Source organism: Eutrigla gurnardus (assembly GCF_963514095.1).
Source record: "Eutrigla gurnardus genome assembly, chromosome: 22".
In the NCBI taxonomy this organism is placed as follows: Eukaryota; Metazoa; Chordata; class Actinopteri; order Perciformes; family Triglidae; genus Eutrigla; species Eutrigla gurnardus.
In genome coordinates this window covers 11,886,186-11,947,133 of record NC_139933.1, presented here as the reverse complement: position 1 = coordinate 11,947,133, position 60,948 = coordinate 11,886,186, and the positions used below count along the sequence as shown (strand labels likewise).

General features: G+C 43.5%; 5 protein-coding genes across 5 annotated transcripts; 2 read left to right on the top strand and 3 right to left on the bottom strand.

The window, feature by feature from the left end:
- The first annotated feature begins 541 nt into the window (after window positions 1–541).
- Window positions 542–24,892, top strand: LOC311032566 (myoferlin-like). The gene is made up of 53 exons (XM_084039448.1): window positions 542–722; window positions 1,520–1,575; window positions 1,929–2,020; window positions 7,052–7,160; window positions 7,260–7,353; window positions 7,440–7,594; window positions 7,775–7,903; window positions 8,053–8,115; window positions 8,196–8,246; window positions 8,342–8,372; window positions 8,706–8,821; window positions 8,955–9,081; window positions 9,332–9,435; window positions 9,506–9,574; window positions 9,664–9,707; window positions 10,872–10,954; window positions 11,144–11,182; window positions 11,507–11,631; window positions 11,715–11,828; window positions 11,983–12,160; window positions 12,252–12,376; window positions 12,516–12,625; window positions 12,801–12,993; window positions 13,105–13,260; window positions 13,460–13,591; window positions 13,734–13,897; window positions 14,628–14,742; window positions 14,958–15,060; window positions 15,169–15,311; window positions 15,488–15,658; window positions 15,924–16,017; window positions 16,109–16,186; window positions 16,334–16,515; window positions 16,900–17,058; window positions 17,192–17,293; window positions 17,385–17,546; window positions 17,688–17,853; window positions 17,928–18,001; window positions 19,281–19,379; window positions 20,033–20,161; window positions 20,290–20,445; window positions 20,544–20,635; window positions 20,723–20,893; window positions 20,997–21,145; window positions 21,896–22,035; window positions 22,122–22,210; window positions 22,297–22,392; window positions 22,657–22,798; window positions 22,907–23,006; window positions 23,119–23,312; window positions 23,669–23,778; window positions 23,880–24,027; window positions 24,154–24,892. Exons 1-53 carry the CDS (start codon window positions 635–637, stop codon window positions 24,190–24,192), a joined length of 6,150 nt encoding a protein of 2,049 aa, XP_083895574.1. The 5' UTR covers window positions 542–634; the 3' UTR covers window positions 24,193–24,892.
- A 103-nt stretch (window positions 24,893–24,995) lies between these two features.
- On the bottom strand, window positions 24,996–28,069 carry aarsd1 (alanyl-tRNA synthetase domain containing 1). The gene is made up of 12 exons (XM_084039449.1): window positions 27,957–28,069; window positions 27,500–27,628; window positions 27,207–27,366; window positions 27,059–27,116; window positions 26,814–26,970; window positions 26,614–26,730; window positions 26,381–26,511; window positions 26,229–26,295; window positions 26,055–26,146; window positions 25,898–25,952; window positions 25,715–25,809; window positions 24,996–25,635 (listed from the first exon to the last, which is right to left on the bottom strand). The coding sequence occupies exons 1-12, from the start codon at window positions 27,993–27,995 to the stop codon at window positions 25,497–25,499; spliced, it is 1,239 nt and encodes a 412-aa protein (XP_083895575.1). The 5' UTR covers window positions 27,996–28,069; the 3' UTR covers window positions 24,996–25,496.
- Window positions 28,070–28,424: 355 nt separating this feature from the next.
- ptges3l (prostaglandin E synthase 3 like) lies at window positions 28,425–30,152 on the bottom strand. The gene is made up of 7 exons (XM_084039741.1): window positions 29,992–30,152; window positions 29,769–29,882; window positions 29,536–29,602; window positions 29,325–29,423; window positions 28,860–28,949; window positions 28,700–28,762; window positions 28,425–28,601 (listed from the first exon to the last, which is right to left on the bottom strand). The coding sequence occupies exons 1-7, from the start codon at window positions 30,024–30,026 to the stop codon at window positions 28,593–28,595; spliced, it is 477 nt and encodes a 158-aa protein (XP_083895867.1). The 5' UTR covers window positions 30,027–30,152; the 3' UTR covers window positions 28,425–28,592.
- Window positions 30,153–30,687: 535 nt separating this feature from the next.
- Window positions 30,688–36,908, top strand: kat7b (K(lysine) acetyltransferase 7b). Its single transcript, XM_084001891.1, has 14 exons — window positions 30,688–30,858; window positions 31,838–31,988; window positions 32,086–32,334; window positions 32,465–32,547; window positions 32,888–32,971; window positions 33,177–33,275; window positions 33,431–33,541; window positions 33,650–33,841; window positions 34,041–34,130; window positions 34,262–34,402; window positions 34,502–34,595; window positions 35,077–35,223; window positions 35,399–35,505; window positions 35,788–36,908. The coding sequence occupies exons 1-14, from the start codon at window positions 30,841–30,843 to the stop codon at window positions 35,887–35,889; spliced, it is 1,668 nt and encodes a 555-aa protein (XP_083858017.1). The 5' UTR covers window positions 30,688–30,840; the 3' UTR covers window positions 35,890–36,908.
- Window positions 36,521–37,638, bottom strand: LOC311008330 (uncharacterized protein; the record flags this gene model as incomplete). The annotated part of the gene is made up of 6 exons (XM_084001892.1): window positions 36,521–36,571; window positions 36,705–36,773; window positions 36,937–36,990; window positions 37,099–37,128; window positions 37,288–37,387; window positions 37,525–37,638. 6 exons carry the CDS (start codon window positions 37,636–37,638, stop codon window positions 36,537–36,539), a joined length of 402 nt encoding a protein of 133 aa, XP_083858018.1. The 3' UTR covers window positions 36,521–36,536.
- Window positions 37,639–60,948: the final 23,310 nt, after the last annotated feature.

Sequence of the window (60,948 nt, the reverse complement as noted above, 5' to 3'; positions counted from 1 at the left end):
CAGGAGCAAGCAAAGAGCTAACACAAACTAACAAGGCAGGGTAATATAAATGCATATAACAGGACACATTGCATATATATCCTATGGATAGAACTCTTTTCTTTCTTTCTTTTTTTAATTCTTGCATGAATATATTACTTATATTAAGGTACTTGTGAGGCTGGCAGGACCCCTTGACCCCCGTGTTGACCGGCAAATACACCTGTTGTTACCTCATACGGCCACTAGATGGAGCCACCGACACACGTTTGATCAGCGCTCAGACGGCAAAGTAACCCGAAGAGCGGCAGCATCTGACGACAATAAACCTGAACTATCGTTTGGGCTTCTGCAATATTTTCTGATATTTTTCTAAGAAACACGTTACTCTTCTTCATGTCGTTTGCATTCAGCCACATATCAGCAGGACTCTGACGGTGGAAGCAGCAGCACACCAACGTCCACTCAGAATAATTACACCCCCGTGATCCGCCCTCATTCCCCTCTCGCTCTCCAGAACGGGATTGGGAAGTATACTTCCTCAGCCCTGCGCTGTCTGCTTCAGTGATGATGAGGCGGTGAGGATGCCAAAGCACGACAACATTTGATTCCTCAACTTCTCTGAGTTAGGGTTTTTTTAAACCGATCTGTTGCCATGTTGCGGGTTGTGGTAGAATCGGCTAAAGGGCTGCCGAAAAAGAAACTTGGAAGCCCAGATCCAATTACCTCTGTGATTTTTAAAGGTGAGTCTCATTTCAAAACTCTTTTTGAAAGTTGTTTTCTGTCCTCTGGGGGGAAAACATCACTCGTAGTCTGACATTTGGTCATAATTAAGTATGTAAAGTGTGTCTTGGGCAATGTATTTTGAGTTTGTAGTCACCAGTTTGTCATTTAATCTACTATGACGTCACTTCATGAAGTTAATAACTTTGTGATTTTATTTGGTAGCCCATGCAATAAAAAGTTAGTTTTCTTTTCGTTTTTTCATACTGGCACATAAACTGGAAGCCCAATAGTCCATTTCTGATAAATGAAAACAACATTTCACAGCATTTTGAGATGCAAAGACAGCTGGGGAGGGCCCATGATTGGACCTGTAGCAAACACAGCTGAACCGGAGAGAAAAGACATGTTGGAAATTGCAGGGAAATTGGCCTTCAGCTATACTGAATCAAAATGGCATCAGGTATTGCCTCCATGATGAGGAAACAATCCTGGCAATCAGCCTTAGTTGCTCTCAGCTGTTTTCTTTGTACCCATGTCATCATCATCACCCACAGGTGTGGCAGCGTCTCCCTTTATTTCCTCCTTCTTGCCTGTAAAGACCACTGACACAGCCGTCACTCTCCCCATAAAGCATGCAACGCTAAGACAAATACTGCAATGATTGAACTTTGTCAGGAAAAACATGTGTGTGAAAACATTTTGAGGTGTTTTCTTCTCTATGCGTGTCCCGATCTTGACAAATTGTGTGCCGCACAGTTTGATGATTAATTTTCAAATAACAAAATATTCACAAAAACTCTGGTGTGACTTTCAGATGAGAAGAAGAAGACAAAAGTGATCGACAGTGAGCTGAACCCTGTGTGGAATGAGGTGAAGCTGCAACACACACACACACACACACACACACATGACACAGACATGCTAAGAGACGCAGGACTAATTGATACATTACAAAACACTTTAAACACATCACATGGTAAACATATACTGTGACAACCATCATATGACTGTCAGTATGTATTGACCATGTTAACTGATTAGGTGACTGATGGAGAGTTCAATGGGACTCTTTCTGGCTGAGTTGCGAAGTCAACTTTATCAATATTTACTCGGGAGTCACGTCAATGAAAGGTCCTGCTCTCGGATACAATGTTGCTTATTAAGACAGCAGCAGGAGGAGTACCATATCTCATGGACTGTGTGCCCCTCATCTTGTCTTGCAGGTGCTTGAGTTTGATCTGAAGGGCACTGGGCTGGACTCCAGCTCCTACCTAGACGTGATTGTGAAAGACTATGAAACTATTGGGACAAATAAGTAAGTGCCCCCCCCCCCCCCCCCCCCCAACCCAAGACTGATACCCTGTTAGCTTTGGCTTTTGTGTAACAGGCAGATCCCAGTGGTGAAATAGAAGATGTGTGCCTCAGTCAGCAGTTTAGCCAACAGTAGCTTTTTCTGTTGCATTGACGTCAGTCTCAATCTGAAGTACCTCGGCTGCAAAATAAGGGTGCCAAAGCTCCAGCACCCTCTTGTTTAGTGTACACACCATCATCCACACTGAAACAATAACGCTCCCGGAGAGTAAGTTACTCTTGTAACTCTTTGAGTTATGCAGCCGGCTGTCTATACCCCCTCACGCCCTGCTTGCCATGCTGAGACTTGCCGGGCTGTGTGGGATGACTGATCCTGATTGGGCAACGTTGAACCGATGAATAGTTGTTTGTCTTCTTTCCCCCTCGTTCCCTTGCATTTGGGTGGCACCGTCGCTGAGGACAGGGGAGATGTTAAAGGGAAATACCATAGTTGGCATTTCCTTGCCAAGTATAATTGTAGTGTTGTAATTTCAGTACGTACAGCTTGTACCAGCTGATGTAATGGTCTGTGAGGAGAGGCGCTTCGAAGTTGCTTCAAACTGGCTCCATGTTGCTTCCACATGAAGCCAGGATCACATATGGGACCAATCTAGAGAAACCGATCTAGAGAAACCACAGGGAATGTTTCCTTGACATCACTAATTACTGTGATCAAAGTCTCGTCTATCGCAGAAAAACCGAAGCAGATTAAAATGATTCTGCCTTTATAATTCATGTCTAACAGACACTATGTGCTATATTTCTATCTCGTACATGTTCCCTCAGTGCATGGGACAGTCATAAATGAGGGGTGGAGCTTTCCAAATGTGCCTCTCCAGCACACGGGTTCGTGTTAAATCGAGTCAAGTTTTCCACTGGGCTGGCCTGTCTGACACACTCCCTCAAGATCTACACAGTGGGAGCAAATGACTTCTTTCCTTCTCAAATAGTTTTCCAGCTGCTGTTATGGGTAATCCCTGTTGTCATGGCAACATTGGGGGGGAACCCCAAAACAGCAATCAAACAGTGTCTTCCTAAATAATTCGATTTTTAGAAATAAACCAGAAGTTTGGCAGCATTGTCTTGATCATAAGATTTGAGAATGCAGCGAGTTTCATCACAATCATGTACATGATTTCCATCTGCTCTAACTTAAATATTCTTTTTGGCATAAAAAACAAGAAGTAAAGCCATTTTACTGTCCTTACATGCTTCCTTAAAGTATTTCAGACGGGTTAAAACAAGACCAGTCTACAGCCGGTGCCAGCAGCTCTGTGATGATGAGCAAAATGCAAACGTCGGCATATTAATTTCACCAATGAGAATGAATGAAGTCATTTTGACGTGACAAAGGTCCGAGCAGGATCGAAATGTTGTCGGTCAATTAATTCTGGCGTTGTACGCAGGCGTTGCCTCTTTCTCTGTGAAGCTGCACCTCCATAATGTGCATATAATGAATCCCTCTAACAATGAAAGTGCTGACCTGCTGATGCGTCCGAGGTAATGCGAACTGTGTTGCCATGTTGCATTTAATTACTGCTTAACATGAGTACAGCTGAAGTTGATGGGAATGTTACTCATTTCACAGGAATGCAGTCAATTGAACAATTGAAACTGGTGGCGCCAGAGAATAAGTCGGAGCATCGCTAAAGTTGAGGGAAAAAAATGTATCCTCTGGGGACCATTACTATTTGTAGCGTGTTACACGGCAATCCATCGACTAGTTGTAGGGATGCTCCGATCGATCGGCCGCCGAAGGCCACTTTGGCCTTGATGCGGCAGCGGATTTTGCAGAGAGCAGCATTTTTATTATAAAAGTACCGGTCCGGTTCCACTCCGCTCTCGCTCACACCACAAGTCTGAAGCCCAAGCCCGACCCAGAATCCCACTGTGTCCTACACAGTCATCGACAGTATGTTCAGTCATAAAACGGCTCAATAGCGGGGGGAGATCCCACTGAGCGATAATGAGAGGGACGGCCTATCGATTAAAGTGGACTTGATTGTAAATACAGGACATTGAGAATTATTATTATTCTCCCATCCATTCTGTGACTCGTGATCGGTATCGGCAGATTTATGATTCCTGTGATCAGTGATCGGCCCCCAAAAACGCTGATCGGAGCATCCCTAACTAGTTGTTGAGATTTATCGCTCTGAACCACAAGTCAGCCTCGCAGTAGAGCTCGATGACAGTTCAGACAACGGCGTCCTTAGGATTCATCCTCTGGGAACCACGAATGTCAGTAAAAGATCTCCTGACTATCCCTCCCGTAGTTGAGATATTTCAGTTGAGACTCTAGTGGGGGAATAATCGACACACCCAACTTTGCCTTTCCTTAAACCACCCCGCCAACGGCTAAATATTAATACAGTCAAAAGTATAGAGGCAGTTAATTTTTAACGTGATCTAGTTTCACTGAATAAACCGTCATCTCTTTCTTTGCACCTCCTTTGCATACTTTCTTATCCTGCTTTTTCTTACATTAAAGTTGAGATTCGTTAGAGGGCTACGCCGTAACGCTCTACAATGGGGCTTTAAGTCATCGCATGGTTCGTTTTTTGATAACGCTGACATCATAAGGAAATGGCCACTTAAATATTATCATTACCATTACATATTAACTCGTTCTGCACAGATACACTTGGAATGGTAAAATGTGTGGATGGGAAAATCCAGGGTCAAAGTATTTTTATGATGTTAGCTGAGAGTACTGTTAAAAGACCCACGTCTTTCCAAATATTTCACCTACTTTCACCAACCTTGTTTATGTTAACTGTTGATGACTATGTGATCTCATTGGGGAACTGCCACTACTCATATTCACACCCTAGTTACAGATCTGTGATGGAGATGAAGTTATGACGGAGTGTTAGCTTTTTGAGCTGAAACCCTGCCAAGTAGTCCTGCTCTTGTGGAAGTTATTCCTATCTTTCTCAGATTGGTGGTTATTTTAGGCGATCAGTTATTTGGTCTGGTGTTGATAAGCACTGCTTCCTGTTCCACTATAACTGTACAGTAGAAGGCTGACAAAACTCCACCTGCAGTACATCTGAATCATAACTCCATACACATAATTTCCGTCTGTGGGTGATTGTTTGATTGTGGGAAGTTAATCAGAAGAGGTAGGCTGTTCCCCTGTGACTCAGCGTCACGTTTGTTTTGGTCGTTTCACTGTGTTTGCATGGAAAACAATGGGGGGGGGGGATTGTCAGCCAAAGCATGACCTCCATATTCTGTTCATTCTGTAATTCCCATAACTTTTGAAAGATGTCCAGCGTAGTGTTTGCTGCCACACAGAGTTAATCCCTTCATACACATAAGCAGTGTTGGTCACCCGGTGATGGTGGAGTCTACATACCAGGTTTGTGGAGTCACCGACTCCCCAGATAATCCCCGTGTCAGCCTCCTTCCTGCTGCTGTGCTGCCAAAACAATAACTCTCCATCCTTTCTCCTCCCCAACTATTTGTGACCTACACTGTAACCTAATATGCAGCTGTGTCATTTCATATAGTTTATTTAATTTAAGATTTTATAATCTGCTAATCAATGTACGTATGTATGCTTGTAGTATTTCCTTTGTCCTCAAAGTAGGGAAACAGAGTTTGAGTGTTGGATACATTCCTCCCGTCAGCATTGCTGCCAAAATAGTATAACTTCCACCCAAAGAACGATCGAGTGTACATGATGTACTGCATTCCACTGTTAGATTATTATTATTCCAGCCGAACACACGCCATGTTGCTTATTATAAATGTGTTTGATTCTGCCGAGTCATAATTTAGTAGGATTAAGTTTGTAGTGCCTTTCTTTTGTTATTTAGCCTATCCTCACTGATATAAATGGGCTGGACAAAATAATAGGAACATTTGTCTGTGGGTTTCTAGTGGTTAATTGGCAACATTTTGAGATTTGTTAAATAAATAAATAAATAAAATAAATAATCTTAGATCTAACGCTATGTCGTTGTCATATTTACTCATAGGTGACCGAGCATAAGCAAGCTACACATTAAGCTGTCGTTTTTTGGCTTCATGCCGAGACAAACATGACGATGAACCACGAGCAGCAATGAACCGCTGCTGAGCAATTTTTCAACCGACGCTACATGGAAAGCCGACTCGACTTGTATAACAAGTCCAGGCTTATTTGTAATGGGAGTGTCATGATATAGAGGTATTGACTATAACGGTGATCCCCCCCCAAAAAAAATACAATAAACAAAGATGGATTTGACTGATTGCATGAGAATTTTTTTTTTTTCCAAAATTTCTATTTATATCGAAATATTGTCATCAAATCTGATATTGTGGAACAGACTTTGCCTCATTTAGTTTAATTACATTTTGATGAATATAAACTTTAAAAATTGCTGAACAAAAAAATTATTTCATGGAGAAACTTACATGTTGTAATTAACAATCCATAAGGAATCTTTTTGACTCTGGTATGTTTTTCTTATGAGGAAGTTCCTTTGATTTTCAGCCAACCGGTTGTTATTTTACTAATGGAGAATAATAACAGGTGGCCTAGTTTGAGCGTCCCCTGAATCCTGGTTCTGTTGTTCCTATCTCGTACTCCAATTACATTCAAATAGAAGAGTTAGTCAAGTTCAGGTCTCTAGTCACGTATGATCTCAACACGCGGTGAATCACTGACTGGTAGTTGCGGTGTTGACTATGTGCTGGCTCACGGGGTGCGTTTGTTTGTCTGAGCAGGCAGGGTTTGTTAGCTCTGGGTGGTGACCTGCTATATGTCTCTTTGTGAGTGTGGCGTCACCGAGCGCACATATGGGATTTAATTTCTGTGTTGTCTGTAACCTGATTACTGATATGTCGGCTGACTAGAACGGCAGCCTGACTTTTTTTATTACATTTATTGTTAAATTAAGAAATCTGTCTCACAAAGCAAATGTTTCCAAGTCACATGTTTTAAGAGTAGAAACAAATCTATTTGTATATTTAATGTTTCTCCACCTTTCTCCATTTCCTGCAGATTCCTTGGATCAGCCAAAATCCCTCTGAGAGACCTTGCCTCAGGTCAAATGAGGTCACTGCCATCCAAAAATATTCCTTTGGTCAGTGAAAATGGACAGAATATTGGAGTAAGTTTCGTTCATTGTGAGTTAAAATATAAGCCACAGGTAGGCTCCCTCTGTTTTAAAGAAATGAATGAAATAATAGAGCCAATCCTTTCCTCCCAGGCTACCATCGACCTTGTGGTTGGTTATGATCCTCCAGCCAATGCTGCACCCAACCTCAACGATCCTCAAGCAGGCGACGCCACAGGGGATGCTGGTATGTTTGATACAGTGCAATGAATTCAAGCTTTGTAGCATTACATTTGATTACATGCCAGATCATCTTGTTTTTCTGCTCCCTAGGTGGTGGTGAGGAAGGGGATGAGTCCCAACCAGATGGGGGCCATAGTGGCTCCACAGGGGTCCCCTCGTCCCCGAGCCAGCCCGCTAACCTCCGCCAGCGGCTGGCCAGGTCACAGAATCGACACAGACTAGTCAATAAACCTCAGGACTTCCAGGTCAGATTGTGTGTTTTTTTGCTCAGTAAGTCTTCAGCAGTTATTCCCAGCAGTACGGTTTATTTAAGTTATCTATAAATCTACATTGTATTTAAATAAAATGCTCTTGGTCACAATCGGATGCTTTCATTCTGTAATGAGTTATTTTCATTCATCCACACTGATGCTGTCGTCCATCAGCTTCGTGTCCGCATCATCGAGGCCCGCCAGTTGCCTGGCAACAACATTAAACCAGTGGTGAAGGTTAATGTGTGCGGACAGACCCACAGGACAAGGATCAAGGGGGGAAACAACCCCTTCTTTGATGAGGTACGCTGAGCTCCCTAAAAATTCTATCGGGCCTTTTATTCTATTGGTCTCGCACTTAAAAATGATTTTGCAAGGTTAATGTTGTGCTGGGAGAAGTTTTCCTTTGGTCTTTCTTCATTGAAACGTGCTATGATTATGTTTTTTCACAGATATTCTTCTACAATGTCCACATGCTTCCATCCGATCTGTTTGATAAGCTCATCAGCTTCCGGGTCAGTACACATGTTGATTTTGGGGGATCAGCGCTCTGTCAAAATGTACAAATAACATGTAAACTGTGAATCCTCTGCAGGTGTATAATTCCTATTCTCTGAGGGCCGACAGTCTCATGGGAGAATTCAAGGTACCTGGTCTCAGTTAGTTTGTTGAATTTAAGTAAATGCTATTAATGCCTTTTTGTTAAGAGTCTGGCTGATCGTGTTTTGATTTCTCACACAGCTGGACGTCGGTTATGTGTATGATGAACCAGGTAAGCTCATCACAAACCACAGATTTGTGTGTTTCTGCTGTTAGAATGTGAGAGGGCTAGTCTAATCTTATTTTTAGTTGGTTTGTATATATTTGTTGTTCAGAATGGGTGTTTCTGTAATGTGATAAATGTGGTTAACTTGCTTTTTAATGAATGTTAATAAAAATGTTTTTTATTTTTATTCAATTAGAATGTTAACTTGTGATAATTAATGTGACAGGGAATATTATGTCTAAGCTCAACAACAGGGTGGTTTTAATTCCCCTGTACATTCTGCCTGATGGTGCTGTCAGCATTAACAAGTGACCTTGATGTGGTGTTTCCTGTCGCCAGCCCACTGTGTCATGAGGAAGTGGCTCCTGCTGAACGATCCCGATGACTCCAGCTCGGGGGCCAAAGGCTACCTCAAAGTCAGCCTCTTCGTAGTGGGGGCTGGAGACGAGCCTCCGGTACGCCTGAACGACTCCGGCTCTCGGATGACTTTCACTGGCTGCTTCCTCTTTCCACATGTAAATACGGTGGCCGTGGCTCTGGCTCTCTGGGATGACACTTTTCCCTTTCTTTGTACCTCGCATACTGCAGGTGGAGAAGCGGGAGTCAAATGACGATCACGATGACATAGAGAGTAATCTGCTGCTGCCGGCCGGTGTGACTCTGCGATGGGCCACCCTGTCCCTGAAGGTGTTCAGAGCCGAGGATGTTCCCCAGAGTAAGACGAGCTGTAGTCGTTCTTTTATATTTGTAACAAATGAAACGGTCATTCAAACCACACACACACACACACACACACACACACACACACACACACACACACACACACACACACACACACATTCATTATTTATTATTAAAATTAATTATTTCCCATTTTTCTGACTGCCATAGCTGACAAGGGTATGTTACCAAGCAATTAAATACATGATGATTCATTCATTCATTCTTCTGTTTTCTAATTTTAGTGGATGATGCATTTGTCCAAACCATGAAAGACATTTTTGGAGGAGATGGAAGCAAGAAGAATCTGGTGGATCCGTTCCTAGAGGCTCGCTTTGCTGGCAAAAAGGTTTGACGTTTGGCGTCTATAACGTTGTTGTGTTACCGAAGACGAGCTGACGGCTTGTTTTTCTCTCCAGCTGTGCACTCAGATCATTGAGAAGAATGCAAACCCAGAGTGGAACCAAGTGCTGAACCTCCAAGTAAAGGTAAGAGGATGGAAAGTGTTCTGGCCCAACAGCACTAAAAGGAATGCACAATTTCAGTCTTTTGAACCCGCTTCTTGTGTTTTCTGTAGTTCCCCTCCATGTGTGAGCGTGTCAGACTGACTGTCTTTGATTGGTGAGTCCAACAAGATTACATTTAACCCTGTAAGACCCAGATATAGAAAAAGGCCTTTGATGCAGAAATTAAAGAGTTTTTTTTTTTTTAAATGTTTATGTATGATTTTAGAGAATAATAATAATAATAAATAATAATATTGCAAAATAGACTGGCTTCCTGTCCAGGGTGTACCCTGCCTTCGCCCAATGACAGCTGGGATCGGCTCCAGCCCCCCCGTGACCCTAAATACAGGATAAGCGGTAGAAAATGGATGGATGGATGGAATATTGCAAAATTGGGCTTAGATGGGAGCAGAATTCCTGTATTTGTGCTCACGTTGTCTGAACAACAATTCAGAACAACTAAGGTTTCATCTGCAAGGTTGATTGCTTACTACACTAAAAGATATTTTACTTTCTTGAATCTGATGAATCCAGTCCAATGACTGTTCGAAGGAAACCTTGAGAGGTTGTGTGAGTTCATGACCATAAAGCGGGACTTATAAACAAATGTATGATCCAATAGCCTTGTGAAACTGAACAATAGAACCCAATGACTATGTATATGTGGTAAAAAAACAAAATAAAATATACCAGATTGTTTTTTAGGATGGCTAAAGGTAAAGGGTGTTACAGGGTTAAAGAGGTTGTAGCCTGTGTCATTTTGTGTTCAACATGAGGCAGTGTACTTTCGTTCTTAGGTATTTAGGCTTTAGACTGTGTGTTTCCATGCCCCATCACCAGCCCCTTGAGAATAATATAGCAGCCTATGAGTCAGGCTGTGCAGGCCCCTCCCTTCCCCTCAGTAACATGCCCTGGGATCCTGTTGGCACCGTCCCTCAGTCCATTTTCATTATTGTGTGTTGGTTCTGAGGGAACTAACAGTCTAACAACTCGGGTCCAGGAAGGCAGAAGGGGAAATAAATCCAAGAGGAAGGGTTAGAAAAACTGTGTGTGCCTCAGAAGGTGTTGAAAACCCGCTCGGATCTCTGACCCAGTTTGCATTGTTGAAAGCCTGCAGACGTGAACCAGTAAGAGTCATTGTTTTTAGATAACATGTACTTCCCTCATAGAGATGGTGAGAAAGCAGAGCATAACAATGACCCTACACTGAGATATGCATGTTGTTACAAGTGCAGTGTGTGTGTGTATGCCAGTCTAAAGGGGTCGTGTTTGATTGCAGGGATCGTTTGACAGGAAATGATGCTATTGGCACCACGTACCTGAACTTGGGGAAGATAGCCTCCTCTGGTGGAGAAATAGAAGGTATTCTGAAAACATGAAACATTCTTTAAAAACAATTATTTTTTGCTTGAAATAAAGTGCTTCATAGGTCTGGACCTTTTTTGTAAAATTCAGTGTGGAAAACAAATAGATTTTACATTTGAAAACCATTGTGCCTGTTTGTATTAACTTCTAAATGGTACTTGAATTGTCCTTTTTCTCCCGGAATAGAGGAACATGCAGGAAATGAGGAAATACCGTCATATGAAGGTTCAACTGTGCTCCTTTATTTTGCTCCGTGTCGCATGAGATGTAATGCATAAAGCATGTTGTACGTGCTAATTTGCTAACAATTCTCATTATCTGTGTGCGCATTGCTAATACAGCTGTCCTGTGCTCTATTTTTTCATGTTAGCGTTAGGATTTTGCGTGTTTTGTTGTCGTAATGCCTGCCACTTTCTCACCCACCATTCACCGTTTCCACCGCAATCTGTCCATCACCGCTACCTCACACAAATACTAACATTCAAGCTTTACTCAACTTTGCTTGAGTCTAATCAGAAAGAGGTTAAGTCTATCTCATTGTCTCCACAGCTAACACAGGGCAGTCTGAGGTGGGTTTCCTGCCCGTCTTTGGGCCCTGCTACGTCAACCTGTATGGCAGCCCCAGAGAGTTCACCGGCCTGCCAGACCCCTATGAGGATCTCAATCATGGCAAGGTAGTGAAGACTTGATTTTGGAGAATCGTATCTACAACTGTGGTGTTTCTCCTGCCCTACACTTCTTTTCATTGCCTTTACAGGGAGAAGGGGCGGCGTACAGGGGCAGGGTCCTGGTCGAGCTGTCCACTAAGCTGGAGGGGAAAGCAGACAAAACAGTAGAGACTATCGGCAGCGATGACATCCTGGTGGTGCAGGTATTGTGACTATGTATCCACAGACTGATACCTGACTAGCGTGGTTCAGTTTGACAGCAGTGCAGTTTCACTTGTCCCTCCCTCATGGTAAATGTCCGTTGAATGATGTATTTTCTGCTTCTCTTTCCCTTTCCTGTTTTCTTCCCTACATTAGAAGTACCAGAGGAGGAGGAAGTACAGTCTGTGTGCAGTCTTCCACAGCGCCTCCATGATACAGGAACCAGGAGAGCCAATCCAGTTCGAGGTCAGCATCGGTAACTACGGCAACAAATTGGACACCACCTGCAAACCACTGGCCTCCACCACGCAGTACAGCTGCGCTGTGTTTGATGGTGAGCAAGGAAGCTGTAATGTGATGTGATCTGTTCACGCAATAAAAACGCACTGAAAAAACACATTTTAATTTGTCTTTGAATTTTCCAGGTAACCACTACTATTACCTGCCCTTGGTGGACACGAAGCCAGTGGTTGTGGTTCTCTCATTCTGGGAGGACATCAGCCACCGCCAGGACTCTGTCAACATCATCCTCTACATCACTCACCGCATGGTAATCTGTCATCCACTATAACGTAGAGTTTATGATTTTATTGAACGGTTTGCAGCCATTAAATCCTACTGTGTTGTGCTGACATTGTGTCAGGGATGAGTTTTATGCTCTTAAACCTCACACTATTTTGTTGTTGCAGCAATCAAACCTGGAGTTATTTAAAACTGCCATCTCGGCTAAAGTCTCCGAAAACCAACTTGTGGAGGTGTGGCTGAAGTTACTCAATCAACTGATTGAAGACATAGAAAGGTAAATAGAGAATGTAGTGTTGCTAAAACAAATACAGCAAGATCATTTCTGTTGTCTCCACACTTTTTAGATTGTAGTCAATAAAACGCAACACGAATGGATATCATTTAAGATTGTAATGGTTCATTATTTAAGTTGTGTGTTGTTAAGTCCTATTTTTGTCTCCCTCCACTAGCTTCCCAACACCAGAGCTGGAAGGCCGCTCCAACCTGACTGCTCTGGACATCCAGATCAAGAAGCTGCGAGACAGCGCTTTGGCCAGCATCAAGGACGGAGCCAGACGCATGAGAGAGGAGGCCAGTGAGATCCGTGACACTCTGCAGGAGTTGGAGGCCTGGGCGGACAAACTTAAACTGCTGGCTGAGGAGGTACGTACCACAGCAAGCCTGGAATAAAGGGGGAACTCAAATAATGTTTCCAAGGCAGTATTTTGTTTTTTCCATCCATCATTCTGCATTTGACGATGTGTGTTTGTGCAGCCCCAGAACAGCATGCCTGATGTGATCATCTGGATGTTACGGGGTGAGAAGAGAGTAGCCTATAGTCGCATCCCTGCTCACCAAGTCCTGTACTCCACATACAGCGAGCAGGCCTGCGGTCAGCACTGTGGCAAGACGCAGACTGTCTTTTTACAGGTACGCATGTGCAGTCAAAATAATCAAAGTTTCCGTTTGTATTTTATTAGATTTTGTCTGACTTCTTATCAGCTATGTTTATATTTTCACTCTGGGTAGCCAGGCAGGTACTTTGCTGTTGGACTCAAAGGTACTGTACTGGAAGTAATTTCCCTGAAGTCGTAATGCTCATGTGATGTTTTGGTTTTGTTCACCTCAGTACCCCATGGACAAGAATAAGGGCCTGAAGGTGCCGGTTCAGATCAGAGTCAACATGTGGCTGGGTCTGTCTGCACATGAGAAGAAGTTCAACTCCTTCTCTGAAGGAACCTTCAGCGTGTTTGCTGAGCTGGTACATCACTCAATATAATAGTCATACTGTATCTTACAATGGACATGTTTTAAATGTTTCTTTATGCACAAAGCCAGAAAATATAGAGAGACAGCAGTCAGGTCAGCATCTCTAACTAAACATGTCCTCCTCTGCATCACAGTACGAGAACCAGGCCCAGGTGTTTGGAAAGTGGGGGACCACGGGACTAGTGGGGCGCCACAAATTCTCAGATGTAACGGGCAAACTGAAGCTGAAGCAAGAGTACTTCATGCCGCCAAGAGGATGGGAATGGGATACCGACTGGTTCATTGACCCCGAAAAAGCGTGAGTACAATAGTAGACAACCACTTTCCACACATTCAGAAGATTTGACTGAGACGATCACTTTGTGATTTGTTGTTTTCAGGATTCAGGCTAGTGCTGTTTTATGTGGGCAAAAGTTCCAATGCTGCTTATAGTGGTTGAGTGTGCATTCTTTCCTCTGAACACATGCTATTCTGTGGACTTGAGCAGAGGAAGTGGGCTACGTCTGCTCTCCACTGTTTACATTCCTCTCATGCCTGAGACCATGATTTTAAGACAGAGTACCAGGCTGTGCCAGTGAGCTGGAAGTTATTTACACTTACTTCTTTAAAACTCTACCTCCAAAACACTCTCTGCACTTCAATCCCAAATCCATATGTATAATTATTTGACTTTTGGTGCCAACTTTATCGGCACATTTGAGCACATCTCAAGCACCCTATCTGTGTAAAGACAAAATAAAGTAAAGTCTGAATGAAGTGGAGAAACATGGTCATGAGAGGACAATATCCTCATATTGTTTTCACCTTAAATGTTGTCGCATTATCTGCATATCATAAGCAAACCACTACAATGTATGAAAAGGATAATTTGCATACGCAACAAAAGGAGCACACACTTTGACAGTTGGCTTACTCGCTCACTGTGAAAACTGTGTGTGTGCCAGACTCTTTCCTCTGGCTAATGGAGTAGCCTTTTGAAAATCATACCCACATAATACAGTAAATGCATGTTTTGCTTCATGTTTCAGTCTCTTAACGGAGGCAGATGCAGGACACACTGAATTCATGGACGAGGTGTTCCAAAACGAGACTCGCTTCCCCGGTGGGGAGTGGAAGCCTGCCTCCGAGCCATACACAGATGTGGTGAGAGCTGCATGCAAATAATGTGCTGACTGGCTTTAAATATCACACAAGCACAGTTTATATTTTTCCTGTTCTGTGACACGCAACACAAAACATGCATGACTGCTAGTCCCACTCGTTCTCTTAGTTATTATTTCCTCCATAAGCCGATGATGAATGAGTAATGTTTAACCTTTTCTAACTTGTGCAGCTAACTGAGGTTTTGTGTCGCACAGAATGGAGAGAAGAGCCGTAACCCTGCCGAGTTTGATATGCCGCCGGGTTGGATGTTGGTGGAGAAGTGGTCTGTGGACGTCAACAGAGCAGTGGATGATCAAGGTGCATGTTTCACTTTCCTCCTTGCAAGGTTATTATGATAATAATAATCAGTTCATTAAACTCACCAGGTGAAAACCACTTTGTGCGTCTGTGTTCTGCATCCCACAGGCTGGGAGTATGGAGTCACCATTCCCCCAGATGACAAGCCCCGGTCCTGGGTCCCTGCAGAGAAGGTGTATCACATCCATCGCAGAAGAAGGCTGGTTCGACCTCGCAAGAGAGCTGCACTCCCTGCAGGAGCTGCTGTGGAGGTCAGCGTAGGGCCATGCTGCTGTATATACCGTGGCATTGTTTACATTTTGATGGCATATACTTTTTATTAATATAGGACGCACATTTTTGATTATCTTGTGAAGATTAATAGAGGCTTGTGTCCAGATTTTCATTTTTAAACAGTCTGAACTACTTCTTTTATCATGGCTCACAGAGGCAGGACCAAGGTGACCCTGAGGGCTGGGAATTCTCTTCTCTCATTGGCTGGAAGTTCCACAGGAAGGAGCGTTCATCGGACACTTTCCGTCGACGACGCTGGCGGCGGAAGATGGCACCCGAGGACCGGCTCGGAGCATCTGCCATCTTCCAACTGGAGGGGGCGCTGGTGAGAGAAGACAAGGAAATATTCCGTTTTGAATTGCTTGTTTGGGTCAGGATCTAGTTTAATTTGGCTCAGCTAGTTAGAATGTAACATGCAAGGATTCATCCACATGAGTCGGAGATAACGGCATGAACCGGATCTGAGCATACTGAGTCACCAAATACTTCCAAATATTTACTTGTGTATGAAGCACATCTCCAGTGCCACGGGGAGGGTTTTATTTGCCAGGTGAAAGCTCTGAGATGTCCGCTTCGGTTTTCCTCTGCAGGGTGTCGATACTGATGACAAAGAGAGAGGATCCAAGGCCGATGCTTCCAAGATGTTTGGTGCCAACACGCCCACTGTGTCCTGCTCCTTCGAGAGTGAGTGATGCATATAGCGACACACATTAATGATGCACATATAAACAGAAATACATAAATATAAGAGTATTTGGTGTTTTTTTCTCCACAGGGTCACATATATACCATCTCCGTGTCTACGTCTATCAGGCACAGAACCTGGCATCTATGGACAAAGATAGTTTTTCTGGTAAGATTCTACTTGGTGGTGAAAAATATTATTCAATAATTTGTTTCTAATATCAATATTAAGACTGTAGCCTCATTACAAACATAGCTGTCATGTTATGGTTGTGAACAGACCATGAAACCGCGTATTCTTTTTTTTCCTTTGAAGATCCGTATGCACACGTCTCCTTCCTGCATGTCAGTAAGACAACGGAGAGGCTGCGGGCGACACTGAACCCAACCTGGGACCAAACTCTGATCTTCAATGATGTGGAGATTTATGGAGACCCCCAGAACATCACTCAGTGCCCCCCTGATGTTGTTGTGGAGTTCTACGACAACGACCAAGTGGTACGTAGAGAAAGCATTTGTACAACTAAATATGAGCGGTCTCAGTACTTAATGAGGTACGCTATAATAATGCATCAAACTGTGGATTATTGCAGATAAATGGAATAAAAACAAAGTGACACATATTTCAGTTAAACTTTGGGAAACATGGGGGGAAATTAAATTATTTGAGTGAAAATATCTGAAACAGAAAATGTCCATCTGGTCTTGAGATTTAAGTTTGACTTGTATGGACTGCCTTTGGAAGAATGCATGATGTCATTCTTTTTATATTGTTTTCTTCTTCCTTATAATAATGTAAACCTTTCCTCTGCACTGAAATTGTAATGTTTCTCAGCTAAAGGCATGAATCTATATAATTGTGACATGTTATCCTCCACCCAGGGGAAGGATGAGCTGCTGGGCCGCAGTGTTTTCGCACCACTAGTGAAGTTAAATCCGGGCATGGATCAGACACCCAAACTGTTGTGGTACCCCATCGTCTATAAAGGTCAGAAGGCAGGGAAGGCGCTGCTGGCTGCAGAACTCATTCTCAAAGACAAGGTTTGTCATAAAAGCAACAGAGAAATGCTTACTTTACAGTAGGTCTGTCGTGGTTAGACATTGTGTGAATTAATGTAAAGTTACTGGTGAAAACATCAGCATAATCTATCCTGTCCTCTCTCTGGCTCCGTAGTCGGGCGAGTCGGATCTTCCCCTGGTTCCCTCACAGAGAGCAGAGAACCTCTACATGGTCCCTCAGGGCATCCGGCCTGTGGTGCAGCTCACTGCTGTGGAGGTAACACACAGGAACTCAACACAGCTCCCTCTGAACTGATTTACATGTCGTCTCTACCGTCCCACCACTTTGTGTGTGTCTCTGTGTTCAGATTCTTGCATGGGGCCTGAGGAACATGAAGCCGTACCAGCTGGCCTCGGTGTCTTCACCCAGCCTGGTGGTGGAGTGTGGGGGGCAGAGGGTGGAGACGGCCGTCATCAAGAACATGAAGAGGAGCCCCAACTTCCCCAGCTCTGTCCTGTTCATCAAAGTGGTAATGGCAGGCTTAGAAAAATGTTTCAAGCTATTGAAGAGGGGGACATGTTTGCCAAATTCAATAGGAACACACAACTAAGTACATCTAGAAACTAAAAACAAACAAAAAAAAACCTTCTTGTCTTCTCTCTCCATCCAGCTCCTTCCAAAGGAGGAGATGTACACGCCTCCTATTGTGCTGAAGGTGATCGACCACCGTCCCTTCGGCAGGAAGCCTGTGGTGGGTCAGTGCACCATCACTAGTCTGGAGCAGTTCAGATGTGACCCGTACGTCATCACTGCAGAGGGAGCCATGTCTTCTAAAAGTAAGGATGCAGATAAGAATATTCTTATACAATTAAGACGGAGAGAGCAAACATCCTGGTTCTGCTTTCCACAGTGGCTCTGATGGCTTCTCCTTCCAAACATCTGTCTATTAACATGGAGGAGACGAGACCACTGCTAGAAACGCAGGTAATCTCTCTTTACTTTACTTTACTAACAACGTTATTCCTCCATGTTAATTCTTCTTTCCTCTTGTCACTAAGAAGTGCATAATTTGACTCTCTAGTCAAATTTGACAAACGTGATTACTCTGGCTTACAGTTCATGTACAGCATGTCAGCCGCTGTCAACAAAATGGCTTCCCCTCCCTCCCACTTTGTATGTATGGTCACTTATTATAGCTTTTCTAATTCACAAGGCTGGGCACCAATGACACTGGACGGCTGCGATCACTTAATCCACAGCGCTGCGTGAGCTCGACAACGGCCTCGTAATAACACCACAATGTTATTGATCTACGTGGGAATTGTCACGATTGTACTTCACCTGTCACAAATTGAATGCGCACATTTAATCATTGTTTTACAGCAAGGGTGTAACATGGAAGTAGATTTTGCTGTTGAACCATCACATATTAAACTTGGCAACAGTTAGACATTTTGGGAAATGTGCTGATTTAAATTTCTAGCCAAGAGTTAAAAGAAAATATTGATTCATCTCCGTCTGTATGCTTCATATGAAGCTTAGTATAAAGAAAGGAAACTGTTTTTGTAAAGCTTGCTAATTGAAAAAGTTCAATTCTTTTTGTTTTTACACTTGGTTAATGTGAATCAAACAAACGAGATGTAACTTGTTTAGTAGTGCGCTTTAGAGATGCTGGGAGGTGGATTTTGTTACGTTGGACAGAGACATGTTGGCTCTCTGGCTCTTGTTTCCAGTCTTTATGCTAAGCTAAGCTAACTAGCTGCTGTTGCCAGCTTCATATGTAGCATACGGACATGTGGCTGATATCAATCCTCACATCTAACGCTTGTTAAGAAAGCACAAGTATATTGCATTATTATTATTATTATTTTATACAACATAAATTCAGGTCTCGGTCAAGGGACCGGTGACGTCACTTGATCCCTTGAGGCCTTAATGCAGTTGCACATTCTGCATCTTGTTACACCCTTGCCTTCTGATTTGCTGTCAAATCATCAATCTTTCCTTCACTCTTTCACTTTCTTGTCAGTATTATGTAGCCTCTTGTATGTGATGTGTATATATATATTGTTTTTTTTATATATATTTATGTTGTATGTACTTGTAATGTCTCTTCTCTTTTGTATCACATTATATGTTCTTTCTCCAAAGCATACAGAGAAGGTGAGCGTTAACGAGAGAATATGACCCAGGTTTCAGATTCTTATCCCGAATGCAGAGCGCCATATGTGTCACGGCTAACACTGTGCAATTAAATCTTCAGGAAAAAGAGACCGTCGATTGGTGGAGTAAATTCTACGCTTCAACCGGAGACCAGCAGAAATGCGGCCCTTACCTGAAAAAAGGATACGACACCCTCAAAGTAAGTCGGCTTTAATTTCCCCCCCACACGTTTTAAAGTGTTTGAATTAGAGCCCGACCGTTAAAGGATTTTGAAGGCCGATACCAATACAAATGTTTGATTTAAAAATCCGATATATCGGCCGATATTTTTTAAATTTATTTCAGAAACGCGTAACAAAACATTAACAGATTTCCCCAACATTAGTTATTTGTAGTTATTTATGAGTCTTCACAAAAATATGATAATGCAGTTTAAAAATAAATGTATTGTCACAACGGAACAGAGGAACATCAAAATATATTAAAGTTCTTACAAATAAAATGTATAAAAATACAAACTTAAGATATAAAACTTAAAGTCCTTTGAACAAAAACACAATAACAACAACAACCAAACACAAAGTTACCAGAATTAAAAGACTTGGTAAGCTTCATAAATATAACTTCGAACAAAACTGGAGACAAATTCTATTAAGTTCTATGAGAGTGTTTCGTATTCATTTATCGGCCATTTTAAATGCCGATAAATGCCGATACCGATGGTTTGGAAAATGCCTAATATCGGCCCGCCGATATATCGGTCAGGCTCTAGTTTGAATTGCACGTTGTATGTCTTTTTCGTGATCATCACCAAGTGTTCTAGTTGGCTTGACTGCGATTGCGTGTCCTCAGGTGTATGAATGCGATCTGGAGGACGTCCCAGAGTTCAAAGGGATGACTGATTTCTGCAGCACCTTCAGACTGCTGCGGGGCAAGAATGAAACCGGGGATGATGACCCCTCTGTGGTTGGAGAGCTGAAGGTAGTTTGACACCATTCAGGAAACCTCAGCGCTGATCAGAATCTATCAAAAGTAAAGGTGTAACATTTCCTTAACAAAACAGAAACATTCAAATCTGGTTTCTGTTGTGTCTACTTTTGTCTCTGCAGGGTTCATTCAAGGTGTATCCTCTGCCGGACGACCCGGGTGTTGCTGCCCCTCCACGTCAGTTCAGGGAACTGCCGGAGAGCGGACCTCAGGAGTGTCTGGTCAGGATTTATGTGATCCGGGCCATAGACCTGCAGCCCAAAGACAATAATGGCAGAGTGAGAATGAATTTGTATTGGCAGGAATAAAAGCAGCATATTTTAGTGGCCATGTCGGCACATTCTGCTTGAACGTGTGTTCTCTCTCTCCTTCTCAGTGCGATCCGTACATAAAGATGTCACTGGGAAAGAACACGATTGATGACAGGGACCATTACTTGCCCAACACCACCAACCCTGTGCTTGGAAGGTAAACGCTATGGATGGACACATTAAAGAATATATTGTTGACCAAATCCATTGCCCCTTCTCAAGCACTCCTTTGTGTTTGGTTTAGGATGTTTGAGATGACGTGTTTCCTGCCCCAGGACAAGGACCTGAAAATCTCTGTCTATGACCACGATCTGCTGAGCCGCGACGAGAAGGTCGGCGAGACTGTGATCGACCTGGAGAACCGCTTCTTGTCTAGATATAACTCCTACTGTGGCCTGCCACAAACCTACTGCGTGTAAGGAAATGCCTCCGGGGGGGGGGGGGGGGGGGGACATGTAGGAAATACTCCTAAAAACCTGCAGTCATGATCCTTACTTTCATTCCCGCTTTTGTCTCAGTACTGGTGTCAACAAATGGCGGGACCAGCTGAAGCCATCTGAGATCCTGGAGAACCTGGCTCGTCTAAAAGGCCTCTCCAAACCCAGGACGGAAGACAACGGCACCTCGCTCGTCTTCAATGGCAAAGAATACACGCTGGCCGAGTTTGGTAATGTCAACAATTTTATTTACATATCTGTATCTGTTAGCTCAGGCTAAGCTAGACTGGCTTAATAAGCAGCTTCATCTGAACTCCAGAGCCACCATCACTGTTTATGCTTGTTCCATTAAGAATTGAATGCAAATCAATGTTTTTTCTTTTAAGCTAATGTGATATAAGCAAGGTTTAAAGTAGATATTTAAGACATGGAGACCTTGGCACAGCGCTGCTTTGAGCTAAATGCTAACATCTGCATGTTAACATGCTTACAGTCACAATGCTAAGATGCATGTTGACCATGTTAAGCTGAAGCTGATGAATAAGTCATTAGTTTTGCAGGAATTCTGTCACAAACTAATGTAAGGTACTGGACAAATTCTGATGATGGGGTTGAAAAAAGTCTGAAATTATTTATTCTGAGGGGTACATGACTGTCTTTTCCAAATTTATTGGAAATATAACATCATTGTCTAGATATTTCCATAAAAACATCTTGGTCTGCTAAAGGAAAAATTAGGGGATAACCAAGGTCATTAGGACTCATTCTCTGAGGGCCATGAATGTCCCAAATATCTCAATGTGACATTTTTTTGTCTGGACCAACGGACATTGTCATCCATCTTCACAGCATGGTCATGGTGTGAAACACGGCAGTAAACCAAACACTATTGCCCTTTTATATGATTGTTATAGATATACCGGTATGTCCTGATTCTAATGTCATACAAGCCTCACTGAGCTGTAACATGTCACATCCAGAGAACAACAAGGAAATTCATGACCACATGGGTCCTGCCCGGGAACGCCTCTGCCTGCATGTGCTCAGAAAACAGGGGCTTGTCCCCGAACACGTGGAGACCAGGACCCTTTACAGCACCTTCCAGCCCAACATCTCTCAGGTTGGACGTCCCAGCTCACACACTTTTGTATCCGTCCACCCTGACACACAACTTTATTATATAACGATTATATTGTTTTAATTTAGGGAAGGCTCCAGATGTGGGTGGATGTTTTCCCCAAAAGCATCGGCGCCCCTGGACCTCCCTTCGACATCACGCCACGCAAGCCTAAGAAGTGAGTGCTGTGCCGCTTTTCAGTTCCTCATCGCTGGTCACATTCGATGTCACGGGAGATGACGCTTGCTGTGTTTGAACGTTCAGGAATTTCCTGCGTGTTGTCGTCTGGAACACCACGGACGTGACTTTAGACGAGACCAGCATCACAGGAGACCACATGAGCGACATCTATGTCAAAGGGTATCGTTGAGAAATCAGTCACATCAACTCCAGTTTCTGGATCTCATATGTAACGTTTGACTTTGTTGATTGTGTTGGTGAAATTGATTCGTCACTGAAATAGCTATACTAATGCTGTGTACATGCTTTTTGCTTTGGTTATAATGCTGTTTCAAACCTTTTCTAAAATCCTCTTTGACTTGATTGACATTGATCGGATTTAATTCCTTTTAAATCAAACCTGTTGGGACAGTGAATGCTCACACCTGCTGTTCCTTCTGCCAGCTGGATGCCAGGCATGGAGGAGGACAAGCAGAAGACCGACGTCCACTACAGGTCTCTGGATGGAGATGGCAACTTTAACTGGAGGTTTGTCTTTGACTTTGAGTACCTGCCAGCTGAACAACTCTGCCTCGTGTCCAAGAAGGTGAGGCTGGATTATGACATTTGAAGAATGTACAGATTTTTAAAATAATGCCTGCGTTGTTGAAATGGCAAATCCAAAACATGTTTTCATGAGGTCTTTATTCAACAGGAGCGCTTCTGGAGTCTTGACAAAACCGAGTTCAGGATTCCCCCCAAACTGATTGTCCAGATTTGGGATAACGACAAATTCTCATTAGACGATTACCTTGGTGAGACACTTAATTTAGAGTTAAACAAAGACGCTTGACTCGTTTCAAGTGTTCGACTTCCCTGGAGACCAAAGCCTGATTTTGTTGGTGACATAATACTCTGTGGTCCCAGGCACCCTGGAGCTGGATCTGCGTAACCTGGTTGCTCCTGCGAAGACCCCAGAGAAGTGCTCTCTGGAGATGATGGATGATCTGGAGATGGGAGCGCCACAGAAGAAGGAGAATGCCAAGTCTCTGTTTGCTCAGCAGTCAGTCAGAGGCTGGTGGCCCTGCTCTATTGAACAGGATGGAAAGAGGGTCCTGGGCGTAAGTATGACATGGATGGATGCAATTGACTTGTTCAAACTTGTACTATTGAGCAAAGTTTCAGGTAACTTCCTGCTCTTGCACCTCAGATTTGTTCTTAGTGGTCAGATGGGTTTCCACGTTTTTCCACTTATTTGATCTAAAATCAGAACTTTAAAGGAAAACTGATATTTTCTTTTCTGAGATGGGGTTCCAGCAAATGTTGCATTTCATATTCATTACTCCTAATTAAACGGTTCAAATGTTGCCTGCAGACGTCTGATGAAGAGATTTTGCTCCATTTGAATTTTCCGAGATCCTCACTGTGATCACGTTGGTATGTTTGCTCATTATGTCTGCTCGTCTTGTGCTTCCAGGGAAAAGTAGAGATGACACTGGAGATCGTCGCTGAAACACAAGCAGATGAGAAACCTGCAGGCAAAGGCAGGGACGAACCCAACATGAACCCGAAACTGGACCCTCCCAAGTAAGAAACCACCCTGTGAAACGTGGTTTACATTCTGCAGATTTAATCTCCATTTAATTACTAATAAACAAATAACACTCCGTCTTTCCCATAACCATCAGCCGTCCGGAAACATCCTTCTTTTGGTTCACCAACCCATGCAAGACCATGAAGTTCATCGTGTGGAGGAGGTTCAGGTGCCTCTTCATCGGACTCATCTTCCTTACCATACTGCTGCTCTTCCTCGCCATCCTGTTGTACTCTCTACCGGTAAGGACAGACTTAAGGGATCTGAGAACGTTCCAGATACACACAGATTTTGGGGGGCAGGTGATGACGTAAAGTTGGGAAGCTGTGTGCTTCATGAAAGTCAGATTGTTCTCTTGTGTTTTCCAGAACTACATCTCAATGAAGATCGTGAAACCACTACAGTAACCTGACAATAGAGGAGCGTCTGGACCGGACAGTTCATAATGCCTCCAGGTTGATTCCACTAACTGGCACAGCTACTGTCGAACCATCTCATTATCTGTTTTCCTTTCTCTTTTTTTTACTGCCTTAAGTATTTTATAAAGGTTTAAATGGGACAGGGCGCTTGCACGATTGCACTATATTATCATATTTTACCATGAACACTTTATCTACACCGCTAAACTGTGACAGACTTGTGAGCAATACAGAGATTTGTTTCTAAGCCACTGCTTTTATCACACTGAGGGATGAGAGACTAGAACCCTCCGTACATTGAAACGCAGTCAAATACAACCGTCCTGTAATCAACTCATGTTTGTTTGTTGGTGACGGTATATGCACAGGAGATTCAGCTCTTTGGGGATATTTGAGCATTTAGTGATTGTGATGAATTGGATGGATTGTGATGAATTGGATGGCACATTATTGTACGGTGTTTCTACCATTTTTTGGCATAACTGCATGTAAATTAGGCAATTAACAATAAATAATAAATATATAATTACTATTAAAGTTTCACCAAAGTAGTTTATTCCAGGACTGTTGCATTACAATGTACAAGGGTTTCTATTTCTCTGGTCACTCAAAAGTAATCCTGCCAAAAACAATTATATACGTGTATATTACATTTAAGGTCTTTTAAATTAAATGTATGAAAACATGATTCAACTGGTGTTTGTGTCTGTTATCAGGAGAGAGGATGCATGTTTAACATGTCTGGAGCAGCAGGACTCCTACATCCTCCACATTTTTAAAAAGGGCTTGAATGGAAATCTGCTCAGAGAAAATAAAGTTTAACAGAAGCTTTAATGGAAATATGTACATGATATTTAACATTCAGATATGCACAGCACATGCACAGCAGCCCCAGTTCTATACATTTTCACAGAAATGATCCCTCTTTTGGTATCTGGCCAGTCCTTTAACACATTTGGTGTTAACCACAAAATGTGAATAGCTCAGACAACCAGGTAAGCTATCCTCACTGGGTTCTCCACATTGTTTCTCCTCCATGACGAGATATGCATTTGTAATACATAAACCATTGCAGAATTAATTATGAGAGGTAGAGCAAGTGATCCGCCGACAGGAAGAGCAGTGGTGCGATTCCCAGCTCCTCCTGGGCAAAATCCTGAACCCCAGATTGTGAATGCGTTAGATTAGGTCCTAATGGGCAAACAGCCATCAGAGTATGACTGTAGAAGATGTAGTGTAAAGCACCTTGAGTGATTCCAAGGACTACAAAACTGCTATATATGCAGGTCCATTCATTCTTCCTCTGAGGTGTGTTGTTTGCAGTGCTGCTGGAGGAACTCCTCCACCTCTCCTCTTCGTGCCAGGCTGTTGGCTTTTCCTTGGAAACGTCCGTTTTTCCCTGCCCCCTTCCCTTGGAGCATCTCTAACACCCTGGGGAGCGCAAAGAATTTAGACCGGGCACCAACCTACATCAACATTTTGGGAGCGAAATAAATGTGGCTTCACTTACCGCGGCCCCATCTCAGCCACTTGTCCACTTGGTCCAGCCAGGACAAACAAACCAGGTCCCTTCTCCTCTCCAACAGTCAGGAAAACCAAAGTTTCCTAAGAGCAGACAAAACTAGGCTTTAAAAAAAAACGCCTAACCCTAACAGCTAAAACCAAGAAGCAAGCAGACGGGTTGCAAGCTTACCTCTGTGTTTATTTCATTGGCGATGATATTCATGAACTCATTGTCGCCCTCTTTTCTGTAAAAAGAAAAAAGACCATTTCCTTTCTGAAATACTCATTGATGCTTGTACTCTATACTGTAATGCAGTACATACAAATAAGCCCCCTGAGTGTCTTACTTGTGCAAGCTGAAGAAGTTGCCTCTCCGGGGGTCGTTCTTAAAGTTCTGTGAGATGAGGACAGCCATGTCTCGTAGCAGGCTGAGGTTAGTCTGCCCAAGACATTTGAATAATGGTTAGGGACTCTATGTGCAAAACACATAGAAGAAGACATAACTGAGGACATTTTCTTACTTTCTGTAGAAGCTTAGCAGACTTCTGCAACTTATCGACTGCCTCAACGTGCTCATCGGGTCCAGTTCTGTTGAACAAGAAGGACTTTTTTCACTTCAAACTTCAAGGATGAGTTTAACTCACATTGGTGATGTTTGATGAGTCAGACTTACTTCAGGAGAGACACCAGTGATCGCTCTGTGCTGTAGCTTTTCTCTGCATACTTCAGTACCCTGTTTCCCGCCAGGAATATCAGGTTGGTTTTGTTTTTCTTTCCTTTCTCAGTTCCTAGTAGCTTTATTGCCTAAAATTCAGATAAAGAGAAATGTCACATTACAAGAAACTGTGTTACGTTATGTATAAGTCAGATCAGGCAACATCTAAGGGCGTATGTGTGAAGTTGAACCTGTAAGTGACTGAGGTTGGACACGTGGGTTCCACAGCATGTGTTGGCATCGATGCCCTCGATGTCTACAATCCGAATGGGCCCCGCGTGGTCATCTGGCAGCCCTCGACTCCTCACCTGGTTCACACATTCATCATTTACGTTGAACCAGTGTCTAAGACATGACTGTGTTTTACCACCAGTAATATCTGCATAAACACCTTTTCTACAGCGGGATCGTCCAGGGAGAGGAGCTGAACCGTGACGGGGACGTGGACTCTGATCTTTTCGTTTACAGCTTCCTCCAGGGCGAGGAGCTGGTCAGGCTTCACAGAGGAAGTGTCCAGTTCAATGGTGCTTCTCTGGCGTCCTAGTTCCCTAGAAACAAGAACAATGGAGAAGAGAGGTAAACCCAAGTTCTTCTGGTTAAAGAAAAGCGGGTCTGTGCTGTGCAGTGGTGACGTACCAGGATGTGGTCTTGTATCCAAACATGTTGTCTGCCAAAGCTGTAATCAAATGTTGACCTAAGAGCAGGAGGAAAATGATCCTAGCTTAGAACAAGTGTGTAATGACAACAAATGACAGTCCCTGACTTTTTTCATTGCGTTACTCACCCGAGTGCTGCTGCATGTGATCAAACCTCCTCTCCCATTCCAGCTTCACTTGCACCTCCTGACCCACCTCCAGAGGTGAGCCCACAAAGTGCAGGGCTTCAGGTCCCTGCCTCGTCACCCTCAGGACCGGGACGTCTCCAATCAGCCCACGGTCATCTGGCTGAGGGAGGGACAACATGAAACTCTAACAATATCACGTAGTATGGCTTTTTGGGTGACTCTGTTTAACTTCTGACACACATGTACGTGCAGATGTGCAGTGGTCATTAAAGTAGCATGATTTTTCATCTTACTTGGCCGCCTCCTTCAGGGAACAAGATGGTGTCTTGAAGCTTGACATTGAAGCCTTTAAGAGTTTCTTTCTTTCCATTGACTTCATGTTTGAGCTCAGCTGGGCAGCAGGACACTACACGAGTAACAAACTAACAGGAAAACCGTGAGGAACCGTGAGTAAGATAAAGTTACTGTGTTCATGTTTGAAATAAATCTAACGTTACAATGAGTTTAGGTTGACAACATGGACATGCTTGGTTTACTATGAATACACATTGTCAAATGATATACATCAACAGATAGCAGACGTGCAGAGCCCTAACATAAGGTTCACACAGTGGTCCGTTAGTAGAACTCGCTCGTTCTCCCACTGACGTCGGTTAGCAAACATGCTAATCGCTTTAGCAGAGAATTAATGTTACATTTGGTGTTTCCGCTTCCTGCTAAACAATTCGGCGCTGATAAATGGTCTCCTACCTCTTTCATATAGCAGTCTCGCTGACACTGAAAAGCCATTCTGGAGTGTTTAGCGGGTAAAAGCTCGAGCTAATGTAATGCAAGACAACACTCGGATGACCGCTGTCGGCCAAGTACGGCTAGCAACCCGGTCCAAACTTCATTAACTCACACGGATGGCTTCTAAACGCTTTTTGTTTTGCAATTTGATGGCATGACATAAAAACAAACAAAAACATCTGTTGTTTGTTCCTGTTTGCACAAGGTACTTTACACTGTCTCTCGTCTTTGTTAATAGTGTATTTACTGCTGTGCGTAAAATAATGAATGAAGCTGGCAGGCACCCTAATTGCTGCTCTACCGCCATCTTCTGGAGAGACTGAAACAAACAACCATGTTATGCCATGTAGTCTAATAACATCAAATATATTACCCCAGGCACCAAATCATAATGACTTTCAAAGCATTGTTGATCATCAGATATTTATTAAAATTGACAATGATATGTCAGCATGCAGTGGACTATAACATGTCAATCAATAATTTGATAGAAAATATCACATGTACAAGAATAGTGTTTTGGAAAATAACATCAAATCATCTTCAAATATTACAAACGTCAGCAAGTCTTCGACACGGGAGAGGGTGTACTGAGTCTCAGTCAGACTGTAAGGCAAGAAGGAAGAACGTGGTCAACATTTAAATGATGGGGAATTATACATAGTTTATTTTAAAAAGTAATCTCTAGAACTAGCAGCACTTACATCACTAAGATCCCCCATATCTGGTATTTTCCCTTTATTACTGGAAGCCATTTCTCGGATCATCTGAGAGAGAGAGAATGTAAATATTTTATAAGCACATGCACAGATTTCAAAGCTCTTTTTTGTTGGTCTTATAACCAGAGACACCCCGTATACTCACATCTGTATATCTATCGTACTCTTCCTTTCCCTCATCTTCTTCGTGCTCCCAGTCCCGCCAGTTATCAAAATCTACAGAAATCCAGCTGGGCTGCAAAGAGAAGGAGAGACAACACGGTTGGGAAGGGAAGCAGTGCCCTGCTTCATAATTGTTGCTGGAGGTCAATTAAATTGCCTACGGACGACCTTAGATGAAGTGTCATTTACACTTGCGCATATTGAGAGACAAGTCACGTCTGGTATTATTTAGTATGTATTCTTCTGAGGCAGCCACACTGTGTTAAGAGTTTTTCAACAGAGGGGTTGGGACCTAACTAGTATCATTTAATTTGAAAATGCTGTGGAGAAAAATAAACTCAATTTAAAATATCACCATTTCTATAGAACCAAGCTCTTAAAAATCAAATACAAATGTTTCTGAGATCATGAGAATGTTTACATCTAAATGTGGGTGACCAAGACTTACCTTAGCTGGATCCTTCTGGAGATGAGGCCACGAATAATCAGGCTTCACCTTCCTTAGCAAGACATTGATGGTGCGGTCATAGACACGTTCTCTGGAGTCCTTTTAAAGTGTTGAAAGGATAACGACACACTTATATTAAACATCCCACTGACTGAATGTATCAGTATGCAACATATAGAATCACTTTGGTGCCTAAAAATCAGATGCTTACATTGAATTGAACTTGTTCATAGAAGTGCAGCTCGTTGTAGAACACGTCATCTGTGTCGTTTTTGCAGCTGTTGTAAAGACAGGACAGGGTTGTCAAGGGAACAATTTAGAACAAAATGTACATCATTTGTGTCCACACATCTCTAAACTCACAAAGGTGTTACACAAGATAGAGACGGAGAGTAAGACAAAGACATTTCAGTGAAACAAAAGGGTACCTATAATTAAACTCACCATAAAATCATCTTATCTGACTGGATATCAACCTGGACATCTTTTGGTTTTTGAACCATGAAGTTGATGGTGACATATTTCTTTCTGTCAAACCATAACGCACGTGCTGGCTGGCTGTTAAGACACAGAGAAATTTTCTGTGAATCAAATATGTGATCATTAGGATTAATAAAAGGCATGTGTTGCCATTGTTAGTACTAAAAGAGAGACTAGCAGCACTTACCTCTCCTCTGGTCTGACAATTTTGGGCTTGTTCATTCTGATTATTGCGCAGTACTACAACAGAAACGTTTGTATTCCTCTGGCTGCCAGAAAGTAAAAAGTGTGTGGCTTTTTGCGTTGGGCTGTGTGGTCTAATGCTGAGACCAGGCCCTGGAGACTATATATAGTAACAGCCTAGCCCCTTCCCCTGCCCGTTATAGCCTGTCAGTGGAACACTCGGGAAAACAGCTGCATTTTCTGGGTTCTCACTTCAGCCACCCCCTGCCCTGGCTGTTGAGATGGTGAAGGTGGGGGCAGGGAGACACAAAACAGATAAGGGTCAGTAGTAAAAACTGATGTAAATTCTACTCAGACTATTTACGGTCTTCTTGTTAGATGCTGAGTTATTCTTTTTTAGTTATTTGTCTTTTTAAATACATTAAGTGATGAGAAAACCAACTCACAATTGTGGAAAAGGCTCATTTATATTTAAATTATTTATATATATATATATATATATATATATATATATATATATATATATATATATATATATATGTAGGTATAAACTCTGTTAAATTCTCGTTAATGTGTTGCAAAACGTAAATTAACTACATGCATTAGAGAGTAGCGCAGGGTCGCCCCCTGCTGGTGTGGAGGCTCACTCCAAAACCGGAAATGCAGTTCTCTGCTCTGTCTGTGCGGGGAATGTGGCGCGAGAGAACCGGGCAACGCTGTGTACATAAACTTCTGCCTGGATTTTATAAAAAAAAATCAATAAATAGTTTTCTTTTGTATTGTATCTTAAGTTTGGAGGAATTTAGCCATTTTGACTACACACCCGCAGGAAGTACCGCTCATCAAGGTGAAAATGCCTCGTAGGCGACAGGTAAGAACAAAAGTAGGTCGCACAAGAGGGTAACGTTAACATTAGCTAAGTTAGCTCCACTCTCCGGATGGGGAGAACGCTCCACCATGTTCCATTCAATAATTTGTCAATTTAACAATGCTAAAACATGGCATTTGTTATGGATACGCTGGGGGTATCATGTATCATTTAACAATAAATTAATACACGAACGCATCAGTTGCCATATTTTGTTTCTGGTTTGTTTCAGTTGACGTTAAGTAAGATAACTAATTAACGTTACATCTCAGTGGGCGGTGACGAGCAGCTAAACCAAATCTAAAACTTCAATTTGAGTATTATTGAAATAAAACGGTGCTTTGTAAGTTGTATACATGCCGAACTTCCCACAGGACCACCACACATCGGTTTGTGTCCATGAAACGTAAATAGTCACGGTAGTGAAAGCACCACTAAGCGCTCTATCTTAAGATGCGAGATTTGTTAATGACGTTTGGTGCCACGGTCTGTTAGCCGTGAGAAAACGGGGAGCTAAGCTAACATGACACGCTAAGCTAACAACAATATTAGGTTGCTGAAGTGCTAACTAGGCTGGATACTTTTTTGTGTAGTTACTACTATGGCTCCTAACTGTTACGTTATTTGTGTAGCTAGTTTGATATTTGAAAAGTACTAAATGCTAACTGTGGTAGAATAAAAACGGTTAGCCGCAAACGTCCACAGCTGTTTAACCTAATACAAACTAAGCTACAGCGGGCTATCAACTGTCTGTGGCCTTTCTCTGAAATAATGACCACCCGTAACCAGCTCTTCTTACACATGCATTACGGTATCCCAGGTTTAGGTTTTTATCATTTATTGGCAAGCTATAAATGATCACTGATTGTGATTTGTAGTTGTGTCTAATTTACACCACTGACACTTGCCATGGAACATCAGCTTCTACATTTGTGTACCTTTTTTATTATGAATTGTGCATTCATGTTTTTCCCCCTGATAGAGACATATGGTCGGGAGTGGTTCAGACGGAACCGAAGACTCTGACTCCTCTGCTGAAAGAGAACAGACCAATAGTTCAGAAAGTGATGGGAACATGCCCAAGAGACAGCGCCTCACCAGAGCCTCCACTCGCCTCAGCCAAAGCTCTCAGGGTTGGCCGACATCCTATGAATAAAATATAACCTTTTTACAGTCGACCGCGTCTACCGCTATTTATTCACCGTGGTGGTTTGCCTCCTTTTGCTTTAGATACTCCGGACTTGAAGCGAGCTGCGGACCACGATGAATCTCCGCCGTTGACGCCCACAGGAAATGCCCCCTCTTCTGAATCTGAGCTGGACATCTCCAGCCCCAACGCCTCCCATGATGAGAGCCAGGCCAAAGATCAAGCCAACAGAGACTCCGACAAGGACCTCTCCCATCGACCCAAGCGCCGCCGCTGTCACGAGACCTACAACTTCAACATGAAATGCCCTACGCCCGGATGCAATTCACTTGGTAAAATCTCTGCCCTTTTGAAAATTTGAACAGTGGAATCCCTTATGATGTATTTTTGTAGACATCCTGTACTATCATACTGACAGTAATATGTTAATATAAATTGGTTCCTTTTTCTTAATTTACGCAGGTCACCTCACAGGAAAACATGAACGTCATTTTGCTGTATCGGGTTGTCCTCTTTACCACAATCTCTCTGCTGATGAATGCAAGGTGAGATGATGATGATATAAGTTACTTCAGCTGTTTCTCTCCTGTCATTAGCTGTGATGAGGATAACCAACACCTGATTATCTTCTGTATGATCACGTTGTTGTTGTTTTTTTGTTAGATTTATTATGCTTGGCTAATTAACACATCTTCCATGATTTATTTTTTCCCTTCATTATGTAATCCTTTTTATTATTTAAGTATACATTGAGTTACATCGGTATTTTACATTAAGAGGTATTTAATATCATGGTCTGAAACAACAGAGAGTAGTCTTATACAATAAGTTAATACGGCCTAGCATCACATGAACATAAATGTTGACAGTTTAACTTAATTATAGGTAAAAGCCATCAGCCGTGAAAAACAAGAGGAGGAAGTGAAGGGGCAGGAAGAAAACAACTCACGGCATGCAACCCGTCACCAGGTACGTCTTTTTGGCATCACATTTATTATGTTTACTTTCTAACAGGAAGCATATGAATGTTACGCAGGCTGCACAATATATCGATTGAGTGTGCAGGTGGGCCGCCGCATGGTCCAATTTGGTGAAGATGTATGTCAAAATACAAATCTAGTTGTTGTTATGCAGCTTTAATATCCAAAAGTGAATGTTTCAATCTTGATTTCAGACACCAACGTTGAAACAGAGCAGATACAAGGAGCAGGTGACTGAGTTGAGGAAGGGGCGAAACTCTGGCCTTCAGAAGGAGCAGAAAGAAAAGCACATGGTACGCTGAAACTCCAACTGGATGTTGTTTACTTGCTGCCGTGCGCTTCGACTCTCACTCCACGTGTCAATATTACAACTGGTCCTCCGTCGTTATGTTTGTATTTTGGACGGTGCATCATCTTATACTCATTCCTCTTTCTGTCTGGCCCGCAGGAGCATCGGCAGACACACAGCAACACCAGAGAGCCTCTGTTGGAGAACATCACCAGTGAATATGATCTAGAGCTCTTCAGAAAAGCCCAGGCCCGCGCATCTGAGGATCTGGTAATCACCGTTTCATATCTCCCATGGGTGTCAAAAGGATTTCATATGATATAAGTATCTCGGGGTGATGCTGAGACCAGCACTGACACCACGTATCCCTTTCTGCAGGAGAAGCTGCGTATCCAGGGCCAGATCACAGAGGGCAGTAACATGATCAAAACCATCCTGTTCGGCCGTTATGAGCTCGACACCTGGTACCACTCGCCCTATCCCGAGGAGTATGCACGCCTGGGTCGCCTCTATGTCTGCGAATTCTGCCTCAAGTACATGAAGAGCCAGACCATCCTCAGGCGGCACATGGTGAGAGTCGACGTGTTTTTGATATGCCATTTTATGCAATGCCAAAACAGTTATTTCAATCGTATATTTTATTTTTTATATCCATTCATGAGTTTTCTAGAGTATGGGTTTCAAATATATGTATTTTACATATGTGTTTATACTCCCCGGGTTCTTAGGAAGTAACACTGATGTGTGTTTTTGTTGCATGTCTTTTCAGGCCAAGTGTGTGTGGAAGCATCCTCCGGGAGACGAGGTGTACAGAAAGGGGGGTATATCCGTGTTTGAAGTCGATGGCAAAAAGAATAAGGTAGGGAGACTCAATGTTGAAGATTATTTTGCCTCTTCTTGTTTTGCCGATGTTTGAAAATGATTTACACACATGGGTAAAGCAAGCCTCACAGTGACTTCTTCCTAACAAGTACCATTTTATCCCATTAGATCTACTGCCAGAACCTCTGTTTACTCGCCAAGCTCTTCTTGGATCACAAAACACTGTACTACGACGTTGAGCCTTTTCTCTTCTATGTCATGACTGAGGCTGACAACACCGGCTGCCATTTAGTGGGATACTTTTCCAAGGTAAATGGAATTATTGATTATATTATAGTTATATTTTGTATGTATACTGTTTTGTATACTGAGGTGACTGGAATGTTTTTCTTTTGTATTGATATCCAGGAGAAGAATTCCTTCCTCAACTACAATGTATCCTGTATCCTGACAATGCCACAGTACATGAGGCAGGGCTTTGGCAAAATGCTCATTGACTTCAGTACGTATTCACTGATTACTCTCATTTTGTATCGAAATGAGGACTGAATGTCCAAACTGTAGCAATGCTCAGTGAAAAATGTGTCATTTCCATGTTCAAAAAGAAAAAAATGCAAACAAAGTTTGAGGCATATGAAGGAAAACACACGTTTCATCAGTTCTTGCTTAGTAAACAAAACGAGCATATTTCATTAGAAATTTAAATTAAGTGATATTTATTCAGGTCTTTTACATTGGATTGTATGTGACGGTTTAGTCAAATACATTATGTTTCAGTTTTATGAGCCATTGCAAAATTCTTCATCTCAGATTTCTTGTTGATTAAATTATCTGTCAATTGGATGTATATATTTTTTGCCGTTTTGGGATGAAATCAACATAATTAATGTTTCCCAGTGTGTTTGCAGAGCATACTGAAATATGGGGTTTTAATGTAAATAGGGTTCTTTTTAACTCTTGCTGGCTTTCCTCTGTGCTTTAAGGCTACCTGCTTTCTAAAGTGGAGGAGAAGGTGGGTTCACCCGAGAGACCTCTGTCTGACCTGGGCCTCATCAGTTACCGTAGCTACTGGAAGGAGGTGTTACTCCGATACATGTGCAATTTCCAGGGCAAGGAGATCTCCATCAAAGGTGAGCCAGAAAACATTGAATTATAGCAGATCGCCCACTTGCTTAGCTCTACCCCCATCAAGATAAAATACCAAATGTGTGGCTTGGTTGGAAAAGGTTTATTAACACATTAAAAGATCCTCTTGAACAAATAACACTCATGCACATTCAAAACATATTTGCTGTTGATGCACAGAGATCAGTCAGGAAACTGCCGTCAACCCTGTGGACATTGTGAGCACCCTGCAGTCCCTCCAGATGCTGAAGTACTGGAAGGGAAAGCACTTGGTGTTGAAGCGACAGGTGAGGTGTCGGCCCATTGGCCTGCGTAGTTCTTTGTTTAAGTTAATCCGCTTTTATTTTAACACATTTTTCTTATTAAGACATTATGTTGACATTATTCTCATATTGAAAAACTAGGAAATAACTTTCTCTTATAATAATGATAATGCTGTGATATCCCTCAGCCCCTCCATGCACTCCTGTCCTAATGCATTTTCCTGTTGAACGGTCTGATAGTAAATGATAGTACCGCAGCATCACCATGTTTGACAGTCCATTTTGCTCCTTTCTTCTTCCTGCTAGGACCTGATTGATGAGTGGAAAGCGAAGGAGATCAAGCGAGGCCATAGCAACAAAACCATCGACCCGAGCTCACTAAAATGGACCCCTCCCAAAGGGACATAAGCACTAAGCTCCTCAGGCTACTGATAAAATCACCTCCAGCCTCACCAGCCACAAGTAGCCTAGACCTGCGAACTGTCAATAAAGACCAGTGTTCATTCTCCTTTTTTTTCATTTTACGTTGCTTTATTTGTCACTGAACTTTTTTCTTCTTTTTTTTTTTACTTTTATATTATAGTTTCATTTAGATTTTAAGCACCATACGTTCCAAGTCCGATGATTCTTGACTTAAACATTGTCAAACAATTAACAGTAGAGAATCTCTTTGTCCTTTTTGTTTTTAAAAGAAACTGCCTCCATCTAATAAGCTTTGAATGTTACATGATATATGGTCCAGTGTGGTGGATAACATGAATGTTTGCTTTGTCCATGCAAAAAAGAAAAAAAAGAAAAGGAAAAAACATATCTGCATTTAGCAGCATTTAACTTGCTGTTATTTTTTATTTCATTCAAGACTGTGCATTTTTAAGATGGTAGTTTTTGTTTGGGCATATTACAATAATTGTTAGCATGAATTGAACCCGTGAGCAGAGTGTATTTTGAGGAGTATGATGTACGGTAACGTCTTCTTTGGTTGGTGTAAAATTGTATAGATCATTATAATGTATACTTCTTTTTTCTTTCTTTTTTCCTTTTTTTTTAAAGCTCCATCAATACAGGATTTGGACCCATTCCTCTGATGAACCTGCCAAATAATGGAATAATAAATTATAGATATTTTTAATTTGCTGAGAATATAAAAAAATGACAACCATACCACTGTAAGGATGCACATAGAAATAAAACAACCTCAGGTTTTTATACTGATACAATCGTACCTTGCTTGTGTGGTTCCTCTGAAACATCGACTGCAGTGGTTGTTGATGGAATTATTCCGGTTAAAGCTTCTGTAAAGAACAGAAAACATTTTAACTCAACATTTCAATGGGACTGTCTTTGCCTTGTACTTTTAATCCTCGCTGTTAAATGTGTATTAGCAATTTGGTATTTTAATATCAATAAAGCTGCTTCGATATTTTAAATACGAGTTAGATTTCGTTTGTTGCTCACCACCACTGGAAATGCTTCGTCCCATCAGGCCCACAAACACCTCTCCTTTGTTTCCTGTAAACGTGAGAAAGACGCTCACTAGGAATTTCATGGTTGAAATCTAATAATAGTGAATTATTGATATTGAACATTATTTTTTTTTAAACAGCCAGTGATACTTACGTCTATTTACTTTGAAAGGTTTCCTTGCACCTGTGAGGGATAAGAAGGAACTAAAGTTAGCCATCTATTTTTAGCCATGCACCAGTCTTTTTCTCTTCATTGCCACACATGTACAATATAATGAGCCTTAGAACATAATTCATTTTAAAATGTTTGTTTTTTTAACGCAGAGATGAGGTTAGAGGCCACCTGAGCGTTTCCCCATTAGTCCGTAGAAACGAAGTGCTTTAGATCTTTTCATCAGAGCTGCCGTCAGTGACTCGACCTGCCAGAAAAAAACATACACTTTCTTCATTGTAGTTAAACAAGAAAACAAGCAATAAAAAACATTCTCATCAATTTGATCTCTCTCACAGAAATGTACGTATAGTTTTGCAAAAAAGAAAAAAGAAAGGTGCGTAGGTGCGTTGAATGATGGATGCTCACCTGCCAGTCTTTAGGTAACCCTCTCTCCTCTTCCTCACTCCAGGACAGTGCCTGATAGGTTTGCACCAAAGCACAAAAAGTCACAAGAACAAGCTGAATCTTCCAGTTATCCATTTCTTGGGAAACGCTTTGGTTCCTCTTCAGTCAAAGTATTTTCTTTTTTTTTTCTTTTTAGCTAAACATACATTTAAAATGATATTGGGCCGATGTGATTCGGTGCTGTTCTGTCTGCCCCGGGTGTATCCAGGGTGCTTTATACCTCTAGCCCCTCCCCTCCATCACACAATTGGGTATTATTGCCTCCCCTGCATGTGGAAACTTCCAGATTTGCTATATTACTAAACTCTGTCCCCAAGTATTTACACATGAAATATCTGACGAAACAAATATTTTATTCATAATAATACATACAATAAATAATAATATCATTGAACATGCTGTATGTCTTCAGTTGTTCTGCAGTTGGAATTAAAGATGTCATGAAATGATTTACGATCAGTTCACATGTTCAGTGATATTAAAGCTCAAATATTTACATTTGAAATAGTCACCTTTCATTTGCATTTTTATGAGACACATGGATTGCTCTCGGTCTAAAATGATCCTTGTGATATGCACACGCCTCTTTGATGTCGCTGTGGAAGGGGGGGCAGGGCAGGACATGCAGGCGCGTCTTTGCAAATATCACCGCTTTGAAGGGAGCGCTTTATTAGTTGGCCAATTGACTTGGTAGCCAGTTGTAGACTGTAGGGCAACACAGATGTAACCTCTGACCTGTTGGCTTATGAAGACTCACGGCTAAAAGATCAACATTTCAAGTGCAATGTAAGGCCTGAAAGCTGAAATATACTGAAATATGTCAATATTTGTAACCTTTTGATCAGCATAAATGCTCACTTATTCCCCGTCCCCAGAGACGATTATGCTGCTATGAAACCTTTCCATGATCTTTACTTACTTAGCCATTTAAGTGCTCTATTCTAATGACACGTGAGCTCTTTTTCCGACAGTCCGCCTCTCGAACATTTCTGGAGAGGCAATTACTTGACAATCTGCGCGCCGTGAAGGACAAGCCACTTGAAAAGAAGCTGACACACACATCAAATGCTTTGATCCACGCACAGGTGCTTCTGAAAAGCAAGAAAAGCCCGGGACAATTAGGCCTGAAAGGCAATTACACCTGAACAGCCCCCCTTGTGTGCGCATATTGTAGCCCACAGCTAATGTGGAGTGTTGAAACAAAATAAATCAGACGCACACGGCATTTGCATATGAAATGGTTCGGTCACAAAGAGCTCCCGTAACGACAGAACTCCGTATTTCCATGAGATGCAGCAGGGTGGCGGTTCGACAGGCCATTTCAGGGTTTGCACCGCTCACCTCTGATTCGTTTCACCCTCGAATGTGTGACTCCCCGTGTGCCTTACATCTCATATGACATTTAAAGTGATGCATGACAAGTTTAATCATGGGCCCTCTGCAGAGAGAGAGGTTCTGACTTCTGATAAGACTCATATACCTCGCTGCCACACATGTCTTAATTTAGATAATGACAGGTTTACTTGATCTAAGCTGGGGAAAGTGGAGGGTGGACTCAGAAGTACCTTGTGGTCCAAATCAAAAACTGGACTGGGCTCACCATGACGCCTCTTCGGGGGACGGAGCAGACTGTTTGTTCTGAGAGGACTGGGATCCTTCAGTGAGAGGCCAGCGGACTCAACCAACTGGCAAGGAGGTCAGCTCTGTGGTCGGGCTGGAGCTGAGCAGTCTGGAGTCACCAGATCAAAACCATCCACCCTCCGTTTCATCAATCCATCTAGATTTACAATATAAATATGTTTTAAAAGTCTGTAATTGTACTCGGGTGGGCCTCCTTTTTATCACAATGATTGCACATTTCAAGTCGTAGCCGACACAAGAGTTAAACAGGACTAGGTGAAGGTATGACTGGACGTGTGTGGTCAATGTGCTTCATTGCATCATTGCATGACACGGTTAAGCTACATTTGGGTTAAATGTTACAAGACTAACATTTAGAACTCATATCTGAAATTAAAAGTTAAAATAATACGTATTATTGATGTGTAACAATATATAAACTAGGATGTTTATTTTGTAAAACATTTTAAATAATATTTAAAAAAAGTTGAAACACAATGACACGTTGATGCGTATGTATTTTATCCCTACGTTTTGAAAAATGTAAAAAATTATAATAATGAAGAAAAAACATCATTAAATACCACCGGAAGTGTGGTAAGAATTATCATACGGTTCAAAAAGGTCGCGTGCACCGTCCCGCGAGACTAGCTGACCCAGAATGGAGCGCGCCCATGCCGCGTCACTAACAGGTGCATGCTCGTGGACCTCCAAGTGGCGACTTCTGCTCCAGTGCGGGGACTGGTTGAACTGGGACAGAGATGCTGAGTCGACTGGTTTACATTGTGCGTCATCGACGAGCGGAGGAGCTCGCGGTGCTCTCGAGACCCACAGATGACGTCGGTGAGTGCGACGCGGTAGGCCTTCACTCTGCAGGCTTTGTGGAGTTGATCCATGTTGTCTGTCCCGGTGACGGTTTATTCTGCTGCTGCAGAAGGCTAATTCAGTTATGTAGCATAATAATATTAATACTAATTATATTTTTATTTAACACGTCATAGCCTACTGATTAATTGTCTGAGCTGTGTTTTTTCTGGTTAATTCCAGTGCAGCTGTACAGGTAGATTATTGTACATTGCAAATTGGATGCATTGGGCTCATATGTTGTATATTTTGTGCAGTTTATGGCATGCAGTTACTTTACAGTAACAGTACTTTCCCATGATTACATCCTTTTCCACCTTTGCTGAAATGCAGCCTGTTTGAGATGCCACTGCCTTTTTTTTATTGTTTCACATTTGCTTATTGGTGTCATCACAAAGTTACCATACGGGTTCTGTGAGCTGCTCCTGCTCTCATCATTTAGTTCAAAGTACTCGTACATGACAGATGTAGCACACCGTGTCTGCATGATTTCATTAAGGTCTGACATGTTCTATTCATGTCAGTCCTGTGAAGAGCTGCTTTCACGTGGCGTTGAGTAAATGCCACCACTCGCAAGACTCACAGCTTTCCTTCTAGAGCTGTTACATGAATTAGTCTTAGAATGAACTCAACCATTCTATTTGAATCCTCAGCTGTGAGAAGACGCAGGTTCCCTACAGATAAACGACACAAGGTGGCAGTCTAGGACGGCTTATAGAGCTGGTAATCTCCCGTATACAGGTGACATGTTATCAGATGAGCCCCATGCAGATGCTGCACTGTGGTGAGTTTAAACTCAGAGGCTTGATATCATCACCTCCTGGCAGAACGGCTTAAAGGTTGACTGTTAGAGCTGCTATCCCACACAATCTAGACCCACTGAATCCATTCATGAAGACTAAGCAGGCTTTACTGGAGCTGCTCAGTCAAGTAACTAAAGCCACATTAGAATATATTTATGTAATGTTAGGCTAAAGAAATGACATCTATTCCTTCCCACTAATTGATACAATATAGATTAATACATTACCATTAGAAGTATCAATTAATTAATTTTCATCAGTGTATTTATTCTCTCCCCAATAAGAATTGATCTGCTCTAGGCTTCTTAAATGTTTCTGACGAGATGCATCTCATCCAGCAGGTGGCGATGTTGTCTAACGGATAAAACCAAAGCACCAAATCCTGCACATACAAATTACACCCAAATGACCAAAATGTTGTATAACAGTGACTTTAAAGCCCTCATGATGAATCTGTTGTGTGTAAACTTGACTCGACACATCCCCAAAGAAATGAAATAATTGACCACTACTGCCTCGGTCAGGGGTAATGTGATACATTTTATGATTTGTCTTAAATTTTTATGATTCATTTGTGTTCTGTTTATCGTTTTTTTTTTTTTTTAATACTTGAAACATTCAAGTGTCAGCATACAGTGATTTTTACCACCACAAAGCTGTCTGGGTATTTGTTGCTGCACGCAGTGAACTGGTGGCGTTCTTGTTAAATTAATGAACGTGTTCTGTAAAAGACTAGCTTTGCACTTATTATGTAGATAACCATAAACATCAGTATTGGTGAAGAAGTTTCAAAACTGGCATAAAAACTCAGAAATGATGCCACTCTGCTAATTATCTTTTGATGAACGTCCCAGTTTCGCAACAGTCAAAAGATTGAAGCTTCCTTGTTCCTTGTTTGTCCATCTCACCTTCAGTGACACAAATAGTTTTCATGTTCAAGTATCGAACCCCAGAATAGATCAGAGGCTGTACGACAAAGACTCCATCCACAATGGAAGGCGGCTCAACCTTGTATACATGCAACTATAAATTATCATTGGACTTTTTCAGCGTTAGCTGAACTCTCTTGTTCCCCGAGTTGTTTTTCCCGTTTGGTGCCCTGTGGCACTTTAGTGTGGTTTCGTTCGAGAGAGACGCACATTTTGGCTTTTTTTTCCAAGGCCTCTCTGAGAGTGAAATATTACTGTCTCCGTTCGCATGCTCAGTCTGGGGGCTTCAAGCTGGTGCTGTGGTCATTCTGTCTCTTATGTGTCTGACAGTGCGAGACAGTGCTGGTTGTCGTGAGGACGGGCCGCACCGGTCGTGAAGCAAAAGGAGCACGGGGGGGGGGGGGGGGGGGGGGGGGGGGGAGTGCTTTTTGCGTGCGTTTGCATCTCGGAAACCAAAGCGGTGCCATCACAAAGATGGCCGCTTGTCCACAGCTCGGTGGCGCGCTGAGCGAAGAGCGGACATCGTCACCATTAGATGATAAAGGCCCAGGTTTAGGCTTTTTTGAAGGTGATGGAGCCCCAAATGCAGAGATGTATCCAAAGAAGGCCTGTGTTACAAGCGGCTACTTCTTTGAAGTCTTTTTTTCAAAATCTCTGCTATAGGTTGCGTTTCAGTGTCTCCTCATGACTTCTGTGAAGAGATGCTGGCTGACATACCGATGTAGTTACTCCTCCATCATCAGCCTCAATAACAATTCTTTGGTACAGCGTCATGACCTTAATGAGCCTTTCATATTTGCATATTTGTACAATCAAAAGTTACATTACAGGTAGTGTTAGTTTGTTGCGCACGCTATCCTCATTTAGTCGCTGGGCGGTTATGCAATTACTTAAGGAATTCTTTTGTCGGCAGGCTTACTTCATTGTGCATTAAATGACCTTCAGATATGTAGGCTATGTGACATGTTTTCAAATAAATTACAGGCTTCCCCTGTGCTCTAGAAGTGACTTAACATCACTGGGCCTAAAGGAATAGAGAGCGGGCTAGCTGTGTTCCTGCGTATGAGAGTGGTATTGGTCTTCTCATCTTAATCTATCATTTTCCCTTTTTAAATGATAGCCTTTCATCATCAATATGCTGCATCGTCCGTCTCTTAGCACGACTGTTTGTTGTTTCTTCTCAGCCTCACTACATTGCTCACCTGTTGCTTAGGTCAGAACCCACGGGTGCCCAGAGGAACACATTTTGGCCCCCGGTCTAGCGATGTTCTTGTTTGCTGGAATCCTGTGGCTTCTTGGACACTCTTCGCCCTATGGCGAGGCTCCCGTCAGATGTGCTTATTTTGTCGCCGAGCCAATCGCCAATTCATTCCCCAAAAGCCTCAGAGGTTCGAAAAGCCAAGTGCATAATTGCTCCTTAAATCAATCTGCAAATTTTCGTGGTGTCCGAGCTGCAAACAGTTGGCCTGGAATCGCTTATTCGCGAGGGACGCGGCTGGCCACGGCCATGTATTTACAGTCGGAGAAAATACTACAGTATCCCGGAGAAAATGACGTTTGAATCAGAGGAAGATATGTTCAATTATGGGCTTGCGGTACATTTCACATCGGGCTCAGTCCAATGCATCCCATTTGTTCAACCTTTCTGGGTATCATTGTGTTTTTGTGGTTCTGATGGTGGGACGGGCCACACAGCGAGAACTGTGTCCCAGGCTCCGCATCTGAAACTGTTCACCCCCCGTAGGTTTGCAAATGTTTTCCCCTTCAATCTCTCTCCATAAACTTCTGTGTGTGTGTGTGTGTGTGTGTCTGTGTGTGTGTGTGTCTTTGTGTGTGTGTCTGTGTGCGTGTGTGTGTGTGTGCGTGCGTGTGTGTGTGTGTGTGTGTGTGTGTTGAGAGGAGCTGTTATTAAAGGTGGAGATGAGTCCTGTCTATTTTTTTAAGCGACACTGCTGCAACCACACTGTCTGCCTCTAATGTCTCTCTGCCACACACACACACACACACACACACACACACACACACACACACACACACACACACACACACACACACACACACACCTTGATGCCAGGGGCTTTACAAGGCCTGTTTAAAGTACACCGGCCTGCTCGCTACGTCTCCTTGAGTCTCATTTTTTAGTTTTCTGTCTATATCTCCTCCCTCCCTCCTCTCTCTCTCTGTCTCTCTCTCTCTCGCTCTGTCTCTTCACTCCTCCTCCTCTCCCTGCTGTATTTGCAGGCAGCTTTAGTGCCAGACACCCTGAGGCAGCGGTAGCGCCAGCGAGTCTTCCCACCTCTGTTTTTGTGGTGGGAGATGACATGTCGAAGCTTTGAAGGGCAGAGGAAGGGAGGGAGAGTGGGAGGGAACGAGGAGGGAGGGAGGGAGCACATCACTCGGCGCGGAGGAAAAGCAAGGGACCCAGAGAGAATGTCATGTGGCCTGCAGTCCGCCCAGATATTCTCTTTCTGTCTTTCTTTCTCGGGCTGTCTATGTGGGCAGGCAGGAATGGCGACAGGAAGCAAACCCACCACTCCCCCCCCACCTCCTTCCTCCCTTCATCCTCTTACCCTCCTTCAGCTCTTCACTCACTCAGTCACTCCTCATGTCTCCACCACCCCCTTTTTTCCTCTTCCCCATCCCACCTTCCACCCTTCCGCTCATGCTTCTTCTTCTCTCCCAGCTCTGGGCCCAGATTGTGTGAATTGTAAATTTCCCGACTTACACCCCCCCTTGCCCTCGTTTGTCTACCTCCCTCACCCACAGGCGTGCCCGTTCATCATAACTCACTCGGCGTTGAAGTGTGCTGAGGTGTGTTGAGGTGTAAACTGTGACTGAGTAGCAGACGAAACATGTTTGAGTACATATCCCCAGGCGTTGCTCACCCTCTCGTGTGAGAGAGAGGAAAGCATTCGTACTTTTAAAAAACAAAACAAACGTAGGTCCATCTCTGCTACTTCATACCCAATGTCATTATAACGACAAGTAAACATCTCTTCCAAACACTCACAAAAAGAAAAACAGCTTAATGAAAATACCTGGAAATGTTGGCTGGACTTTCAGGTTTCCACTGGAGGAAAGCCGGGTTTGTGTACTAATTAGTGCATCAGAGTAGAGGGACGAGCGTAGCGGCAGACAGGATGGGGCCCACACAGAGATGATCAAACACCCCCTCAGATATGCTCTGTTGAATGTATGGGGCATGGTCAGGCATGGGAGAGAAGCCTCCTCTGGGGATTAAGAAGAAATCTGGCTTTGATATGGGCCTCTGATGGTACTTCAACCATACCTGCTTGTTCTTCCTTCTCACCTGGGTACTTCCAGAGATATCACTCACATGAAGTCACATTGCAACACGCCCTCTAAAACACACACAGGGACTTTTTAGGTGATTTCTTTTTTTCAAAGTGGAGAGACAGATGATATATTGTTCCGGCACCCAAAAGGAAACCAAGCCAGCTTTGTTAAGTTTGTTGCGTGGGTGGTTGGTTTATTCGTCTGCTTTCAGAAGACTGACCCGAGATCAGTCGTGAACCAAAGAGCGTGTTGCCCCTTTCTGTCTGTAGGTGAGCTCACTGGAGACGGCGTCCGCCGTACGTGTCGTCTGTGCGCAAAAGCGTGCGTTTGTGTTTGTGTCACCGCATGACATACTATTTGTGTCTGCGTGTGTTTTGTATGGATTGTATCACTGCAGGCCAGTTTGATATTTCAAGTCATTACCAGCGTCAGAAAGGGAAGAGATTACAGGGTGCTGCAGCAATAACACTCACTATTAGCAAGACAAGGTGTTATTATGCCTCTGGTGTCAGCTGAGATGTCAGAGCAGCTCGTCTGTGTCATGCTGACAATCGCTGGATCAGCAGGCTTACACGGTAACGAGTGAGTAATGCAAACACGTTAGCGCGGGAGGCAGCCATGTCAATCGTTTCTGAATCGGAGCTCGTGTTTCTGCTTTTTTTTGTACGTTGAATTTCTTGATTTAAAAAATATATATATATATATTTCAGCTCCAAACATCCGGCTGTGTAATGGCATTGCAACATATAATCCCAGTGTTTGGATAGAGTCACAAACTACTGTTACAGTGCACTTTTTTTCCCTTTCACTTTCAGATTTGAATTTTTTCTTTTCTTTTCTTTTTTTTTTACACTAAGTGTGTTAAAAGCATTAAGGAAAACGCTCACAGCCGCAAATGTAGATGGGGCACATAAATTTCGCCTGCCTCCTTTTTTTTTTTTCTTTCTTTCTTTCCACCTCCGTCTTTCTTGTTGCGTCTAAATTTTCCATGCCTGGCCTCCCTACTGCTGAGAGTGCTGTTCCTCGAAGCCGCAGTGTATTTTGAAGCAAGGTCGGGAGGGAGCCAGAGGCTCCAAAATCAGGCACAAGACTCCCAGTGTTCCACTGTTCGGCTGGCTCTTGGCACCGGCTCCTGACCAGAGAGGTCTAGCTAGCCACAGCCACTGTGTGTGTGTATGTGTGTGCTTGTGTGCGAACACATATAGCCCTCCCCCTTCCTAACTTCTAAGCCTATATAGAAATAGCTTTGGTTGAATCATATATGGGCTCTCCCACATAGAAACACTACCTAGGTGTGAGTCAGAGGGGCTCGAGCACAGTTTCTGTTGGAAGGATTTTCAGTTTTTGTTAGAAACCCCAATCCTTACCCCCCACACACACACACACACACACACACGGTCTCTCCAGTAGTAAAGATTACATGAAACTGAAGTGGAGGAGGGCCCACATGTACTGTAGTTTGACAAATCTGAACACACAGGCAATTCAGGGGAGCTCCTCTAAATTGGTTCCATACCTTGGCTGACACTGGTGAGGTCATCCCCCGTAGAAAAAGAGCCGGTGATTCTGACGACGCTCAAATTTCATACTTTCCCCCGCCGCTGTCATTACAGACCATCATACAAAATGTCAAGTCTTTACACGAGGATAGTCTGCCCTCAAGCGTAACCTGTTCCGAAAATATAGATCTGCAGCGTTTTCTTTTAAAGAAGTGAAAAAAGGGGGTGTTTTTTGGGGGGGGGGGGGGGGGTGGACCACACATCAAAACCTCACACTCGATTAACACATATGGATCTGACATTAATCCCGACGGTTCCTTTAAGTATGTCAATGGAAAGCCATCCATCTGTCTTCGTCTTCAGACGGAATATCCACCCGGGGTCTGGAAGTCTAGGACACAACACGCAAAACCACAGCGAATATAAATAAATGGCTGTATTTCACTCCCTGCTTTTGTCTGGTCAGGACACTCCGTGTGGAGCCTGCCAAGTTGAGCATCTACATTTGGGTTTGGCTGTTCCCCTCTCCCGACAGCTCAGCCCGGGCCAAACCACAGGAAAAGGAAGCGAAAGGTCCTCTCTGAAGGGCCTATAAAATATTGTCTCGGGGTAAAAATGGCCGATGTGAACGGCAACATTCAGTCTCTCCACTACAAACAAAAGGCCTTTGAAGGAGAAACATGGTGTAGATGCCGTCGGGTTTTTGCTACCTTTGCTTCCCGAACCCTCTTGTTTTATTGTTTCTCGTAGTTCTTTTGAGTTTCTAGTAAGTGCTCTGCGTTTTCTGGCAGAGATGGGGTGCATGATATGGTGTAATAACCTCTGAGAGCGGCACTTTAACTGTTTGTTGGCATCGCTGCAGCATAGTTATGGCTTCAAATTACCTGGAAACACCATCTAAGATAAAGGTTAAGTGCTATCGCTGCATTTACAGCATATTTCTAAAGTTCTGCACGTCTAGGAAATGTAAACTGCAAAGTTTGTAAATGTGTTTGTATGTTTCTCAACCAAAGACTCTGGTTAGCTCCTATTTTAACTACAGTCTAATTGGATATCTGTCAAGTGGGGTTGGAACTTCCCGGGTTTGAATCCACAGAGCAGCTGGGAAAATCTTGAGGAAAAAGAGATGCGTTCGCTGCTGCTGCTGGGCTTTTGAACATTCAAGACCCTAACTCATCCAGTGGAGCTTCCCAGTTGCTTAGGAACCATTTTCCTGGAGAAGATTAATGTTCAGCAGAGTTTTAGTGGATGAAGAAAACTGTCTACCTTCAAAAATGAGGCCATTTTCTCTCTGGAATGTTGCTCCGTTAGAACTGAACATCAGCATCACACTTAGCGCCGTGGTAAACCATCAGCACTGTTGAAACGAAAAGGGCTCCGAGCGATTTTAGCTTGATCGGTGGTCTTTAGAAAGACCGGTCAGTTGAAATGACGAACTCTACTCGTCTGATTGCTTTCTCGCCTGCTCTTTAATCCGCTCTGAAGGCGACACAGCTGGACACATGCAGGGCCTGAGCGTGGCCAGCTCGCTGTCTGCAGCGATAGTCTGTCCAGTTCATTTCCCCCTGAGTCTAGTATCAATGCTGTTTGTGTTTTGTTTTTCTTTCAACGTTGTACTTATTCCACATATTTGTCAGTTGTGTCCAAACAGGCAGACAAACATGGAGAGCGATCATGGCATCCTCCAGTTAAAATCCAAATGTTTTGCAACTGTTGGAAGCAACTTAAGTTTTTGTGTCTGTGATATCCGAACCCTGAAATCAGTTCCACAACTGCAAATGGCTGAATAACTTAACCAAATGTACCTGCAGTGTAAACGCACAGACGTGAAATTGAACTGATTTGCGGCGGTGGCGGTACGGACCTCTTCCATTTCAATGTTTTTCCGTCTCTCGTTGGCGGGGTTCTACCCCCCCCCCCCCCCCCGACAAACGCGCATATATAACATAAACCGATGTCAGGAATACTTCAAGTCAAAACGGCAAAGCAAACTAGTGGCCTCCTACACTCACAAACACACAAACACGTACCACACTCGCCCTCCCATCTCCCCACCCACTGTCTCGCTCCTCCACAGTGTCTGTGACAGAATATAGTTGTCCGATCTGCATTTATCTCCTTGTAAAACATGAGACCACATTAGGAGCGGGTTCGCCGACACACTCGCGAGCACGCATGTATTTGCGTGAATGCATGGCTGAACGCACTGGTGCACGATGGTAGACGCACGCACAAGGGGTGTGTGTGTGTGTGTGTGTTCGGTGTGCCAACGTGATGTGCGTCGAGGGCCATCTGGTCACCCCTGCCATGCCATGGTCCCTGTGAAGTGCTGTCAGCCTGGCCATTGTGGTCTCCCGTGGCGACTGGAGGCTTGCTGCACAGCACTTCCAGCCCAGGCAGCCGACCTCAGAAAAGGAAATTTGGGTCGCTCAAATGGTGGGGTTGCTCCCGAGCTATTTACAGAGCCCTCTACCGGTCCAGCGCCACCCACGATATTCCATATGAGAACCCGTGTGTGTGGTGTGGTGTGTGAGTGATGGGGGTTTTGGGGGGTGGGGGTGGCGGGGTAAGTTTCTGTATGCGTGTGTATGTGAACGCAAGTGCTTTTATGAGGAAATGTCGGCTTTATATTTATGTCTGCAGGCATTGTGCGGTGTGTGTGTGCTGGCATACGGATGCATGTGTATTTAGTGCTTTATTAAAACCCATTATATCCAATGATTGAAAACTACCCGCTTTGATTATGAGAATAATAATTGGCAGCAGAAATAAATGATACACCTTTACCTGCGTTGACCCACTTGTCAAATGCCATAGATGAAATACCTCTCATTCACATGAATGCATTATAATAATAATTATAAAAACATAAAACTGCCAACACATGGTCCAAAATCACTGCCAGATTATTGTATATAGTGTCTAAAAATCCGTTTCTGTTCTTGCCTGCATAAACATCTGGGGCATCATGGTTGCTGATCATGGCAATGCGATGAGGAGAGGAGTGCAGCCTCAGATTAATGAGAAACCTGCCTGTAGGAAACTTTTGGTTCAAGTGAGATCATGGGCATTTCTCTTTTGATGCCCATCAATTGGGTTTAGTGGTTTGCTGGTTGAGCCCTGCAGACGTGTGGAATAATGCCGAAACGGGGCTGCGGAATCCGTTCGCCAAGACGCCATGGATCTGTTGTGTAGTCGCAGCATTTTCCTGATGAACCACACCACGCCTAATGAGTGAATGTGGACAAATGTGACTCAATTGGTTGAGAATTGGGGGGAAAATCGGTTGACCAGATGAACGCGTTTATAGGCCCATCGCGGGTACGTTTCATGCACAGGAGCTGAAACGATCGCCTCGCCTACATGCCTCTTGTATGTGCGAGAGGTAAGCAAGTAAACAACCTCTGGAGCGGCTCCAGGCTGAGGACGCCACCCAGGGGGAGACCTCCAGCGTAAGTCTCCCTAACGTTGTGAATATTAGGTTAAGGTTATTTTAGGCTGACCCACTGCAGGAGCAAATTACAGTGCAAGTAAGGGGGTGAAAAACCAAGTGGGCTGTCCACCATGTAATTTTCCTGTTTCTCTTTCAAAGGATGAGGTATTCCTCGAGGAAGCGCCGTTAAATTTACAAGCCATGACCCCCACATCAGCGGGAAGGAGGCTCCTCCGACGGGGGGAAGAAGCGCCATTGGACGGAGCTTTTATACGACTTTACTTCTCGATGGAGCCGCGCCGCTGCTTTTATTAGCATCTTCGTGTATCTGTTTCGCCTCTGCTCGTTTGGCTCGGCAATCAAAAGAAGCTAATGCGATGAAGCGCTCGCCTTGGGCACTTTTGTACCCGTTGAGTGCCGTGCTCCAAACCAGGCTGGTATAAGATTCCCGAGTAAAGAAACCTCACCCTGAACGCAGGCCTTTCCTGCCCGAACAAGAGAGCGGCCTTTAGAAGAATGAAGATGATCACTGCTTTACTCCTCGAGCGTACCTCCAGACGTCTCAACCATAATTATGCCAGTCTGGGAGAATTACAGGTACACTGGCATTACTTCGAATATACACTAAGACACACACACACACTTTTACTTCGTCTCCATCTCCATCAAAAGGTACTATCCTTTTTATTTCCTCATGCTTCAAGTCGGTAAACTCCTCAGAAAACCGTTTAGCTTTGCGACTTTGATCTTTGCCTTACTGGCTATAATCATGTGCTAAACATCCCATGCTAAATTGCAACCAGGGGATAATGACACTTGAAAGCGAATGATTGAAAGTGTTGACACATAATGGCGTTAATGCACACTGTGTACATCATCGATACCTCCTCCTCCGTCTTCCGGAGTCTTCTGGAGCATCCTCATCTCTCGAGCTGCAGTAACGAGGTCCTACATTCGTCCTCTTGAGTTTCCAAGGGGCCCCTTGCCGCGGTGTGCGGCGGGGGGAGGGGATGTGCGCTGCAGTGCGGCTTGCTGGTTAATTATGGGTCGCGAGCTGCAGCTCGGCTGGCCTGGGCGGGTGTTGGAGCCAGTGGGTCTGGCACAGGGAGGTCTGGCCACAGACCCCGGCGGTGACGGCATGAAGTCTGGGACGAGTCAGAACACCAGCCCGGGGTTTGGAGCATTCCTCGCATTCCCTCCTCCCATGGCTGCCTGCCCGATTGTGTGTGTATGTGCGAGAGAGAGACGGAGTACAAGGGAAGGAAATGTGTGAAAGCTCCAATATGTGTGCATGCTCAATGGCACACGGCGTGTTTTCTATCCGGGCGGCATGGATAGCGCATGTCAAAAACAATGCATGGACATCCCAACGGGAGTCCCGACACCCGAGCTGAGAGTGAGGACAGCTAAGTCCATGATGATATTGCTGTCATTAAGTACACAGATTTCTTTGGCACACTTCTATAAGTCTCCCTTGAGTGATTTTGACAGGACCAGCCTAATATCTTGTAGACTTGTTTAAAGCAGAGCTCTGCTCAGTTTCATATGTTTTCCCAGTTAAGGAACAAATCTGTGGGCAGAAGCCAGAAAAGTTGAGTCAAATATTTGATTTCCTACCATTATATGCCATAAAAAAAAGTAAGAAACCTCTGAAACCAGAACTTGGCTTAATAAGCAAACTTTTACAGCAGAGAAGCGCCGTTATGCCTTGAAACTTACCTTCATATAGTTTCACAATCATCATGTTTCTCCTCTGTGGAGGTTTTCTTTAATACGACATGACAGACTGGCAGCAGGACAACACATTCTGGGTGTATGAGACGGCAGGACAATTAATTTATGCAAGAGTTAGCATAAGACAAAATGCAGTCAAATTAAACTGTGTGTCTTTTACACTAAATAGGACAATATGTACATTTCCTCCCATCAACCAGGCCAAAAACATCGCGATTCATGACATTATCCTGATAATCATCAAAATATGCTTACAATGCAAAATGGCACCAACACATACTGGATCACTTCACCGTACATTTAATTAAGAAACAAAGTCTTTCACAGATGGGGCAAATATCTTTTTCAATGGCAAATAAGCAAAACCTAAATAAACTAATCATAAATCATTCGGACCCACTTCGTATTAAAGGATAAATAAATATAAAAAAAATAGCAACATTGCGTGGGTCTAAAAACCAGGCTCTATTTTTTACTCCTCTATAAATCCTCACACTAATGCAACAATATTTCAGATTGAATTAACATGTTGCGACATGGCTACTTAACCGTGCAACATTAAAATATGATATTTGAATTTCAATTCCAGTAAAACCATATAAAACAAATGGGAGAGTCCTTTACGACACTTTCCAATCCACATATGTTGAATTGTATGTTTACCTGAAGACAATGTTTGCACAACTGCACAATTATTTCCACATGTTTACACACATTAAACTGTTAACTCAGGTGCGTACTGTATGTACGTGAGCGAGTGACCCACTTTGTGCAGGGTCCCTTTGTGTTGTGGATGTTTCTATCGGGTCCCCCTCATTGAGACGGGGTGTGACGTCATTCTCAGTGGGAGTTAAGTGATGAGGTCTCGAGCCTGGTCCGAGGGTCCTTTCAGCAGGTGACTAAAGCGTTTTTAAAGCATGTCTGTGTGTGCTCAGAGGAGACGAGACCTTGTAGACGCAGAAAGGTGAGCGAAGACGAGGAAGTCTGTGCACACTGAAAACACACATCAAAGCGCGCTGCACGTCAACGGGCTGCCATGTGTACATAACTCTGGCAGGTCTTCACAGACCTCTGTATCTCTTTCTGCGATGCCGCATCAAAGGATTTAAGCCTTACTTAACCCGGGTCAGCTCACCTGCGCGTTGTAATAAAGGCGCTGCGTCAAATATGCTGCATTGTCACTGTCAACATGCCGACATGTAGTAACCTTTCTCATTCAGCTTTGGAGGTTTCACGACTGTAAAAAAAAAAGAAAAAAAAAGGGGCCTTATTTTTAGCTCCCTTGATGTTCCGCTATACTTTAAAGGAAGGAACCTCCTCAAAATTCATCTTCATGTATCACTGCAGCTTCACCCAAAGGTAAAGGGTTAGTTCGCTCAAAAATAGCTCCAAAGTGGGGGGAGAGGGCCACCAAAAAAAGCCCTATTTCTTTCTCCCCGCACAACCTTTATTTTGACAAGGCTGGGAGAATAGGGTATTTATATATGGGGCTGTGTGCTGTGGTTTCTCCACAATTACAGAGTGGTAGTGCTTAGACTGGGAGGCGTGCTGGAGGTTTATGGAGGGGGACATGAGGGGACCAGCCCTCCCGAGCCTCTTACAATCTGACGTATGGGCTCGAATACCACGCGTTCAGCCAGTATCCCCGAATACTTGGACAGCCAAGCACATGAGACAAACGCACAAACATGCGCATTCATCAGGCAAAAACGTGAAAATGTATTTTCTGCATGTAAAAGTATGACCGGAGTTGTCACGGCCTGAGCCAAACCTCCGCAGCCCCAAACCTTTACATTGCAATGAGGCTCAATTTCAGTGTTTAGAAGGTGGTCAGTAATGTTTTGAGTGGTTCTGGCGTGGGCCGGAGCCTCTCTTTGTAGATCCACTGTATTATGGTTGCGATATAAACAAGGATTTTTTTTTTCTTCTACCGAACGTCTTGCACAACCGCTGCGAGCCACGTCGAGGACGACGGTGGGAGTTTGTGTTTGTTTCGTGGATGCTGTGTTGAATCTGGCGTTGCCCTCTGCAGGGGTGGTGGTGGTGGGGGGGGGGGGGCAGGGTTTGTGGTTCCTGTCCGGGGAGCCTGGAAGTCAGTCAGGGCGGTGGCTGAACCACCCCCCCACCATAAGCCAACATCCACCCCGCTCCCCGAGTGCACATGTGAACATTCACAGAAGCACATGTGAGCAAATCTAAGCCCATATCAAGCCCCCGGGCTTCATCTCTCCTTGTCGCCTCTCAAGCTCCTCAGCGCGGTGGATGGAGGGAGACGGCATGCCAGGCAGCCGACAGGAAATTCAGGACGACCTTGTTTGAAAGAAGAGCACATGATGCAACAGTTGCACCTGAAAGACCGCCGCCACAAGAGAGCAGAGCGATTAAACTCTTTTGCAAACCGGATAGGTCGTTCTCTTGATGAGGAATATAGACCCCTCTTCCACACCAGTTGAACTTTATATTGCTTCAGACGTGCTCACGCCTGTCCTTTATACCAGGCTTTGAAATGAAATACATCTCCAGGGGTGTGAGCGTTTTCAACAGGCGGTGAGCTTGTTGTGTCTCTGCGCTGGAGTGACAGATACCTGCAAATGGAAAACAAACAAGCGTCGCCGGCGCTGATAGATACAGTACTCTCAGTGCACTGACATGTGCTTGGGAGTTTTTTCACTGATCATCCGAATCTCCTTGTTCTCGTTTTCAGGCTTGCTCTTCTTTCCTCCTACGCCTGGATTTAGTCTCCATGGCAGCAGAAACAAATACTCCCATCAAATGTAGCATATCAATCACAAAAACCGGTCTTTTTTTCCGACATTTAAAGGATGTCACGGTTTGCGAGCGGAGAAAACGGTGCATTAAGGTGTACAGGAGGATTGTGGGTTTGTTTGCATCTGTGGCCGGTAGTCTTAGGGGTGTATTGTGATGTACACACTGTGGTTTCAAGCCTAACTGGGAATAAATGGGAGATATTCGATGACGTCGCAGGTACGGTGACATGTTAAGACTCCGCCGGCCGACCCTGTGACTAACTGTAATATGAGTCAACGATAAACCTTACCCCACGTGTACGGCTAAAATGATTGTTGATTCAGTTTCACAGCTCTTACAATGGTGTGAATTTGTTTCAATGTCATTGTCTGACCAGCTGTAATAGAAGATCAATGCTTTCCCAAGTATCACCGTCATGGCTGTTAAAATACCGGTACGTAGGCCTGCCCTGCCCCTGACAGTTTGTCCAAGATGTAGGTTTGGATCACTGTCTTCCACTTCACTTTCAACAGGGCTGCTCAAAATATCCTCCTCTTAATCTGCATTTCTCTTTATTTCAGTTTATGAACTATTCGTTTTACTTCCGTTTACAAGGCTGGTATGACGGTTCTTGTAACTAATCCTAGACTTAGTGTGTGCGCTACGGCGACGCGACTGTGTGATATCGAAACAAAAACAGGAAAGGCAAAAATTATTTTAAATTACATTCACATACACATCAATTTAATTCTCCTTTCCTGGTTTTCCTTTAAAACCAGGAAAGGAGAATTTTACCATGTATACTCTCATATAACATGTCGATATAGCATCCTTATATTGCTCAGCCCTAGTTGTAGTGTCTCGAGAGAATACAAAGATATTAGCAACTGGCTCAGGGATAAAGTTTAAATGTTTAAAAGAAAAAAACTCATCTTTAAGGTGGACTGATCTTTAAGGTGGACCAGCACTATTCTCCTTTCAGTGACAAGCTGCTCCTCTGAGTCGCTGAGCTTTTTGAGCTTTAATATTATTTTAACTGTGTAACTGACACCAGGGTAAACGGTTAATTATTAATATCTCTACTGCAGACTCTGCTCTGTTTTGTATCAGGAAAACACAAAGCTGAATGTTTTCAAAGTTATTGTTAAAACTGTAATGGTATTATTAAGTATCAGTACTCTGTATCAGCATCTCTATTTGTAGAGGCTTCACATTCTGATGCATATACACCTTCTCTCATTTATCTTTCTATTCCCACGACAATATAACGAGAAAATAATAATTAATATAATTACTAATGGGGATTAATCGTGATTAATCCACAGCTACCTTGTGATTAATCTGATGTGATTAATCACAAGGTGGAATACCACCTTATTTCAAGTAAAAGTATTTGAGTATTATTATTATTACGACTGTGCATTACCACCACTACTACTATATATATATTTTTTGGATGGTTTAATCCATACCAATGCATCATGTTTTGTCTATCTATAGCAACTAGTAGTCTGTAATATAGTGGAGTAAAAGTGTAAAATACAATATAAAATATTGAATAAAAAATATTGTAAGCAAGTACAGTACATGAGCAAATGGTCTAAACAAATCTTTACTGATTCCATTTAGCAGAAATATTTCACAACTCCTCTTCATCAACACCTCACAGGTTTGTCACTGGAGACCTATATAGGGCAATTTTATTTTCTTTGGTTCTTCCTCTTCTCTCGGCACTCAGGGGCAGATCAAATAGGAGCTCCTCCTGTCACCTGTCAGAGGAATGTGCCAGGACTCGCATCCGTCAGCGGCATGTCTGGAACAGGCATGACTGTGCCTCGCTGTAGGCCCCCAGAAGCCCCCAGGGCGGCGCCACCTTACCTGGTGGATCGGCTTGGGATGCGTGTTCGTGTGCGCTTGGTGCGCGAGCGCAGATCCACTTGCAGGTTTTGCACTCACGCATGTTTACGAAGCACCGACGCAGCCAGCGGTTCCGTCACGTGACCCGACATGTCCTGCCCTGCTCGGCGGCCTATGTGATGTCTGGGGTTTAGACAGGGCGTTCCAGCGTGTTCACCACCAACCTGGGAGAAAGAGGGGGGATTTGGCATGTGTCAACAGGCTTACCTGTAACCTGGGAGATGTGCCCCGCAGGCACCTAGTGATTTTCTCATGATTGTGATGGCCAGACGCAGACGACAGGGCTTGCAAAAGTAGACTCCTCAGCAGGACTGAGGTGGCTTAGCGTGGCGTCAGACACACACACCACCACATTCCATCGGGATGCTCTTTATGCAAAGGGAGGGGTGTTACACTAAGTGTGTGTGTGTGTGAGTCTATCACAATTACTGTTTATGTTTGTGGCCACTGAGGGCCGGTGTCACGGTAGTGCTCAGGGAACAGAACACGGGTCCAACCCTGAGAACCTGAGGAACCTGAGTAGACGTTAGGGGACTAACGGAGTCTAAGGGCTTAGGCCCGGCCCGACGCAAACACATACCTACTATGTCTGCTGTCTCCATCACTGTGTACTGGAAAACAAGAGCTTTGCTGGAGACACTGGATCTGAGGGGTACCCCTGGGCTTCTACCCAGGCCGGAGCTATTTGTTACATATCTCGTGTTTGTTTTCAGTTTTTTGTTCACTCACAATATTCCTCTCGTCCATTTTCCTCTCCCATGTCATCCTCCGGTTTCTCTGAAGTGGTTCCCAACCCAAAGCGGCAAAGGTGGCCCTAAATGTGAGGGGGAAAGGTGTGTGAGGGGTGGCATTAATCTCTCTGACAGTTTGGAGAGAGAAAAAGAAAACCCGAGGGCCTCCTGATAAAAGAGAAGCCTCGCGTGTGAGCGTGCGGGGGGTCCTTAAGTGACTGCTGGCATTGCATGGCAAACAAATGCAAATGATTGCCATCAGCTGTCATGAGGCATGAAGATGAAACACTTGCACAAGACAGATGAAGGGAGCAACTCCTACTGTTGTACCGCCACACCTAAAGACTCCGTTTGATCTCGCTGATGCCTCCTGTGAGCCACGGCGACAACAGGGAAGAGCTAGCATTTTTTTCTCCGCATATCATAGGTCGACTATGCATGCGTGGGCATGTGCACATATTTGGGTTTGTAAGGTTTACACACTCGGCGTACCTGTTTTCGTTGGATCCGGTCAGTTAGGATTCAGTCACGGCTATTTGCCTCGCAATGGCAGCCGTTAAGCTGTGATTAACCCCACTCTCCCCTTTTGTCTTTGATTTACATTAGCGCTTCATTTGTAATCGTTGCATATTGGCTGAGGCAGAAGCCGGACTGAGGTGAACTGATATGATAATTAAGATCAGCAGGCTGCAGACCCTGAGGTGAGACTTCACGGTTATGTAACAGTAATAGCAGGGTTTTCGTCCACCAGCAGAGATAGTGAAGCAGAGAAATCTCTAATTGCTCCAATTATCAAGGGAAACCTGCGTTCCAGCTGGTGGTAGAGTGGATATGACATCAACCGTGCCCTGAGCTGCTTATTTGATTACAACATCACTTTGAGTCCTTTTGCATGAGCAACAAGGGAGTGGAATCGTGTTTGCGTTGATTATAAATTAGCTAGAAGAGATGGGTTACAACCTTTGATCAACAAGGATTGTGACTAATTAAATGGCCGACCAGGGCGACATTGTTTTGGGTGTGGTGATTTGTTTGTTCTCCTTCCAAGTTGTCACCGTTGGCACAACTTAGGAACAGTGTGCTGCTCTAGATCACAACCCACTATTGACGCAATGTAATCAACTAGTCACCTCGGGTGAACCCTGTCTTATTAAGTGTACGGCGTGCTTAAGACCATAAAGCAATGAGTTGTTTTAATTGTTGTTCTGCCAGCTTGTTTAAACTGTTTAAAACTGTTTAAAAAAAAAAAAAAAAATGTTCAGGAGCGAAACAAATAGATGAATCTCTCTTGCGTAAACTTGTATACCAGCGAACGCGCACACCAAGAGATGGAGCGCGGTTTCATAGTGCCGAAGCTGATGTCGTGCTAAGCCTCGGCCATCTCGTGTCAAGAGGTTTGGATCAGGCACACGGTGAGGTGTGTGTATTATTTACGAGCTTGCTCCCTTGTCACTTTAGGTAGAATTTATGGCTCGGGTGTAGCTGGCAGGAGGACAGAGCATACATTAGGGAAATGGAGACAAAGTGCTCCTATCAATTTAAATAAAATCATCGATTAAATGAGCAGCACATGAAGCCTGATCAGCAAGCAGTCAAATAGGGATATTGGTCACCATCGCTGTGCGAGTGTGAGCGGAGGCACCAGGGCTACGCTCTCTTGTGTACAAGAAGTTACAAAGTAGTGTTAGGCCAGAGGTCTCAGAGGGACTAATGGGCCGAGGTGGAGGGGTTTCAGAGTCGTCGTGAATTATTAAATATGATCAGGTTACATACAAATGTTCTGGCACATGGGAGCAGGACCTTGGTTCCTCTTGCAGGGTGGAAAGAAAACCAACACCTGTAATCCCTACAAGGTGTAGACAAGCGGAAGATCGCACTGCTCAGACACGAGTGTGTTTGCTGCCACATGTGCAAAGGCGTGCGTTTGTGGTCGGTTTTTCCTTTTAATTGTATTTATCTTTATAGGATCATGAAGCCGGATAAAGATCTCTGTGGGATTAAAATGTCTCACACGGACGCCAGTCCTGCGATGGACTGGCGTCCTGTCCAGGGTGTACCCCGCCTTCGCCCAATGACAGCTGGGACATACAAACAAACAAACATTTTTTTTCTCAAAATGGAGCTGCCGACAATCAGTGTTGGTTTCTCTGTGTGTCAATAAGTGGGAATATCTGTTGGAGACACAAACCATATCTTGGGACATTCAGCTTACCGGGGGACGGCTAGGAGAAGCTACGCTACTTTGGCCCACACCGACAACGGGTAGCGTTAGGGCAAGGCGTTGCGCAGGTAAAAATTAAACACACGAGGGAGTTTGGTTGCGGTATTAGCGCAAACGTTGGCGCTGTTGTACCGCGGAGACAAACTTTTTTATAGTGCTGCAGCCCTAGCATTCACTACCAAACGGAACGGTGACACTGATTCTCATCTCGGAGTCGTTATGTGTCATCTTGGCAAAATGGCGGGAACTACCACAGAAGCAGTTTCTAGTACTTTGCTGGGTTTATATTTCTGTCTGTAGATGGACTTCGTCAAACCATCTAGTAAGATGTAACAACGGAACAAAACGAGATCAAAATGTAGGTAGATTTCCGGATGTAGGAAGAGGGGTTACCCCATCACAACATGCCGTCTAGTTTAAGGTCATCGTTCTGGTGACTTGACAAATGCAAGTCCAATATTCACTCAACGATTTAGGAGTTAAATTATCCACAATGATCTCAAGCTAATTCTTCTTCTGTTAGCATATAGTGGGCTTTTGGAGTTAAAAAAAAAAAAGAAGAAACAGCCTAATTTTGATTCGAAAACAGTAAAAGTGAATGAACAGTAAAGTGAACTGCAGAGTCTGGTGAAAAACGGGACCCTTCTCACATTACACACTATCTTATGACTCATAATTGTGGAAATGTGGATCACGGCAGCTTTGACAAAATAGTTTTCGGTTTAGTTTAGCAGCAGCTTTACTGCCATCCACTCTGAATTATTCAACCACCTTTTACCCACAGTATCTCCGATCTCTAGGAGGTGTGATGGCCCCCCTCAGCTCCTGTTTCCTCCCCATCACTAATTACATCTACATTTTGACGGCCCGCCCGTCTTCTCAGGGAAACCACTAATGAAGCGCTCTCTATTAGGTTAATAGAAGCCGATGAACCAAAACACTTTGGGGTGTGAAACACTTAGTGAATGCCTCAGAAGAGTAGTTTACTCGTCTGAAGATTTATGCAAATTTAATTTCCACCTTTAATCTTTAATTATTGACTAATTTGTGTAATCTTCTGAAGTTGGACATGATTGACAGGAATACACTGTAAATTACTTGCCGGTGCCTGTGATTTTCTTTGTCACAGATCACAGTTGGCACAGAAACGCAACCTTACCCCTGTAATGATTAGTTAATTGAAATAAAACAATCTAAGCGGGGAGAAGAGACTGCTTTATCTCCAGCGTCTACCTTGCTTTTGGCATTTACAATAAAAGAAAAGAACCGCCTGGTGACGATGAAAGAAAATCGGAGCCGCTTCAACAGAGAAAGAGCACACTTTGAACCATAAATCACACTTTCAGACATTCAGAGGTGCAGACTTTTCTTCGACTTTGTCAAGGGCTTGTCTTTGTTAGCTCATGGTGTATTGAGGGTGGGGGTCTGGGCATATTCGCTCCGGGGTGCAATGGAAAATCCCATCCTGTCCTATGTATTTCCCTGGTAGTGAGGTCATGTTGTCTACCTAACCGCAGGCCTTGGGACTGAAGCCCGGTGACTGACTGTTATTTCACTGGTTACGATCACTGGGTGGCAGTGTTGAGCCA

Bases quoted from the DNA above. Each gene is read 5' to 3' on its own strand.
- LOC311032566 (XM_084039448.1), top strand. From the start codon at position 635: ATGTTGCGGGTTGTGGTAGAATCGGCTAAAGGGCTGCCGAAAAAGAAA. The intron at 13,592-13,733 runs GTACATCACTCA...TCTGCATCACAG, and splicing joins TCAGCGTGTTTGCTGAGCTG to TACGAGAACCAGGCCCAGGT. The intron at 20,446-20,543 runs GTGAGAATGAAT...TCTCCTTCTCAG, and splicing joins CCAAAGACAATAATGGCAGA to TGCGATCCGTACATAAAGAT.
- aarsd1 (XM_084039449.1), bottom strand. From the start codon at position 27,995: ATGGCTTTTCAGTGTCAGCGAGACTGCTATATGAAAGAG. The intron at 27,629-27,956 runs GTAGGAGACCAT...TTTTCCTGTTAG, and splicing joins GAGACTGCTATATGAAAGAG to TTTGTTACTCGTGTAGTGTC. The intron at 26,971-27,058 runs GTACGTCACCAC...TCTTGTTTCTAG, and splicing joins GGATACAAGACCACATCCTG to GGAACTAGGACGCCAGAGAA.
- ptges3l (XM_084039741.1), bottom strand. From the start codon at position 30,026: ATGAACAAGCCCAAAATTGTCAGACCAGAGGAGAG. The intron at 29,883-29,991 runs GTAAGTGCTGCT...GTGTCTTAACAG, and splicing joins ATTGTCAGACCAGAGGAGAG to CCAGCCAGCACGTGCGTTAT. The intron at 28,950-29,324 runs GTAAGTCTTGGT...TTCTCTTTGCAG, and splicing joins TCCAGAAGGATCCAGCTAAG to CCCAGCTGGATTTCTGTAGA.
- kat7b (XM_084001891.1), top strand. The intron at 32,335-32,464 runs GTAAAATCTCTG...TAATTTACGCAG, and splicing joins GCCCGGATGCAATTCACTTG to GTCACCTCACAGGAAAACAT. The intron at 34,403-34,501 runs GTAAATGGAATT...ATTGATATCCAG, and splicing joins TAGTGGGATACTTTTCCAAG to GAGAAGAATTCCTTCCTCAA.